The sequence below is a fragment of the Moschus berezovskii genome, chromosome 21 (assembly GCF_049115385.1).
Source record: "Moschus berezovskii isolate FMDL1 chromosome 21, NW_MosBer_1.0, whole genome shotgun sequence".
NCBI classification, from domain to species: Eukaryota; Metazoa; Chordata; class Mammalia; order Artiodactyla; family Moschidae; genus Moschus; species Moschus berezovskii.
In genome coordinates, this window is record NC_142480.1 from 231,455 (window position 1) to 300,614 (window position 69,160).

General features: G+C 55.5%; 1 protein-coding gene, 2 long non-coding RNA genes and 2 gene segments (V, D, J or C); 4 read left to right on the forward strand and 1 right to left on the reverse strand.

Annotated features, from left to right (window-relative positions):
• The first annotated feature begins 4,208 nt into the window (after positions 1-4,208).
• On the forward strand, positions 4,209-7,931 carry LOC129550731 (disintegrin and metalloproteinase domain-containing protein 20-like). 3 transcript variants are annotated; one of them, XM_088829803.1, is made up of 2 exons: positions 4,209-6,115; positions 6,570-6,707. In XM_088829803.1, the coding sequence occupies exons 1-2, from the start codon at positions 5,533-5,535 to the stop codon at positions 6,608-6,610; spliced, it is 624 nt and encodes a 207-aa protein (XP_088685929.1). In that variant the 5' UTR covers positions 4,209-5,532; the 3' UTR covers positions 6,611-6,707. The 3 variants fall into 3 exon arrangements, with proteins under 3 accessions (XP_088685929.1, XP_088685928.1, XP_055274667.2); XM_088829802.1 differs by having other exon boundaries at positions 4,211-6,115; positions 6,546-6,664; XM_055418692.2 differs by lacking the exon at positions 6,570-6,707 and adding an exon at positions 6,855-7,931 and having other exon boundaries at positions 5,518-6,115.
• Positions 7,184-18,675, reverse strand: LOC148774457 (uncharacterized). The gene is made up of 3 exons (XR_016035713.1): positions 18,555-18,675; positions 8,725-9,156; positions 7,184-7,308 (listed from the first exon to the last, which is right to left on the reverse strand). It is a non-coding gene; the product is annotated as an uncharacterized LOC148774457 (long non-coding RNA).
• LOC148774458 (uncharacterized) lies at positions 11,243-21,211 on the forward strand. The gene is made up of 3 exons (XR_016035712.1): positions 11,243-11,584; positions 12,630-12,699; positions 15,963-21,211. It is a non-coding gene; the product is annotated as an uncharacterized LOC148774458 (long non-coding RNA).
• Positions 21,212-33,804: 12,593 nt separating this feature from the next.
• On the forward strand, positions 33,805-45,765 carry LOC129550729 (Ig mu chain C region membrane-bound form-like). The segment is given in 8 exon segments: positions 33,805-33,948; positions 34,418-34,469; positions 41,516-41,839; positions 41,917-42,249; positions 42,504-42,818; positions 42,932-43,264; positions 45,293-45,408; positions 45,494-45,765. Coding segments are annotated over 8 exon segments (1,626 nt in total).
• A 4,838-nt stretch (positions 45,766-50,603) lies between these two features.
• On the forward strand, positions 50,604-58,447 carry LOC129550114 (immunoglobulin heavy constant delta-like; the record flags this gene model as incomplete). The annotated part of the segment is given in 7 exon segments: positions 50,604-51,069; positions 51,229-51,318; positions 52,754-52,819; positions 53,067-53,390; positions 53,511-53,831; positions 57,820-57,962; positions 58,199-58,447. Coding segments are annotated over 7 exon segments (1,419 nt in total), but the record flags the coding sequence as incomplete, so codon positions are not given.
• Between the last annotated feature and the right edge of the window lie 10,713 nt (positions 58,448-69,160).

Genomic DNA, 69,160 nt, shown 5'->3' on the forward strand with positions numbered 1-69,160 from the left:
GGCTGCTTGGCTAGCAGAGCAAGGAAACGTGCGGCAGTGCCCTGCACCGGCTGCACTCTGCTGTCCAGCAGGATTTCTGAATCTAGTCTTCCCTGCCGGTTTTAGACTGAACCTTCAAACACAGTGGTGCATCCACCCCTACCCCAGAGCTTCACAGGCCTCTCTAGCCTTCCTCCCTGGCATCTGGAACTGCCCACCCAACAGCGAGAAGCCTGGTTCCCATCAAGTGCCATCTGGTACCTAGTGCTCGGGCCCCAGTACACACATGCAGTGTTCTGAGTGGACACACGTGGTCACTGTTGAGGCTCAGCCCCGGTGAGCACTCCTCCACCCTCACCCTGACAGACCCCACATGTTGGGAAAGTTCCCACAGACCCCACCACCTTCGGCATGCTGTTGTAAGCTGTGTAATGTCAGTTGACATTGTTTACTGTCTATACTTCATCCTGAGAATCAGGACCTCCTAAATGATGCTTTACATGTGCGCACTAAGGGTCATCCTTTATGCCATCAAGCTCCACGATTTTTGACAAGGACATAATATCGTGGGTCCACCATCCAGGTCATACAGGACAGCTTCACCACCCCTAAAAATCACCTAGGCTTCATCTGTTCAATGCCCTCCCTTGAATTCCTGGATCCGCTGACAGGTTTGTCCTGTCTGTGTGTGTGTATGGGTGCTCAGTTGGGTCTGACTCATTCAGACCCCATGGACTGTAGCCCAACAGGCTTCTCTGTCCGTGGGATTTTCCAGGCAAGAACAGTGGAGTGGGTTGCCATTTCCTCGGGCAGGGCATCTTCCCACCCGGAGATCTTATTTCCCCCAACAATCTTGATTCCAGCCTCTGCCTCATGGAGCCCTCCCCTCCTGCGTCTCCTGCACTGACAGGCGGGCTCTCTGCCGTGCGCGCCGCCCTAGTGCACAGACATCCGAGTTCACAGACGGAACAGCCTTCTCGTGTTGTAGGACAGCAAGGCTCCTCCGAGTCATTAGCGTGATCAGTGAGGAGCAGGAAGCCCCTGAGTCGGGGGGCAGGGTTTCCCTTAGGGCTGGTGGGAGCCTTCAGGGCCCAGAGAGAGGAGGTGGCTGCCCCACTGCTCGGTGCCATACGGTCAGCTTCACGACGCGTGAAGTTTCCATCCGCTAAAAAGAAAAGATTCCTCGATGGCCCTTCAGGGTTCGATAGCTCATTCTTCTGGCCTTCCCATGCACGTGGGGCCCACAGCGGCCCCTCTTTCTCTGCGAAAGGACAGCACGCTTGCCTCCAGTTCCAGCTGTCATGGATGAAGCTGCTCCAGCCGTTCGTGTGCCGTACTGTGTGGACGTGTTTCGGTTCACTCAGGAAGACACCTAGAAGCATGCTTGCCGATCTCAGGATAAAACTGCTGATATTGCTCAGTCGCTAAGTCAGCTCCGTGAACTGCAGCACGCTGGGCTGCTTGTCCTCCACTACCTCCTGGAGTTTGCTCAAACCCATGTCCATTGAGTTGGTGATGCTATCTAACCACCCCATTCTCTGCCGTCCCCTTCTCCTTCTGGCCTCAGTCTTTCTCAGGATCCGAGTCTTTTCCAATGAGTCAGCTCTTCACATCAGGGGGCTAAAGTTCAGAGCTTCAGCATCATTCCTTCCAATGACTATCCAGGGTTGATTTCCTTTAGGGTTGACTCGTTTGATCTCTCTGCTGTCCAAGGGACTCTCAAGAGTCTTCTCCAGCAGCACAGTTCGAAAGCATCAGTGCTTTGGTGCTCAGCCTTCGTTATGGGAAATGGCAACCCACTCCAGGGTTCTTGCCACGGGAACCTCACAAATAGTATGAAAAGGGTAAAGCTATGTTACCTTTCTTTGAAACTGCCACACTGCCTGCTGAGGTGACTGGATCAACCTTCTTTCCACCAACAATGATGAGCTTTTCCATTGTCCTCCTCACTGGTCAACAGTGGGCATCGCAAGACTGGTGGGTTTCGCCATTCTAACGGTATGGCTAACCAGTGGCCCTGCAGGTGAGGAGAGCTCTCAGGGAGGGTCGGGATTCTCTCTGGTCCTGATGCTCTCAGACATGTCCCCTCCATACCTGTGGGGACGGACCCTCACTCTCCTGAAAGTCCACTGCACTGTGACCTTCACAGAAGGGGAGCGGCCCCACAGAGAGCACAGGTCTTGTCACAAGCACGGGGTCCCAGACCCCCGCCCCAAAACAGAAGCTCTGTCTCACACACACCAGAGTGGGCCAAAGGCCCTCCCCGCCCCGAGGGCCCCTCCACGATGCTCGCAGATCATTCTGTCACCTCAGTAGCAGCCTGGGTGGTGAGACGATGGAGGGGTGGTGAAGCCCACTCGCCTTTGGAGAGGCGGTCTGGCGCAACATGCAAGCGTCTCTGTCCGAGGTGTGCTGTCCTGTGGAAGCGGGAGGGGCCGGCTCGGGGTGGAGGCGTGAGACGCGCCCCGATCGAAACTCCTCCTCCTCCGCTCGGCTCTGGCCATGTCCAGAGAAACGGCTGGAGGTCAGTGGGTGGCGGAACCGCATGGCCAACCCCGGCTGGTGAAGGCGGTGGCCGCGGGAGTCCTGGCACAACGTCCACCTCTTGGAAGTGTCCCATTACACACTCCCCTTGTCCATCAGGCAGCGGGCAGGAAGCTTTGCGGGCGCCCCCACAGCTCTGCCTCGATGAGCCAGGCCAGGATCCCCACGGGGCCACCCCAAAACATGTGCACTCCCCACACTGCACCAGCTCCCTGACGACGCCCCACACACAGCGTCTCTGTTCAGGGGGCAGGTGACCGCGGGCAAGCCCTCTGGGCCAGCACTTCAGTCCTTGAAGCTCAGGAGCACCCTCTCGATCACCACTTCTGGGGAGGTGGGCCAGCTCCCTTGTACAGGATTCCCTCCAGCCAAAGAAAGGGTCTACAGGACTATCCCCCCAAACCGACCTCACCCCAGCAGCCCTTACTTCTGCACAATGACAGCTTCTGTAAACCACGTGTGCAGGGAATGTAGGAGCTGGTTATGCCCCAGTGGCCACATGTGCATGCTCCACGTGCTCTCCACACCAAGCCCTGAGGTCCCCACCCTTACTGCGGGGCCCACGCTGCCAGAGGGAAGGGGACCCTATGTATGGTAACAGCAGGTCTGGCTTAGGGGCTGCCCTGCGGTGGGCCCCTTCAGAAACCCCAGGGGTCCCTGGCCTTTGCTGGCTCTCCTGCCACCTGTGGGCATGTGATGTTTGTCTCCTTCTAAGGTGGTGCCTGTTTCCTCCCCAGCCCACACTCAGGAGGAGACCCATGGAGCCAACTGGGCTGCTGAATGCAGCCAGACTGGATACTGATCCTTGTCACACGCCACTCGAGAGCTGCCTTTACCCCTGGCGGAGAGTGTTGGTCAGCAGGTGTCCTCCCACACTCTGAAGAAGACAGGGTGTCGGCACAGAAGGGTGGAAACAGTGGCTGGGCACCTCCCATCCAAGCCGAGGGAACTTCCTGAGACCCCTGTCTTCTCATGCTGTCTCCGGGGCTGATCCTCAGCACGGAGGGCCCTCCAGATGGGGGAGATGGAGAAACCACAGGACAGTAGGCTCTGGGCCTTATCCTGAACATGAGGGGCCGTCCGGATTTGGGAAGATGGAGAAACCGTGGACAGTAGGAGCCAGGCTCCATGGCATCGGCAGCCTCTTTCCCGTTGCCAACTCGTCTCCAATTGCACGTCTCAGGGACTCGGAATACCGCAGGGCTGCCAAAGCACCGTTGCCCCAGTTATCATTACAGAACTTCCCAGGAGCACACAGGCTGCCAGAGCTCGCACAATCCTCATCCTGTGTCCCTGCAACCAAGAACACCAGGCCCAGAAATCAGAGACGGACCTTCCTGTGAGCAGGTGACAGATGACGTCGTCCCTGGCATGCGCCTCCCCCACAACAGCCGCTGCTGCACAGGCCTGAAGGCAGATGCAGTGCTCCGCCCTCTACAGTATCCAGCAGGTAAAAGCAAACACCTTTCCCGCCTGCAGGAAGTCCTCCCTCTGACCTCAGGCAAAGGGGACCTGAAGGAGTCTGTAACTCCCCCAGGAGCCAAGAGGAAAGGGGCAGGGCTGCGGAGCATCCCAGCGCCCATGCTACTTCCGCTAGGCTCACCTCACGGCAGGCCGATCCGCCGAGGGCCGGGAGTCGGGGCCGCGCGTCGCGGCCTCACAGGCAGAGCCAGCGGACAGAGCAGAGGACCGAGAGTCCTCCCGAACCACCTGACCTGGGGTCTGACTCAGCTCCTCTGATGGTGCAGAGTCCGGGAGGCGAGGCGGTCGAGTGATCCAGCACTAAAGGCCACAGGCTGCTGCAGACACTTCCTGCTTCCAGCCAGATTTGCACGGAGGGCTCAGGTTCTCATCCCCTGCAGCCACGCCCAGCGGGGCTTGGTCAAGTTTTCCTATGAGCTGACACTTGGGCAAGGGGGCAGGGTTCAGGAAACAGCCACTCCATACACCGTGGGCCACCTCCCCGTAGCGAGCAGCTTGCAGTCAAGGCCACAGAACGCAGACGTGAAAGGGAAGGAACCAGAACCGACCTGAGTTAGACATGTTCTCTGCCAAGACAAGAAGGCAAAAAGCGGAACAACCCAACGAGCAAAATGCAGCAGAGGGCACCCTCTGTGGATACAGAGTTCTCATATTACAGACGCGAAAGCAAAATCTTGCTTTTATTCTGCCTGTGAGTGAGTTTCTGTCCTCTGTGGATGGCTAGAAAGTTGTATAAAAATGCCCAAACTACTTCCTTGTTCCCCTTGGGTACCAGCAGGCCCCCTGGGTCCACAGAGCCACAGGTGAAAACCATCCCCTGCCGGGAAAGAGCCGCACAGAAGGACAAGAAGGGAAGCCGGGGGCTCGCAGTCAGGCCTGGTTTCTGGTCTCACCAGCCGGGGTCAGCAAGAATCACAGAGAGTGTCCCAGAGGAGAGTGGGGAGCCTGCTCCTCAGGGGACCTAAACGAAGCTTCCAAGCGGAAACCAAGAGGAACACACGGTTTGCAAGTGACCCACCTGCTAACCAGGGTGAGACACATGCAATTATGAACTTCTGAAACATTTTCAGCACCTGTGAATGTTAAGCGACGTGAGCAGTGTCTGGCTCCGATCGCCAAAGCAGAAGGAAGTGATGCTCACAGGGAGGAAAAGAGGACTGTGCAGGAGGGGGCCTGGCAGCCCCAGCGGGCAGAGCGGGGGCCGTGAGCCGCACTGCGGGTGCACACTGGGCGTGCAGACCGCTGGAAGAAGGGCTGGACGTGTGGAGTGGAGACAGGCCTCTGCTCCCCTCCCCCTGCCCCGGTCAGCCCCCGCTGGACTGATGACCAGGCTCACCCAGGGCCCCGCCCTGTGGCTGTGACTCAGCCCCTGCAGATGACCCGCGCAGGGCTGGGCACTGGCACCCTTTGCGCTCTGTCAGTGTCTCCTCAGACGGCAGTGGCCTCGGCCCGCGGCTCAGACCTGGCTTCTCTGCAGGTCCTCCGCTCCTCTGTCCTCACTGGCGGACATCCCTGAGCAACGTCCCCATGCTGGCGGAGGGCTGGGTCACCCTGAGGGCAGCCCTCTGGCTGCTCGGGCTCTGGGCAGTGCTGGGCCCTGTCCAGTGCTCTCCGGACCGTCCCTCGTGGCGCTACGTCTCCATGGAGGTGGTGATCCCCAGGAAGGAGCTGCAGCAAGGCAAGGGCGCCCAGACGCTGGGCTGGCTCTCCTACAGCCTGCGCTTTGGGGGACAGAGGCACGTTATCCACATGCGGCGCAAGAGGCTCTTTTGGCCTGGATACCTGATGATGACTCAGGATGACCAAGGAGTCCTGCAGACGGGCCATCCCTTCATCCCTGAAGACTGTTACTACTTTGGCTACCTGGAGGAGATCCCTTTCTCCATGGTCTCCATAAGCACGTGCTATGGGGGTCTCCAGGGTTACATGAAGCTGGATGACCTTACCTACGAAATCAGCCCCCTCAAGCATTCTCGAAAGTTTGAGCACACTGTTTCTCAGATGGTGGCAGATGCCCACGCAATCGGACCGATGCACAGACCGGTGTATGAGGAGGAAAGGGACCCTCTGCTGTCTCCAGCAAACATCACCACAGCCCCCAGGATGTCTAGTAAGTTGTATATGTTCCATCAAGCCTTTATAAAAGGCTTATGTCAGTCTATGAACGCATTTTACAATGTGTTTATGAATGTGTCAAAAACTGTTCAATACATGGTGGATGTGGGCAATATCATTGATGGAGTTTATCGTGGCCTTGACACTAGGTTTTATATTATCGCCCTACATGTTTATGATGTTAGGGACCCAGTCAACATTGACACTCTCAGATCAGGTAGTCCATATTATCGGTTCTATTCAAGAAGCATATTTCCTGTTTTTTCACCACATACATGCGTAATCTTTAATACATTTGAACCACCTGATGGTGCATTTGTTCCATATCTATATACTTTCTGCAGCTCAGATAGTTTGGAGCCAATTGCTACTTCGGGGAAAAATACCCTAACGGTGGCTCTCTATGTGTGCTTTCTAATTGGCAGAAGTATTGGTCTTTATTACGACAGGGGAACATGTGTTTGCCAGAGAAGGACCACCTGCATTATGAATGGCTACCAGTCACTGACAGATGCTTGGAGTAACTGCTCCTATATGCACCTAGAACATGTAGTTATAGCTGATCGCAGCTCTTGTATGTTTCACCCCACGCTGGAGTTTTACAACAGATCGTTGATATATGAATATTGTGGAAACAGAGAAGTAGAAAATAGGGAGCAATGCGACTGCGGCACCTTCAAGGAGTGCTATAACAACCAGTGCTGTACCAACCTCTGTTCTTTGACTGCTTCCAGCATCTGTGACGCAGAAACATGCTGCACGAACTGCACATTCTCCAAGCCCGGGACGCTCTGCAGGCCCATCCGGGGTGTGTGTGACCTTCCTGAGTACTGCCGTGGGGTAAACAAGGCCTGCCCTAAGGACGTCTTCATGCAAGATGGAACCCCATGTGGTGAAGAGGGGTACTGCTTTAATGGAACTTGCACTGACCGCAGTGTGCATTGCAAAGAGATCTTTGGTAGAGGGGCTTTGAATGCTCCAGATGAATGCTATGATATAAACAGAGAAGCCAACCGATTTGGATTCTGTAGAAAAAGGCTTTGGTCTTTCCGCTTTTCACCTTGTTCGCTGACGGATAAGTTTTGTGGAAGGCTGCAGTGCACCAATGTCACTTTTCTCCCTCCACTGCAGGAACACGTTGGATTTCATCAAAGTCATAAGTCAGAGGCCTTGTGTTTTGGGCTGGACCTACACCGTGGGCAAGGAACAGTTGATTATGGCCAAGTGAAAAATGGTGCCCTCTGTGCTCCCGGAATCTACTGTTTGAACACCTACTGTAACATTTCTGTGAGTGCAATAAATTATACGTGTTTACCTCATAAATGCAGCTTCAGAGGAGTCTGCAACAGTAAAAGCCACTGCCATTGCCACGTGGGCTGGGCACCTCCACTTTGCAAAAACAGGGGTGATGGAGGGAGTGAAGACAGCGGACCCCCTCCAAGACGATTTCGATCGGTAGAGCCTGACAAAACAGTTCTCGTCTACATGAGACTGGTGTTCGCTCGCCTGTACGCCCTGATAGCTGCAGTCCTCTTTGGCGTGGCCACAAATGTAAAAACTGTCCATATCAGCAAAATTAAGGAAGAGACAGAGCATCCTGTGTAAACCAGCCTCCGGACCCCTGCACAGCTGCAGGGGAGGTAGGAGGAACTTCTGAGAAGGAATCGGTGATAAGACAGCAAAGCTGAAGTCTGCAGCAGACAGGGGTGGGGGCAGGTATCAGGAGGGTCAGCATTCTCACACCAGGTCCCTCGATAGGCCGCTGACCAGCACTCTGAAATAAATCTTGAAAACCATCCATAGGTGTCTTCTAATATTTTGTCTTCCTAAGAGCCCAAACTGAGCCTGAGACTGGTCAGGAGAGACCTGAGTCAGCAACTGGGTCTTGACCCAAAGTTGCTGGTCCTGGTGTTAACAACCCCTTTAGGGACAACTTTATTTGGGTTTTCTCCAACACTCAGGTTTTCCTCATCTCCCAGGTACCTTCTCTTTTGCCAAACCCAAACTGGGCTCAGGGTAGTCGAGGACTACTCACGCAGGGTGGGGGGCTCATGGGGTGGTCTGCCACGTGTGGTAACCCCACTGTCCTCTGGCAGCTGGACAGGGTGGGTGCCTTCCACGTCCAGCCTCGGGACAGAGCAGAGACCCAGACAGCCATTTCTCACCCTTGGGTGACCTCTGGCTTTTTCTGAGGTGAACGTCATGCGCGTGTGTGCAAGAGTGAGTGTGCCCAAGTGCTGGGTGTGACTGGACCCGTAAGGACAACCCCTGGGAGGCCAGCCTGGTGCCCATGGCCTCTGGGCTCTGCAGACTCAGGGCTAGAATCTAGGTGGGCTCTCCTCATTTTCCACAGTTCTTGGGTACAGGCTTTAAACCCCTCAAACTCAAACTGGGTTCTAAAACTCAGAGATGGAAGGTTCTGGAAACACTCTCTGGGCCCCACAATGGCTCCAGGAAGAGGGAGCCCAGGGACCACTGGGTCTACTTGGGAGACGCACTGCCAGCACTCATGTATAAAGATCCTCCCAACCGCCCCAGGGTCCTCCCACCTCCCACCGACCCCTGCCTGCAGAGCCCAGTGCATGCAGAAGAGGTGCCCCCTACCCTGTCCAGGGGCAGGGCTGCTCCCCCTTCTCCTGATCAGGGCTGGCAGAGAGCCTGTGTTTCGGTGCGTCCAGCTCCAGGGCACCTGCTCAGAACCTTGACAAAGCCTCTTTGCCACCTGCTCCCTCCTGCACCGGAGGAAGCAAGTAGACCAGAGACAGCACCCCGTGGCGAGAGGTCGCTCCTCCACCCGAGCCCTGAGACCAGGCTCTTCTCCTTCCAGCCGGTTCTTCCCCCATGTGGGAGGAGAAGCTGGAGAAAGCGGGCTGCTGTGGATCAGCCCTTGCAAAGTCCCACTGAGCAAAGTCAGAGGCTTCAGGTTCATCCAGGGCTTTGGGAGGAGGGAGAGGACGCAGAGGCAGTCTTGTCGTGTTTCTTGACCTGAAGCAGCCCAGTGGAAAAGCACTCATTTGGTATTAGTCGAATCTGAAACTGAAAGCAGAAATAGAGTCTACTAGAAGATACCTCGGAGAAGGCAGTGGCAAGCCACTCCAGTACTCTTGCCTAGAAAATCCCATGGATGGAGGAGCCTGGTGGGCTGCAGTCCGTGGGGTCGCTAAGTGTCCGACACGACTTAGCGACTTCACTTTCACTTTTCACTTTCACACATTGGAGAAGGAAATGGCAACCCACTCCAGTGTTCTTGCCTGGAGAATCCCAGGGATGGGGAAGCCTGGTGGGCTTCCATCTATGGGGTCACACAGAGTCGGACACGACTGAAGTGACTTAGCAGCAGCAGAAGATACTTCCCCCTGTCTCTGGGGAAGAACCAAAGAAGCCTGGACCCAGCGGCAAGTATCAAAGAGCGGGACTGATGACAGTGACCGACGAGTGAGCCCGGAAGCCCTGGACTGGCTCGGAGGGGCTCTTTGGCGGAAGGTTGGGCCCACCCGGAGGAGGTGCTCCCTGGGCTTCCCACCACCCCCCAGAGCCACGCCTTCCTGCCTCAGCACTGCCTCCTGCTCTCAACTGCCCTTGCTCATAGACGCCAGCTGGCCCTCCTACAGAGGACAGCACTGCAGTCCCTGTGGGCCGAGGGCTGCTAGCAGCCTCAGAAGGAGAATCCACCTGCACTGAGCTCCCAGGACAGGGCGGAAACCCAGCCCAAGCTAAGCGGGTAGGCACGGACACTGGTAAGGGACTCAGCAAGCGGTCACAGCTGCCCAGCACGGCTGCAGCCCCATGACGGTACATGCCGGGGGCGCTTGGCTCCAGGGGCCCTGCTGGCCACCTGGGGCTCCAGAGGTGACCTGGAGGGGACGAGCGGAGACGTGCCCTCTGCCTGGAGCCCCATGCTGGTGCCTGCAGGGAGCCTGCGGCAGTGGCCAGGCGCTCCTCTTGTCCTCAAAGGCACACTATCAGCCTCAGAACACAGGGCCTGGCGAGTCCTCCGTCCAGACCTGGCAGAGTGCGTGCCGTCCGCTTAACCTGAGCTCACTGTGGACCTGCCCTGGACTCTGTGCCTCTGCACCATCCTCCCCAGAAGCCAGAGCCCTTCCCCACCCCAGAACCAGCCATGCCCACCCACCCCCAGAGCTGTCTTCTCATCACAGCCTCCGTTCTTGCACGGAGATGTGGCACCAGCAGCAGCTGGCCCGCAACGGTGTGCTGGGTCCTTTGCTGCCAGTGCCCAGCCTGTGGAGTAATTACTCATCACAGTCGTCACGGGTCCCCTGGGGATGCATGGTGAGGACCCCGCGAAGTGACACGTGGGCGCTGGGTGTACTGCCCAGGCCACACCAAGCACTCAGCGCGCAGGGCTCTTCATCGGCTACTGCCACTCTGTTCCTGCAGCCTGAGCCCCTCCCTCCAGGTGACACACCTGCCCCACCCACAGCTCCGGAAAGTGTGCGCCCACACCAAAGTGGCCGTGGCTGTGGAGCCAAAGCCTAGCCATGGGATTCACTCCAGCGGCCCTGCCCCTTGGGCAGGGCACAATACACCCTCAAGCTGGAGGCCACCACCCCAGCGGGCAGTGCTCGCGGGCAGCCCGGCCGTCCAGCTGTGTCTGCAGCAGTGTTCCCTGTCTCTGCTCCCCTTCCAGGGGCTCTCCCTGCCCCGCACCACCCACTCCCCCACAGGCTCTGCTCCTCTGCCCTGGACACAGTGCAGGCTGGGAAGACGGAGCAGGTCCAGAGCACAGGGCTAGCAGAGCCTGCCAACAGAGTCAGTGCCGCCACCCAGGACGTTCCTTTTCCAGCAACAAAACCGACTGAGGAAGAAGTAGGGATCGAATTAGAAGGCTCCGTCCGCTCCGTTCCATTCCGCCCCGCCCCGCCCCGTCCGTTCCGCCCCGCCCCGTTCCGTCCGTTCCGCCCCGCCCCGTCCGTTCCGCCCCGCTCCGTCCGTTCCGTTCCGCCCCGCCCCGTCCGTTCCGCCCCGCCCCGTTCCGTCCGTTCCGCCCCGCCCCGCCCCGTCCGTTCCGCCCCGCCCCGTTCCGTCCGTTCCGCCCCGCTCCGTCCGTTCCGTTCCGCCCCGCCCCGCCCCGCTCCGTCAGTTCCGTTCCGCCCCGCCCCGCCCCGTTCCGTCCGTTCCGCTCCGTCCGTTCCGCCCCGTTCCGTCCGTTCCGCTCCGTCCGCTCCGCCCCGCTCTGTTCCTCCCCGCTCCGTCAGCTCAGTCCGCTCCGTCCGCTCCGTCCGTTCCGCTCCGTCCGCTCCGCTCCATCTGCTCCGTTCCGCTCCGTCGCTCAGTCATGTCCGACTCTCTGCAACCCCGTGGACTGTAGCCTACCAGGCTTCTCAGTCCATGGGATTCTCCAGGCAAGAATACTGGAGTGGGTTACCGTTTCCTTCTCCAGGGAGTTAGAATGCTAATCCCCAAGAAAGCGCTGAGGTTACCGAGTCTGTAATCGTCTGCACAGGTGAGTCCAGGCCCTGGTGGATTTGGGGCAAGCTCTTGGACATCTGCAAAACTGGTCATGTCCGCGTGTAGGAATCCTGCCCCCATGCCCCATGGCCGTGTGTGGGGATCCTGCCCTGATGCCCCCAAAAGGAGAAGCTCGGGCTGGATGGCGTGTCAGCAAACAGCCAGAAGTCATCAGTGAGACCCTTATCCTTGTTTGTAGCGGTTTAGAAACTAAGTTGTTTCCAACTCTTCACAACCCCATGGACTGTATAGCCCACCAGGTTCCTCTGGCCATTTGATTTCCCAGGCAAAAATAATGGAGTCTGTTGCCATTGCCTGCTCCAGAGGAGCTTCCTGACCCAGGATCGAACCAGCATCTCCTGCATTGGCAGGAGACTTCTTTACCAGTGAGCCACCAGGGAAGTCCAGATGAAATTCTAGGAAGCCAAATTCTGTCCAGTTCACTGCACAGACTCAAACCAGACACTCAGAACTCTGTACAGCTCACCCAGTGATCCCCGCTAAGGGAAGCAAAGACTCACTCTATTAAGCCCCTGCAAGCCCATGTGGACACCAAGGGGGCACTCCTCTCCTCTCCACACCTGAAGTGACCCTGAAAATTGATGAGACGGCTTCTATATTTAAGGCAGGACAACACTCAGTGCAGTGTGCTCCCTCCCCATGCTGGGCCTTCCTGGCACCTGTGGTTCTGTGGCACAGCTCAGACAGCACTCCTCAAACGTCGGAGGGCCTACCCCAAGGGAAAGGGCAAGTTTTCCTCTCTTCCAACACCAGCCGTGTAACTTCCTAAAGATCAGCCCTCTTTCCCAGCTCTGGAGGGGTCTCGGCAAACCTTTGCCCACTTTGTATGACTTACCTGGCTGGGCACCCCTGGTGACCTTTCTGTAAAATACCCCCACAATCCTTTGTCTCAAAAATGTGCATGACTGTGCCTTCAACTCTTGGTAGGCAGAGTGACTTCTGAGAATCCACTTCCCTTCTGGGGCCAGAATCCTCAGTTTGGCTTAAATAAAATCTCCCTTTTTCTTCTTACCTTTGAGAAATGAAGTACTTCCTGCCATATCAGTAAACAAGGATGCCACAGTCATCTGAAATGCCAGCTCTCCAAAGGTGAGTTTCTGAGCCCTGAAGGCGCCCAGAGAGGTGAACAATACCTGCCGACCAGCAGCCCTGAGGCTGCAGCCACTCCCCACAGTGAGCCCTGAGGAAACTCAGGATGTGAAAACGCAGGACACTGGCCCAGACAGCTGAGGTGCTTATGAAATGAATGCTTTGAAGGAGCCCAGACTCTTGCATCTTCCCACACACAGATAAGCACTAAATTCCTAAACATGGGTTATCTGGCTTTCTTTAATTAACAATATCCTATTGACGTTCAAACTACCTTCCCTTTGTTGCAAAACTTCTATATCACCTGGCTCCCCCACCACCCTCTGTCCCAGACATGAGGCCCCGGCTCCCTGGCAGTCTCACAGCACACCTAACGCATCCCCAGCAACCTCCTCCCAGGCCGGCCGTCTGCTCCTCTCCCCAGGACCTTACTGTGTTGGACTGTGTCTCGTCCTCTGACACCCTAGCTCACCGTGGCCCTGCCCACGGATGCCCAGCTGCTTTACAGCGTGGAGCTCCCAGGCTGCCCTGCAGGAGGGCAGAGGCCCCGCTCCTCCCCATCCTGGTGGCCGCTCCATAAGCACAGGTGCTAGGAGGGCCTGGCTCCTAACAGGGCATCCCCACCCCCCGAGGATGTAGGTAGGCGTGGCCCCCGCAACAGTGCCAGAGACCCTGGTGTCAGATGTCTCCACCAAGCTTCCGCTGCTCTGCACACCCAGAGGAGCTGTTGGCCGTCCTGGTGAAGAGGAAAATTTAAAATTTTACATCACCTCCTGCTCCTTCTGCCTCTGTAACTCAGCTTGCTCCTTGCAAAGTCTGGATTACATAGGTCACGTAGTCTCAGAAAGTGGGGACTTGCAATACTAGGAACTGGAGCTTATCTCACTCAGCCTTGTCCTACTCTTTGCAACTGCCCAGTCCCTGCAAACCGGCTTAATCATGTCTGTCCAGGTCAGGCATCCCCCTCCCCATCTGACTGCTGTTCCCACACATGGAAAATAACTTAGTTTAAACCAGTGTATTAGCAGCTAGATTGCCCACAATAGCTTGTCTATAAAAACCCTGTCACCCCTTTGTTCAGGGCTCAGAGCTTGGAGTGTTAACTCCTCTGGGCTCGCGGCATAACAAACCTGAGTTCTCCAGCCCTCCAAGTGTGGTGCTTGGCTTCTAGAGTACTGGTTTCTGCAACACTGGTGACAGTTTTGGCTGGAAGTGCTAGAGGGTCAGCCTCACCAGCGCTCAGCCCCCCAAGCCCCTCAGCTGCTGGACTCCAGAGACCCGGAGCCCTCAGTGAGGACAGAGTCCTGACACAGTCCCTGCTCCCTTGTGGCCAGTGGACACAGCCGCCTCGTCATACACACGTGGCCACATTTCCTGGTCCCTCTTAAACCAGAGTCCGGGCACCCTGCTCCAGCTTCTCCTGTGACACAGCTGTCACCTCTGTGCAGGGGTGCACTCAGCCCTCCCCTGCTGTTACAGTGACTGAGTAAAGCTGTTTCCACCACTCCCATGGGAAAGGCCCCTGGAAGGTAACTGTGTGAACAGCTAACCTGGACAGTGAATGCGGAGCCCAGTGCCATCAAGCCCCTCGCAGCCTGGCCCTCAGGTCAAGCCCAGCTGGGGCGGGAAGGCGGCAGGCCAGGCCCTGACTCACCTGGACGTCCAGCCTCCTTGGCCAGCAGGTGCCCCCGGCAGGCTCCGTGAGGGTCCTTAGAAGGATGTGCACTGGAGCCAGGGAACAGGCTAGGGAAGGTTGATCAGAGACTTCCCAACCAACCACGGAAACACCCGCATCGTACCTGGGGCAGGCCATCCGCACCCGATGCTGGAGGGGCACCCCCCACAGACACAGACGGGAGCCAGTCTTGCACCCAAGCAGCCGTCTCCAGACACCAGGTGGCTGACACACATGCCAGGTGTGAGCCCAGCCACCACCAGCAACTTCCAGCAGATGTGAGCTGGGGGCCGGGGGTGCTAGCCCTCACTGGTCAGGCCCGGGACAGGGAAACTCAGAGGGTCCAGAGGGCAGCAAGGACACAACCAGAACCCCCGAGTCAGGCAGACTGCCCGTGGGACCCATGGGCAGATCTCAGCGGGCCCCAGGCCCAGAGAGGGCTGCCTCGTCTCCCATGGGCAGATCTCAGTGGGCCCCAGGCCCAGAGCGGGCTGCCTCTTCTCCCATGGAGGTCTGAGTTAGACTCACCCTGCACCCTGCTTACCCCAGGGTTCAAAGCAAAAACCCACTGGAAACACAGCATCCCCACCTCAGAGACAGCTGGAGCCCATGAGGGCGGCCCGCACACACAGCCAGGTAGGGAGGATTTTGAGGGTGTGCGTATCGCCGTGAGAATACTGTGGTGATAGCTACTGCTACACCCACAGTGACTCAGGCCCTGACATAAAGTCCAACCCGCATGCAGGTGTGGAGCCGGGTAGTGCGTCTCCAGGGGCACTGGGCTCCCAACCAGGTTGCCTCCCCTACTAACTGAGGACAGTGACCCAGAAGGGATGCTTGGGCATGGGCCCTGGGCTCGGCCAACAGCCAGGGGACAGAGAAGGGCCTGGGGCTCCGGGCCACCTACCGAGAGCATTGAGCAACAGTGGCCGAGGTCCCGATGAGGCAGCCATCCCAGGGAGTCCCTGACCCCTCCCCAGGACCAAGACTTGCCAGCAGGGCAGGGGTCCCGGCAAAGGGCCAGCCCTCCAGCCCCTGCAGGCGGCGGGGCCCATCTTGATGCCCCAGGGTGCTAGGGGGAGACCAGATCCAGAGGACTGTCCACATTCCAGTAGGAACTCTGCTGGACAAGCTAGAGCTTCCAGGCCTGATCGCAACCCACCACCCAAAACCAGCATGGAGTGGGTGCCCGGGGGCCGCTGAGGGCCTCAAGAGGGCGGGTCTTAACTGTGCTCCAAGGCCTGGAGGGTGCAGAGGGCATGAACCGCCCGGGGAGGAGGGCCCTGCCCTGTCCTGGGCCTCTGGACTCCCGGGGTCAGGGAGGGGGTGGGTGCAGGGTTGGGGGACGCAGCTCCCTGCACCTGCTCCCAGTCCCTCTGGAGCCACGAGGATGGAGCAGCTCAGCTCTGCCCTCAGGGCTGGGCCAGCACAACTGGGCCCGGACTCCCAGGACAGGCAGCAGCAGGAGTGACCCTGCTCTGCTCCTGGGTTTCCTGGCGGGAGATGCCTGCTGGCCCCAGAGCACAACCAGCCTCAAGGTGACCAATACACAGTTTGTGGGCAATTTGGGTACCATCTGTCAACCCAGGAGGCTGTCACTTGGCTGAGTCCAGCTCAGAGCCTCAAGACAGAGCCGGCGTGGTCATCGTACACCTGGCAGGAGACACCTCCCACGTGCTCCAGCAGGGCGCCTGTGGTGCCACGCCTCTCCGCGAGCCCTGAGCCCAGCACCGCTCCACCCACAGCCAGCCCAGGCTGCCCAGCTCCCCCGACTGTTCAGCCCTCTGAACGCCCTACATCCAGGATCCCCTTGCGGACGGCCTACAGTGTAAACAGGGCTTTTTGCCAAGGGTTCTACTGCAGTGCTACTATAGTGACTACCACAGTGAGACATGGGGCAGCAAAAACCTGCCAAGCATATGGCCACCCAGCCCCACACGGCCAGGCCTCACGGCCTGAGCTTCAGAGACGAGACCTTCGGCCTCCTGGGCCGCTCTGGGTGGACGCAGCGTGCGGGCCCGTGTCCAGACTCTGAGAAGACTGCACTGACCCTGCAGCCACACGTCCAGAGCCCGGCAAGCAGGCCCTGACCACCAGATGCTCAGCGTGCCACCAAATGGGGCCAACAAAGACAGAGCCCACACTGGGCAAACCATCAGGTCAAGTTTCCCAGGGGCAAGGCCCTAGACAACTCCAACCCTGCTGGGAGCTCAGGGAAGCTGACAACAGTGGATGCTGGAGACGGGCCTGTACTCAACTGCATAGGAGCTCGCCAGGGAGCAGGCTGGGAGGGGTTCATGCAGAGGGAGCAGCTCCCAGCATGCTGCCAGACCCGAGGTACAGGAGTCCGGATCCAGGCCTGGCCTGAGGGGGCTTGACGGGCCTCTCACATGTAGCAGGGGTATGCAGGTTCCTTGTGCAGTGTCCAGAGATCATGGCCGGGGCGGGCACTGCACCAGAAGCCAAGCCAGTAACCAGCCTTTGTGGGAAGTGCCAGTGGGAGCTGTTACATCTAAGTCTCCCTCAAGCCCTGCGGCATGGCCACCTGCCACCCCACAGGTCAGCTTGGGGAGCTCAAGATGGACTGGCATCCCTTCCTGCCAGGTTCCTGTGCAGGACACTGTCCATGGCCACCCTGTTCTGGCCTCTGCTCAGCTTCTGAGTTTCCCCAGCCTGCCACCACCAGCTTGAAGGAGCTTGGAGTGCAGCCCCAGCAGGACATCAGACCTGGGCTCAGAGAGCCACTCAGTCCAGGGTGCATACAGCCTTGCACATGGAGGAGGGTCCTCCATGGCTGCAGAGTGGGCTGGGCAAGGAGGCATCACAGGCCACCCTGCCGTTGGGCCCGTCCAGACCTGGACCAGCTGACAGCTCCCGAGGGCTCCATGCCCAGCAGAAAAGACCAAGGGGGCGCTGAAGGCCAGCAGCTGGGGTTTCTGAAGCCGGCTGTGCCACAGTGTATTATGGTTATTACGGTACCACAGTGACACTCTCAGTGTCAGAAACCCCCCCTGCCCAGGTCCCACGAGCAGGGAGCCTGTCCCCCAGGTCTGGGTGCTGCTCTGCCCTCCTGACCATCAGACTGCACCCTGCACGCCCCCTCCCTGCTGTCTCAGGGCAGCAACAGCCCGAGGAAGGGTCCTGGGCCAGGCGCTGGGCTGCGGAGACCCAGACAGGGGACCCCAGCAGCTTGCCGCCTCTGACCCCGGAGGAGCTTGTGCGGGCCGGAGGCAGGCTGGGCCTCTGCTGGGAGGCCCATGGTCTCAGCCACTCATGGTCTCGGCCCGGTGGGCCACAGGTGGGTAACGGGCCAGGCTCAGACTCAAAGGCCCACACTCCCGGGTCCTGTCCCACCCGGCAGCCCAACCTCATCACAGAGGCCCCGGGCCGGGGGGTCAACGGGGATTCCAGGCAGCCCTGGGTCACCGTGGAGCTGAGCGAGTGAAACCACGACAGGAGGTGTAGCCAAACCAGCCCTCTAGTTACCCGACCCCAGGCCAGAGGTCAGAGAGCAGAGTGCAGCCTGGCCCGCACCGCCCTCAGACCTGGGGTGAGCCAGCAGCGCCCAGAGGTGCCTCCTCTCCAGGTCCTGGAGCTGGGCGAGTCACGGGTACCGACTGTGTCCCCACCCTCCTCCGTGTCTCTGGAGTCACCAGCCAGAGCTGCCACCAGTGTCCCAAGCTGCCCAGGGTCGTGTCCCGCCCCTGCGGACCCCGCATAGACACCCAGGAGGCTCAGAGCCGCACTGTCCGCACGCGTCCACCAGGACCGCAGCCCCCTGTGCTCTGCCTGCTGCCCAGGGCTGGCCACAGTGCTGGCTCACAGGGACCTGAGCTGGAGGACCCCTTGGGGGGGTTGAGGCAGCACTCAGGCCCCTTTTCAGGAGAGGGTCCTGGGAAGACCGTCTCCTCCTGGGGGACAGTCATTCACGCAGGTCCTCCTCAGGAACCCCACAGCACGGCCCCTCCAGGTACTCGCATCTCTGCCCCGTCTCTGGAGTCTCAGCTACCCCAGGCAGCCGTGGTGCCCTGGCCCACAGCAGGACCCCCAGAAGCCCAAGGCCCCCGTGGGCTCTACGTTCAAGTGTGTCCACAGCCTACACCTGCCTGCCCGTCACCCCAAGCCTGTCTGCAAGAGGGTCTGGACCCTGCTCAGGGCAAAGGTTCAGGGCGGCACTCACCGAGCTCCTTTCCTGGGTGCAGGCCAGGCACCAGACCTCAGGGCCAGCGCTGGTCTCTGTAGGGTGGTGGCTTGACACAGCCAGGCGCCCTGGCAGCCTCTTCTCTGTGTGGCAACACCCCCCCCCCCCGCCCCCACCGCCCTCAGACAGGAAAGCCCTTAAGTCCCAGGCCAGCTCTGGTGACAGCTGCTCACTGAATCTGACTGCAAAGCCTCTTCCTGCCTGGCTTCCTGCCCTGCCCCACCCCCCCCACAGGCCTGGAGGTCTGCAGAGAGTTCTAGCAGAAAGCTGGACTGCCCTCCCCAGGGGCAGGGTGCCCTCCACTCCTTCCCTCGCTCACCATCCCAGGTCCCTGCACAGGGCCCGGGCGGGGGCCTCAGTCAGGCGCATGGCTCACTGCAGTCCGTGAGCAAAGACGCAGAGCGTGACAGGGAAGCCAGGTCTCCCTGCTCAGGCTGGTCTGGAGTGACTTCCTGGAGGAGACAAGGAGCATCTAGGACTCGGTGACAGGACACAGAGGTGCACGAGGATACCGCAGGGCTCCGCCTGCACCAGCCTGGGGAGGACGGGGAGACAGCTCAAGGGCTGGAGGCTCGGGGCTCTGAGACCCTGCGCTCAGCCAGGAAGGGCCCCAGCAGGCAGGGGCTCCTTGGCCCCAAAGCTGCCAGCGCTCCTGAGCCTGCAGTGTGGAGAGCCTGAGGGTCGCGCAAAGGCCCCCCACACCTGCTCCAGGTCCCTAAGATCCGTGCGCAGAGTTCTAATCCCCAGGGTCACCCAGAGTCTCACTGAAAAGCAGAAAGCAGTGCAGCAGTCGGGGCAGGGGGCACCCAGGAGACCCGGGCTGCTGGTCCACAATGCCAGGGGCCCGAGACAGCCCTGACAGCCCCCTCCCTGGTCACACCGCCATCCGCCTGGAGCCCGACATGGACCACCGGGAATGCCCTCCCTGGACCCTGAGAGCCGCTGTTCTTGCTATCAGTCGCATGCACATTCTCAGGCCCTGGCCAGTCATAGGCCCCGGCCTCCTCTCCTTCCAGCCTGGCCCAGGCCAAGCGCAGGACACCGCCACACCCACGGACCCGCCTCCGGGACTGCACTCTGCCCACACACTCCCCTCTCCAGTTCCATCCCTACAGTCCCCCTGACCCCCAACCCTGTACCTTTACCCTCCCCACCCACCCCCTCACTTTTCCCTCCCCAAACTGCCTGCACTGCTGCTCCCCTCTCTGCCCTGGTCCTGGGGTCTCCTCACCCAACTAGGTCAGCCCGCCCCTCTACACCCAAGCCCCGAGCCCCCTTCTGCCCAGCACGGCCCACGCGGGACCCCTCCACCCACAGCTCCTGTCCTTCGTCTCTGGGTCCTACCATCCTCACACCCACCCAACACCCCTCCTACCCTTGTCCTTCCCAGTGCAGCCCGGCCCCCTCTGCCCCCAGGGGCATCTACGTGACCCTGGTCTTCACCGTGAGATGCACTGGGGTCCAAGGGCAGGGCTTCCAGAGTGCGGCTCCCTCTTTGCCCATCCTGGGATGCAGATGCAGTGTCTGGGATGAGCAGCCCCTTTGCCCACCAACTAAGGACAGCAGAGCAGAATTCAGACACATCCTTGGTCCCAGTGGCGAAGAACTGATGCTTTTGAACTGTGGTGTTGGAGAAGACTCTTGCGAATCCCTCAGACTGCAAGGAGATCCAACCAGCCCATCCTAAAGGAGATCATTCCTGAGTGTTCATTGGAAGGATTGATGCTGAAGCTGAAGTTCCAATACTTTGGTCTCTTGATGCGAAGAGCTGACTCATTGGAAAAGACCCTGATGCTGGGAAAGATTGAAGGCGGGAGAAGGGGACGACAGAGGATGAGATGGCTGGATGACATCACTGACTCTATGGACATGAACTTGAGCAAGCTCCAGGAGATGCTGATGGACAGGAAAGTCTGGCATGCTACAGTCCATGGGGTCACAAAGAGTCGGACACGATGGAGTGACTGAAGGAACTGAACATGACTTCAAAATAAGCAAAGCAGCACCTACACATGATCAGACCAGACATCAAAGGAGAGGAATCTGGCCCTATTTCTTTATAAAAAAAATTTGTCAGTGCCCATAAAACTGTGTTGAAGAGAAAATGTGATCCAAGAATTTTATGCCCTCCAAAAAAGCAACTAGTATTGAAATATATTTTCCACAGGCATCAGCTTGAGAGAGTGTCTCCTTGAGGTCCTTCACAGTTGAATGAATTATATGTTTATGTGTATATATAGAGAGAGACAGTTATAAGAAAATATAATATTATCTTCAATAGTCTATATTGCTCCTATTGAATATATACGCATATGTGCATATATACACATATAATTCATATTCAATATGTATAATATTGTTCAGTTGCTAAGTTGTGTCCGATTCTTTGTGTCCCCGTGGACTGTAGCCCCCCGAGCTCCCCTGTCCTTCACTATCTCCCAGACCTAACTCAGACTCACGTCCATCTAGTCAGTGATACTCGCCAACCATCTCATCCTCTTACGCCCCTATTTCTGTTTGCCTTCTATCTTTCCCAGCACCTGAGTCTTTTCGTATATGCTAACTCCTGGCGTCAGGGTTACAAACTAGAGGAGCTTCAGCACCAGTCCTTCCAATGAATAATCTGGTTTGACTGGTTTGATCTCCTTGCAATCCAAGGGACTTTCAAGAGTCTTCTCCAACACCACAGTTCAAAAGCATCAGTTCTTCAAAACTCAGCCTTTTTTTTTGTGGTCCAACTAGCACTTCTGTACATGACTACTGGAAAAGTCATGGCTTTGACTACATGGAGCTTTTGGCAAAGTGGCGTCTGTTTTTTTAATATGCTAAGTTCATCATCGCTTTCCTTCCAAGGAGCAAGTGTCTTTCAATTTCATGGCTGCAGTCACTGTCTGCAGTGATTTTGGAGCCCAGGAACATAAGATCTGTCACAGTTTCCACCTTTCCCCTTCTATTTGCCATGAACTGATCCTGCCAAATGCCAAACGCTATGATCTTAGTTTTTTGAACGTTGAGTTTCAAGCAGCTTTCTCATTCTCCTCTTTCACCATCATGAAGAGACTAGTTCCACCAAGTTGTATCACCTGCATATCTGAGGTTGATATTTCCCCAGAAATCTTGATTCCAGCTTGTGATTCATCCAGTTCAGCATTTCACACGATGTACTCTGCACAGAATTTAAATAAGCAGGGTGACGATGTCCAACCCTGGTGTACTGCTTTCCCAATTTGGAATCAGTCTGTTTTTCCATGTCATGTTCTAGTTGTGGCTTCTTGACACACATACACATTTCTCAGGAGACAGGTAAGGTGATCTGGTTCTCCTATCTCTTTAAGAATTTTCCATGTTTGTTGTGATTCACACACTCAAAAGTTTTAGCATCATCAATAAAACAGAAGTAGATGTTTTTCTGGAATTCTCTTGCTTCCTCCATAACTGATCAAATGTTGGCGATTTAATCTGTGGTTACTCTGCCTTTTCTACACCTGGAAGTTCTCAGTTCACATTCTGTTGAAGTCTAGCTTGAAGGATTTTGAGCATTACCTTGCTAGCATGTGAAATGAGTGCACTTGTACAGTAACTGGAACATTCTTGGCATTGCCCTCCTTAGGGATCGGAATGGAAACACCATTTCCAGTCCTGTGATCACCGCTGAGTTTCCAAATTGGCTGACGTATTGAACGCAGTACCTCAACAGCATCATTTCTTAAGATCTTAAATAGCTGGGCTGGAATTCTGTCACCTCTACTAGATTTGTTCCTCATAATTCTTCCTAAAGCCCATTTGACTTCGCATTCCAGGATATCTGGCTCTATGTGAGTGGCCACACTATCTTGGTTATCCAGGTCACTAAGGAATTTGTATATGGTTCTGTGTATTCTTACCACTTCTTCTTAATGTGTTCTGCTGCTGTTAGGTCTTATCTGAGATTTCTCTTATTTTTCTGTGAAGGCCTATGTAGCTACGAACTCCCCTGTAAAAGCTGCTTTTGCTGTATCCCATAGACGCTGTATGTGTCTTCACTGTCTTTTGTCTCAGGCATTTCAGTCTCCTCTCTGGTCTCATTGACCCGTTGATTTCAGGGCAGCTGCTGCTCAGCCTCCTTGAGGTTGTTTGCTCTCATTTCCTCTTCTGTTGTTCATTACTAGTTTCATGCTGTGTGGTCAGAAAGGACACTCGAGATAATTTCCACACTCTTAAATGTGCTGAGGCTTGTGTTGTGCCCTAGCTTGTGTACTTGAAAAGAATGCCATTCTGGTTTTGTGGGTGCAACGTCATGAACGTATCAGTCGAGTCTTACTGTTCTATCTCTGTTGCCTTATTGATTCTCTGGAAGATCTGTCCACTGGTGTCAGTGGACTGTTAACGTCCCCTATTACTGTGTTCCCGTCAGTTTCTCCTTTATGTCTGTTAGTATTTGTCTTATGTATTTGGGTACTCCTGTATTAGGTGCATATACGTGGGTGAGTGTAAAATCCCCTTGTGTTGATGCTTTTATCAGTATATAGTGTCCTTCTTTATCTTTCTTTATGGTCTAAGTTTTAAAGTCTATTTTGTCTGATACGAGTATTGTAATTTCTGCTTTCTGGTCATTTACATTTGAGTGGAATATCTTTTCCATTCCCTCAGTTTGAATCTATGTATGCCCTTTGTCCTAATGTCAGTCTCTTACAGGAAGCACATTGCCAGCTCTTCTTTTTTTATCTAGTATGCATTCTAAATGGCAACCCACTCCAGTGTTCTTGCCTGGAGAATCCCAGGGACAGGGAAGCCTGGTGGGCTTTCGTCTGTGGGGTTGCACAAAGTCGGACACGACTGAAGTGACTTAGCATGCATTCTAATACATCTGGTTGGAGCATTTAAACCATTGATATTTAAGATAATTATGAAAGATATGTATTTATTGCCATTTTAAACCTCATTTTCTAATTGATTTTATGTATTTGGTCTTTTTTTTTTCTTTTCCTCTTGTGATTTGAAAATTTCCTTTTATTTCATGCTATCGTTGTATTATCTTTTGGGGTTTTGTTAATCTATTGTGTTTTTTTTGACTTGTGGTTGCCCCATTTTTAAGTATTAGTGAGTGAGTGAAGTGAAGTCGCTCAGTCACACCCAGCTCTTTGTGACCCCATGGACTGTAGCCTTCCAGGCTACTCTGACCATGGAATTTTCCAGGCAAGAGTACTGGAGTGGGTTGCCATTTCCTTCTCCAGGGGGTCTTCCTGACCCAGGGATCAAACCCAGGTCTCCCGCTGTGTAGGCAGATGCTTTACTTTCTGAGCCACCAAGAAAGCCCTTCCTATATCAAGTATGTTAACCCTTCCTATATCTACTAGATTTAGACGGATAGTTATTTAAGCTCAGTCACATCCTAAACAGTATTTATATTTTCTTACCTACTTTTCCATAGTTGATGACTTTCATGTCCTTTTTTACATCTTCATTTTTATCCTTTTTCTGATCATTGTGGTTATTATTACTTTTCACAATCTTTTTTTTTATTTTTTAAATATGTATACTGGTTTATTTAAGTGATTTACTTTCCAGTTGTGATTTTCTCATTCTTATAGCTTCTTTCTTATTTTCTATTTAGAGAAGCCCTTTAATATTTCTTTAAGGATAGGTTTCATATTGCTCTGTTCTTTAAGTGTTTGCTTGTATGAGAGATTCTTTATCTCTCCTTTCTGAATGATAGTCTTGCTGGGTAAAGTATCCTAGGCTCTAGGTTTTTTCCTTTCAGGACTTTGAATATATCTTGCCTTCTGGCCTGCAGAGTTTCTGTGGAGCAATGTGCTGATGGCATTACAGGGGCCCTTTGTTTTCCTCTCGCTGCCTGAGAACCCTCCCTGAATCTTTAAATGTTGCCCCTTTTATATGCCTTGGTGTGGGTCTGCTCAAGTTCATTTTGTTTGGAACCCTCTGTGCTCCTGTATCTGGATAGCTGTTTCCTTCTTTAGGTTTGAGACATTTTCAGCCATGCTTTCTTCAAATACTTTTCAATCCCTTTTTCTCTTTCTTCTCCTTGTGGATTCCCTATTATGTACAGATTTGCACACTTTATATTATTCCATGGGTCCCTTACTGTCTTCTTTTTAGTTTATTTTGATTGGAGGCTAATTGCTTTACAGTATTGTGGTGTCTTTTGCCATACTTTCACGTGAATCAGCTAAGGGTGTACATGTGTTCTCCATCTTGACCCTCCCCATCCCATCTCTCGGGTCATCCCCGTGCGCCAGCCCTGAGCACCCTGTCTCATGCATTGTACCTGGACTGGCGATCTGTTTCACGTATAATAACATACATGTTTCAATGCTGTTCTCTCAAACCATGCCACCCTCGCCCTCTCCCACAGAGTCCAAAAGACTGTTCTATGCATCTGTGTCTCTTGCTGTCTCTCACACAGGGTCGTCGTTGCCATCTTTCTAAATTCCATATACATGCGTTAGTATACTGTACTGGTGCTTTTCTTTCTGGCTTACTTCACTCTGTATAACAGGCTCCAGTTTCATCCACCTCATTAGAACTGATTCAAATGCATTCATTTTAATGGCTAAATAATACTCCATTGTGTAAATGTACCACAGCTTTCTTATCCATTCATCTGCCGATGGGCATCTAGTTTGCTTCCATGTCCTGGCTATTGTAAACAGTGCTGCGGTGAACATCGGGGTACACGTGTCTCTTTCAATTCTGGCTTCCTTGGTGTGCATGGCCAGCAGTGGGATTGCTGGATCATATGGCAGTTCTATTTCCAGTTTTTTAAGGACTCTCCACACAGTTCTCCATAGTGGCTGTACTAGCTTTCATTCCCACCAACAGTATAAGAGGGTTCCCTTTTCTCCACACCCTCTCCATTCTTTGTAGACTTTTGGATCGCAGCCATTCTGACCGGCGTGAGATGGTACCTCATTGTGGTTTTGATTTGCATTTCTCTGATGTTGAGCATCTTTTTATGTGTTTGTTAGCCATCTGTATGTCTTCTTTAGAGAAATGTCTGTTTAGTTCTTTGGCCCATTTTTTGATTGGGTCACTTATTTTTCTGGAATTGAGCTGCAGGAGTTGCTTGTATATTTTTGAGATTAATTCTTTGTCAGTTGCTTCATTTGCTACTATTTTCTCCCATTCTGAAGGCTGTCTTTTTACCCTGTTTATAGTTTCCTTCATTGTGCAAAAGCTTTTAAGTTTAATCAGGCCCCATTTGTTTATTCTTGCTTTTATTTCCATTACTCTGGGAGGTGGGTCATAGAGGATTCTGCTATGATTTACATCAGAGAGTGTTTTGCCTATGTTTTCCTCTAGGAGTTTTATAGTTTCTGGTCTTGCATTTAGATCTTTAATCCATTTTGAGTCTATTTTTGTGTATGGTGTTAGAACGTGTTCTAGTTTCATTATTTTACAAGTGGTTGACCAGTTTTCCCAGCACCACTTGTTAAAGAGATTGTCTTTTCTCCACTGTATATTCTTGCCTCCTTTGTCAAAGATAAGGTGTCCATAGGTGTGTGGATTTATCTCAGGGCTTTCTATTTTGTTCCATTGATCTGTATTTCTATCTTTGTGCCAGTACCATACTGTCTTGATGACTGTGGCTTTGTAGTAGAGCCTGAAGTCCGGCAGGTTGATTCCTCCAGTTCCATTCTTTCTCAAGATTGCTTGGCTATTCGAGATTTTTTGTATTTCCATACAAATTGTGAAATTATTTGTTCTAGTTCTTTGAAAAATACCATTGGTAGCTTGATAGGGATTGCATTGAATCTATAGATTACTTTAAGTAACATACTCATTTTCACTATATTGATTCTTCCAATCCATGAACATGGCATATTTCTCCATCTATTTGTGTCATCTTTGATTTCTTTCATCAGAGTTTTATAGTTTTCTGTATATAGGTCTTTTGCTTCTTTAGGTAGATATATACTCAAATTTGGAAAACTCAGCAGTGGCCACAGGACTGGAAAAGGTCAGTCTTCATTCCAATCCCAAAGAAAGGCAATGCCAAAGAATGCTCAAACCACCGCACATTGCACTCATCTCACACGCTAGCAAAGTGATGCCCAAAATTCTCCAAGCCAGACTTCAGCAATATGTGAACTGTGAACTTCCAGATGGTCAAGCAGGTTTTAGAAAATGCAGAGGAACCAGAGATCAAATTGCCAACATCTGCTAGATCATCGAGAAAGCAAGAGAGTTCCAGGAAAACATCTATTTCTGCTTTGTTCTCTATGTTAAAGCCTTTGACTGTGTGGATCACAATAAACTGTGGAACATTCTGAAAGAGATGGGAATACCAGACCACCTGACCTGCCTCTTGAGAAACCTGTATGAAGGTCAGGAAGCAACAGTTAGAACTGGACATGGAGCAACAGACTGGTTCCAAATAGGAAAAGGAACCAGTCACCCCTGTATATTGTCACCCTGCTTATTTAACTTAGATGCAGAGTACATCATGAGAAACGCTGGGCTGGAAGAAGCACAAGCTGGAATCAAGATTGCTGGGAGAAATATCAATAACCTCAGATATGCAGATGGCACCACCCTTATGGCAGAAAGTGAAGAAGAACTAAATTGCCTCTTGATGAAAGTGAAAGAGGAGAGTGAAAAGGTTGGCTTAAAGCTCAACATTCAGAAAACTAAGATCATGGCATCTGGTCCCATCACTTCATGGGAAATAGATGGGGAAGCAGTGGCTGATTTTATTTTGGGGGGGGTCTCCAAAATCACTGCAGATGGTCATTGCAGCCATGAAATTAAAAGACGCTTACTCCTTGGAAGGAAAGTTATGACCAACCTGGATTGCATATTAAAAAGCAAAGACATTACTTTGCCAACAAAGGTCCATCTAGTCAGGGCTATGGTTTTTCCGGTAGTCATGTATGGATGTGAGAGTTGGACTATAAAGAAAGCTAAGCACACCGAACAACTGATGCTTTTGAACTGTGGTGTTGGAGAAGCTTCTTGAGAGTCCCTTGGACTGCAAGGAGATCCAACCAGTCCGTCCTCAAGGAGATCAGTTCTGGGTGTTTATTGGAAAGACTCATGTTGAAACTGAAACACCAATAGTTTGGCCTCCTGATGCAAAGAGCTGACTCATTGAAAAGACCCTGATGCTGGAAAAGATTGAGGGAGGGAGGAGAAGGGGACGACAGGATGAGATGGTTGGATTGCATCCCCGACTCAATAGACATGGGTTTGGGTAGACTCCAGCAGTTGGTGATGGACAGGGAGGCCTGGCGTGCTGTGGTTCATGGAGTTGCAAAGAGTCGGACACGACTGAGCGACTGAACTGAACTGAACTGATTCCTAAGTATTTTATTATTTTCGTTGCAATGGTGAATGGAATTGTTTCCTTAATTTCTCTTTCTATTTTCTCATTGTTAGTGTATAAGAATGTAAGGGATTTCTGTGTGTTAATTTTATATCCTTCAACTTTACTACATTCATTGATTAGCTCTAGTAATTTTCTGGTGGAATCTTTAGGGTTTTCTACGTAGAGGATCATGTCATCTGCAAACAGTGAGCGTTTTACTTCTTCTTGTCCAATCTGGATTCCTTTAACTTCGTTTTCTTCTCTGATTGCTGTGGCTAAAATTTCCAAAACAATGTTGAATAGTAGTGGGGAGAGTGGGCATCCTTGTCTTGTTCCTGACTTTAGAGGAAATGCTTTCAAATTTCACAATTGAAGATAATGATTGCTGTGAGTTTATCATATATGGCTTTTTTTATGTTGAGGTATGTTCCTACTATGCCTGCTTTCTGGAGGGTTTTTATCATAAATAGATGTTTAATTTTGTCAAGGGCTTTCTCTCCATCTATTGAGATAATCATATGGTTTTAATCCTTGAATTTGTTAATGTGGTGTATCACATTGATGGAATTGAGAATATTGAGGAATCCTTGTATCCCTGGGATAAAGCCCACTTGGTCGTGGTGTATGAACTTTTTAATATGTTGTTGGATTCTGTTTGCTAGAATTTGTTAAGGATTTTTGCATCTATGTTCATCAGTGACATTGGCCTTAGTTTTCTTTTTTTGTGGCATCAGTGTCTGGTTTTTGTATTAGGGTGATGGTAGCCTCATAGATGGAGAAGGCGATGGCACCCCACTCCAGTGCTCTTGCCTGGAAAATCCCACGGGCGGAGGAGCCTGGTAAGCTACAGTCCATGGGGTCGCGAAGAGTCGGACACAACTGAGCGACTTCACTTTCAATTTTCACTTTCATGCATTAGAGAAGGAAATGGCAACACACTTCAGTGCTCTTGCCTGGAGAATCCCAGGGACAGGGGAGCCTGGTGGGCTGCCATCTATGGGGTCACACAGAGTCGGACATGACTGAAGTGACTTAGCAGCAGCAGCAGCAGCCTCATAGAATGAGTTTGGAAGTTTCCCTTCCTCTGCAACCTTCTGGAAGAGTTTGAATAGGATGGGTATTAGCTCTTCTCTAAATTTTTGGTAGAACTCAGCTGTGAAGCCGTCTGGTCCTGGGCTTTTCTTTGCTGGAAGATTTCTGATTACAGTTTCGATTTCTGTGTTTGTGATGGGTCTTTTAAGATTTTCTATTTCTTCCTGGTTCAGTTTTGGAAGGTTATACTTTTCTAAGAATTTGTCTATTTCTTCCATGTTGTCCATTTTATTGACATATAGTTGCTTACAGTCATCTCTTATGATCCTTTGTATTTCTGTGTTTTTGTTGTCATTTTTCCATTTTCATTTCTCATTTTGTTGGTTTGATTCCTCTCCCTTTTTTTCTTGATGAGTCTGGCTAATGGTTTGTCTATTTTGTTTATCTTCTCAAAGAACTAGCTTTTAGCTTTGTTGATTTTGGCTATGGTCTCCTTTGTTTCTTTTGCATTTATTTCTGCCCTAATTTTTATTTAGGAACTAACCTTAGGATGCTTCATTTCTTCTTTTTCTAGTTTCTTCAGCTGTAGAGTTAGAGTATTTATTTGATTTCTCTCCTGTTTCTTGAGGTAGGCTTGTATTGCTATGAACCTTCCCTTTAGCACTGCTTTTACTGAATCCCATAGATTTGGGGTTGTTGTGTTTTCATTTTCATTCTTTTCTATGCATATTTTTATTTCTTTTTTTATTTCTTCTGTGATTCGTTGATTATTCAGAACTGTGTTGTTTAGCCTCCATATATTTGTATTTTTAATAATGTTTTCCTGTAGTTGACTTCTAATCTTACTGCATTGTGATCAGAAAAGATGCTTGAGATTATTTCAATTTTTTTTAATCTACCAAGGCTAGATTTATGGCCCAGGATGTGATCTATCCTGGAGAAGGTTCCATGTGCACTTGAGAAGAAGGTGAAATTCATTGTTTGGGGTGAAATGTCCTACAGATATCAATTAGGTCTAACTGGTCCATTGTATCATTTAAAGTTTGTGTTTCCTTGCTAAGTTTCTGTTTGGTTGATCTATCCATAGGTGTGAGTGGGGTATTAAAGCCTCCCACTATTATTGTGTTACTGCTAATTTCCCCTTTTATACTTGCTAGCATTTGCCTTACATATTGCGGTGTGCCAATGTTGGGTGCATACATATTTATAATTACAATGTCTTCTTCTTGGATTGATCCTTTGATCATTATGTAGTGTCCTTCTTTATCTCTTTTCACGGCCTTTATTTCAAAGTCTATTTTATCTGATATGAGTATTGCTACTCCTGCTTTCTTTTGGCCTCCATTTGCATGGAATATCTTTTTCCAGCCCTTCACTTTCAGTCTGTATGTGTCCCTAGGTTCGAGGTGGGTCTCTTGTAGACAGCATATATAGGGGTCTTGTTTTTGTATTCGTCTTTTGGTTGGGGAATTCAACCCATTTACATTTAAAGTAATTATTGATAAGTATGATCCCATTGCCATTTACTTTGTTGTTTTGGGTTTGAGTTTATAAACCTTTTCTGTGTTTCCTGTCTAGAGAAGATCCTTTAGCATTTGTTGAAGAGCTGGTTTGGTGGTGCTGAATTCTCTCAGCTTTTGCTTGTCTGTAAAGCTTTTGATTTCTCCATATTTGAATGAGATCCTTGCTGGGTACAGTAATATGGGTTGCAGGTTTTTCTCTTTCATCACTTTAAGTATATCCTGCCATTCCCTTCTGGCCTGAAGAGTTTCTGTTGAAAGATCAGCTGTTATCCTTATGGGAATCCCCTTGTGTGTTATTTGCTGCTTTTCCCTTGCTGCTTTTAATATTTGCTCTTTGTGTTTGACCTTCGTTAATTTGATTGATATGTGTCTTGGGGTGTTTCACCTTGGGCTTATCCTTTTTGGGGCTCTCTGGGTTTCTTGGACTTGAGTGGCTATTTCCTTCCCCATTTTAGGGAAGCTTTCATCTATTATCTCCTCAAGTATTTTCTCATGACCTTTCTTTTTGTCTTCTTCTTCTGGGACTCCTATGATTGGAATGTTGGGGTATTTGACACTGCCCCAGAGGTCTCTGAGGCTGTCCTCATTTCTTTTAATTATTTTTTCCTCTCTGCTTCATTTATTTCCACCATTCTATCTTCCACCTCACTTATCCTGTCTTCCGCCTCAGTTATTCTACTGTTGGTTCCCTCCAGAGTGCTTTTGGTCTCAGTTGTTGCATTATTCATTATTGATTGACTCTTTTTTATTTCTTCCAGGTCCTTGTTAAGCTTTTCTTGCATCTTCTCAATCCTTGTCTCCAGAATATTTATCTGTAACTCCATTTTGTTTTCAAGATTTTGGATCATTTTTACTATCATTACTCTGAATTCTTTTTCAGGTAGACTCCCTATCTCCTCCTCTTTTGTTTGGTTTGGTGGGCTTTTATCATGTTCCTTTGTCTGTTTAATATTTCTCTGCCTTTTCATCTTGTTTAGGTTGCTGTGTTTGAGGTGGCCTTTCCTCTTACTGCTTTTATAGGTGTTTTTCCTTTGTTTGTTTTTTTGGGGGAGGGGGTTGGCTTTCTGTGTGCTCTTTATATTGGATACCTTTCACTAGTCTATATTCCAGGTCACTTATTCTTTCTTCTACAAGATTTATCGTGCTATTCATTGCCTTGAGCTCAGCATTCTTCTCAGCAAAGGAATTTTCTAATTTTTCTTGCTCCTCCTCGAGTTTTTAATTCCTTTTAACAGTAATCTGTCTTTCTGTTGATAGCCTTTCATAATTCCTTCATTATTTTCATTACTTCCTTTTTGAACTTGGTTTCCTTAGGCTCAAGAGGTCTGTCTCATTGTTTATTCCTTCTGGGGAATTCCCTTGGTCTTTTAGGTGGGAGTGGTTTCTCTGATTCTTCATTTTACTCATATTTCTCCCAGTTTGTGAGTTTAGGAGAAACAGTTGTCTACTGTGGTCTTTGAGGGCTATTTTATAAGGGAGTAGCCTACATAGGTTTAATACACTTTGGTGCAAAGGCTGTTTTTAGTGTGAATGCCTGCCGTCGGTCATCCCCTTGACAGGAAGTGTGCACTGGGCATTGAGCAAGGTTTCCACTTTGCTCTGTGGGTGTCACAGCCCTGTTGGGGAAGAGTCTGTGCCCTTGCTGTTGGAGTAGAGGCCCTCAGATCTGTTTCTGAGCTGCATTTATGATCTGAGGTGGGAGGCAGGTGTGACTGGAGCACCCTCACTGGAGAGAAGCCACAGTATTCCTCCTCTGGAGCTGTTCATCCGGGAGTGCGCTGTGATGTGCCACCTGTCACCCGACGTGACAGCTCACAAAGTACACTGCTGCTGGCACCCCTGGCCCCAACTCATTAGTGGGAATGCTGGCAACCTGCCCTGATGTCCCTCAGTCATTGTTTTCGCAAGGCCACCAGCTCAGATCCGCTGAAGGCAGGCTCCAGGAGCACAGGGTTGTGGGCCTGGACCTGCTGTGGAGGCAGTTCAGAGCCAGACCCAGCCCAGTACTGGCACGCACGCACCTACACAACCCACAGCTGCCAAGAACAGACCCTTCCAGCTGCTGGAGAACCTGCTGTCCATCTGGATAACCTACAGCTGCTGAGTTCACAAAGATGGCCATGGTGATAAATTCACAGCTCACACAGCTGCAGGAAGAGATCTCAGCCCTGCTTCCTAAGTCAAACAGACCCTGGGACTCAGCTATGGTTTCAGTCCCACCTCCATGAGTGGGAACCCACTGTGTCTGCTCCTGGAGCCTGCCGAGACAGCAGCAGCTGAGACGTACACTCCTTAACCTGCCACTGTGGTCCTGTTGAGCACACCCCAGAAACTGCCAAGGTGTTATCCTATTGATCACGTCCCAGAGCCTACCAAGGCCCGCCCCCTGCCCACTGCCCCCACGGGCCTTTCTCCAGCCGAGAACACAGCTCCAGCATGGGTGGACACAAGACAGCTCAAATCTGCCCTCATTTCCAGAAGAGAAGGGACCCAGTGCAGGCCGCCTTCGGCACTGTGAGGATCAATAACAGTGATAGACTCCATGTGTCCAGCCCAGGAGTGACCATGGGGATCGGTGGGCAGGGCTCTCCAAGGGGTTCCGTGGCTGTCCCCCGTGGCCAGCCCTCAGGGTTTTGGCCAAGCCAGGAACCACAGTGAAACTGGGTGGGGCCACAAAGATTGACAACTTTACAAAAAACCCTGAGCAGAGCGGCCCCAGGGAAGCTGGGGGGTCTCACACCGAGGGTTCCATGTCAGGGCACACAGGATCAGGTCAGCTAGGAGCCTGAAGGCGCTGGAGAAGAGCCACCTGGGCTGAAGGTAGAGGAGCCTCCCAGGCGGGCATGGAACAGGGCCCGGACCAGGCGAGGGGCCGGATCCCCAAGGCCTGGGTTGCAGGGAGCCCAGGGAATCAGGGGTTGGGGCATTGAACCTCGGGAGGGGCAGGGAACATGTGACTTCACGGGAACAAACCAGGTCAGGGGTCAGCAGACACTCAAATCCCAAACCAGAGGCCTGAGGCAGGCAGGTGATTGTTGGGTGGGGGGCAAGGGTCTTTAGGAAGACAGATTTGCAGCTCCTTGGGGCTCCCTGGGGACCCTGGGTGGGTTTCCATGCCCCCCCAGCACAGGGCCAGCCCACTGACCCTGACTTCCATCTCTGGGGCCAGTGTACCCTGGCCACCGTCTCCTCAGGTGAATCTGGTGTCCAGTGTCCAAGTCAGGGGACAGCGGGACTTGGATGGACTTGGACTTGGACTTGGGAGTCAGGGCCAGCAAGAGGTAGGGTAGGTTTTTGTAGAAAAGAAGCAGCAGAGTAGAAGCTATGCTGCTGGGACTTGGATCTCTGGGGCCAGCGCACCCCGGTCACCATGTCCTTGGGGGAGTGTCTCCCTTGCAGCGCTGCCTGGGCCTCAGGCAGTTCCCTGGGGTCCGAGCAGCCCCACCGTGCCCTGAGCAAGGCAGGGTCCCAGTCCAATGGGGTCCTGTCCTTGGATCTGCCAGAGTCCCTGGAGGTGAGCCAGCTGAGGCCCGAGGGGAGGACAGGAGCTGGCTGGGCGGGAGAAAACATGGGCAGAGCCCCGTGGGGTCAGGGTCTGTGCAGTGATGGCAGGGGAGTCCCTGGGCCTGGCCTCCTGAGGGTTCAGGTCGGGGGCATCCGGGACTGCGTCCCTCAGCAATGCTTTTGACTCCTGGGGCCAGCGTGCCCCGGTCACCATCTCCTCAGGTGAGACGGCTCTCTGTCCGCTCCGTCCTGGGCTGGGGAAGAAGTTTCCAGAGGCCCCTTGATCTGTGGCAGACCCTCCACAGTCCCTGGGGGGGCTGCGTCTGAGGCCATTTGCCTCTCTGCCCTGTTGAGGGGGGCCTCTGCCTGTGGAACACGGCCGGGCAGAGTGGGCTCTGTGGACCTAGGGACCTGGCTTTGCCTGGGGGCAGAGGCCGCCAGGGCTTGGGTTTTTGCACAGCCCCTAGTGGGGCCCACAGCACTGTGACTATGGCTACTGGGGCCCAGGGATCCTGGTCACCGTCTCCTCAGGTGAGTCCTCGCCAGCCCTCTCTCCTCACTGTCTCTCAGAGCTTTGGTGCACTTTGGGGGAAATCTAGGGTGTCGGGTCTAGAGGGCCTGGGGCAGCCAGGGGTCTGAGACGGGGAGGGCCCAGGGGCCCAGGCTTACAGCAGCAAGGAGCAGAGGCTCCAGGCACCCTCTCCTCCTGGACTCTGTAGCCTGGGCTTCCTCTGGGGACCTCAGCCACTCTTAGGCTCTGGACTCCCAAGGTCCCAACTGTGCTGGCCTCATTAGGCTATATATGAGGTGGTCCGGAGGCCTCAGCCGGCCAAGAGCTCTTGCCTGGGGTCCCAGCATCATTGTCACCATGTAACAACTGGCTCGAGCACTGGGGTCGGGGACCCTGGGCACCATCTTCTCAGCTGAGCCCTCACCACCCCACTTCACTTCACCTGGGGGGACCTGGGGTGTCAGAGATCCAGGGGCACGCTGGAGGTCAAGAAAGGGAGCTGGGGAGAGGGTTCTGGTAAACATGCAGAGCCAGACCTCCCCGTCCCAAGGACACCGTGATGTGGGTATGAGGCGGCTCCGTTGGCGGGTCTGGCTGTCTGACTTGAGCAGGACCAGGGGCTTCCGTCGCTTTCTGGAGAGGCAGGCGGCTGCTTGAGGCTAGACTTAGGAGTCTGTGGTTCACAGTCAGCCAGCCCAGGCAGGCAATGGTCTGGCCTCTGGGGGCCAGAATGGGACATAGTGTCTCCGGCACAGTCAAGTGGGAGCAGGGCCAGCAGAGCGTCACAGACAAGCGACTTTGACCAATGGCTTCCCTGTGGCTCCTGGAGATGGGGTGGGGGCCAGAGTGCCTCGAGCCTTGCCAGGCTCCTGAGGTTTTTGCTGGGCGAGGCTGGAGATATCACCACTGTGATTACTACGGTATAGACGTCTGGGGCCAAGGGATCCTGGTCACCGTCTCCTCAGGTAAGAGCAGCCCATTCAGGGCCTTTGCTTTCTCTCCTATTTGTGGGATTTTTCTGAGAATCACTGTCTGGTCCTCCAATGTGCCCTTGTCCCCCACCCGCCCAGGGGGACTGGGCAGACTGGCCAGGAGGGGACCAGCTGCCTGATGCATTTCAGAGTCTCTATTTTCTGATACCTTTAAAAAATCAGAATCTCGCTGGCATTCAGAGGGGGCCTGGGCGGGAAGGGCCACCAGTGGGGGAGTCCCAGGACCCCCTTGGCAGCAGGGCAGCTTGGGATACGGTGGAAGGTAACTTGCTACAGTCCTAGCATCTACAGAGGAGTGTGTCTGGATAACTTAGAGCCTCAGGAATGCCACCCGCGGAGGGTACAGAGAATGCCCTCCTCGGATGAGGTGTGTTCTGCACTAGACTGTGTTTAAAATTCTTTATTGGGTAGGAAGAGAATTGTCTAGGTGAGGACGGACACGCAGTGTCCCGATCGTGGTGAGAGAGGGGTGCCCCAGCCACCCGAAAGGGAGAACCTGGGGAGGTGACAGGCGCTGGGCTTTGTGAGGCCACCCTAAGAGAAAGAAAAGCCGTTCGCCAGAGGAGGTGTGCTTGAGAATAAAAAGACAGGGCATCTTCGAAGCAGCTCCTGACGGTCTGGAAAATTGCGAGTTTAATAAGAGAGATGTTTAAAGTATTTTAAATTTTTATCGTTTAATTAATAACCTCGAATCGTGGCTTTGGAGAGTTGAGACAGGTGCAAGTTTGGCTGAAAACTAGTAACTAGGTTCCACTGGCCCTCAACCCCAATTCAGGGCTGAGTTTTGAGAATAACAAATTCAGCTTATTTTTTAATGTAATTGGTGGTGCCGAGTTAGTCAAGATGGCCACGGGCAGGACTGACCACCTGCACCAGGTGGCAGGAAGCTGAGAGTCTATTTCTGGAAACAAGAAAACACAGTTGGTAAATTTATAGCTTCTGGTTCCCAAGAGATGGCTTGCGGCTGTTTTTGCCCACAGAACTGAAAGTGTTCCACTGAGCACAACAACAGCTGGATAATTTGCATTTCTAAAGTAAGGCGCAGATGATGAGCGAAACTGGAAGGTTCCTCTTTTGACTCTTTGGATTTGCTTTAGCTTGTCAACTGCTCACTCATATTCATTTTCAAAGTAGACGTTTAAGAAATTAATTTGTCGTAGGTGCGTTTTATCAATGCACTCGTACACTCTGATGAGCTATTCCTTCACGGCAGTTAAGCTAGGCCGTGCGCACGTGTGCGCTGTGAGTGTGCTCACGATCGTAGCTGGCCGGCTCCCTCCTGGCCATGAAGCAGCTTTCTCAGTGCAGGTCCTTCACTGCAGAATGTTCAGGGCCACCTTTCGGGTACCCATCTCAGGACAGACTTGGGGTGAAACGCGGGCATTCGTCGTGCGTTACTCTGGCTACACTACTAGCTGGGGGACTGGGAGGATGCCCAGTGGGGTGGGAGTCAGCAGGACCCGGGACCATCTGGAGGGACAGTCTCTGCTCTGAGTCCCCAGGCCCGCAGAGGCTGGGTGTCTCCTGGGACTGTCCACAGCTTGGGACGTGCAGGCCTAGCTTCTGCTGCCAGGCCAGTGGGCAGGTCACGAGTTAGTGCAGTGAAGAGATTTGGAGGAATCTGCCCATGTCAGAGAGCCCACGGGACATGCCAGGGACCAGGCGCCAAGTCGTGAGAGGCAGGAGCCGGTGCAGCCAGAATGTCTCAGATGTCTGAATGAGATGTTTTTGTTTCTATTTGAAAGGGAATCTGTCTTTACCTACTGCCTGCGAGGCTGGGGCGCTTCATAGCCACAGGGACCACTTCCCGCGTCCACACTTAGGTGTTCAATGTGGCTTTGGGTTCAGATGGTCGCTGTGTGCTAAGTATCCTCTTTCTCGGCAGAACTTTGTGATAAAGACAGAATTGGGAGCAGGTTCGGATAAGATGCATTTCCCGTGGTTTTTAATGAGGACATTCGCCAGAGAGCAGTTAATCCCCAGGACTCTTTTATACTCGGGGCAGGAACTCAGGCCCACGGCATGTGCCCAGGCGGCCAGGCCCCAGGGACATGTGCCCAGGCTCTCCTCTCCCAGAGAAGCAGTGCTGCCCGCTCAGCAGAGACAGGCCTCTGTCTGAGGGTGGCAAGCGTGCCTCGGCCTGTGAGATGCACTAGGGAAGCTAAAGTCACCAGCAAGCTTTTCACCCAGAGAGGAGTGTGGGATGACTGACGGCTGGGAGAAGTGCCGGCTGGGCCTGGTGCAGGGACGGAGGCATTGGGCACCCAGCGGAAGGGGCAAGTGGGCTCCCAGGAGGAGAAGCGAGAAGAGGGTGGGGTGAGTCCAGCTGGGCAGCGTCCGCAGACCAGAGGCTTTAGCTGAGGCCATGATCTGGGATCCAGCCGTTTCTCGTCAGAACCACTGGCTTTCAGGTCTGTGAAGGCAGCCCTGGGCCACCGACAGCAGGTGAGCTGGGCTGAGCTGAGCTCAGCTGAACTGAGCTGGGCTGGGCCAACTGGGTAAGCTGGGCTGAACTGTGCTGAGCTGAGCAGGTGAGCTGGGATGAACTGTGCTGAGCTGAGCTGGGCTGAGCTGAGCTGAGCTGGTCGGAGTGTGTGAGCTTGGCTGAGCTGGGTTAGGCTGAGTTGAGCTGGGCTGAGCTGGGCTGAGCTGGGTTGAGCTGGGCTGAGCTCGGCGGAGTGGGTGAGCTGGGCTGAGCTCGGCGGAGTGGGTGAGCTGGGCTGAGCTGAGCTAAGCTGAACTGGGCTGGGTTGAGCTGGGTGGAGTGGGTGAACTGGGTTGAGCTGGGCTGAGCTGGGCTGGGCTGGACTGGGCAGAGTGGGTGAGCTGAGCTGAGCTGGGCTGAGCTGAGCTGCACTGAGCTGGGCTGAGCTGGACTGGACTGAGCTGGGCTGGGCTGAGCTGGACTGAGCTGGGCTGGGCTGAGCTGAGCTGGTCGGAGTGTGTGAGCTGGGCCGAGCTGGGTTAGGCTGAGTTGAGCTGGGCTGAGCTGGGCTGAGCTGGGTTGAGCTGGGCTGAGCTCGGCGGAGTGGGTGAGCTGGGCTGAGCTCGGCGGAGTGGGTGAGCTGGGCTGAGCTGAGCTAAGCTGAACTGGGCTGGGTTGAGCTGGGTGGAGTGGGTGAACTGGGTTGAGCTGGGCTGGGCTGGACTGGGCAGAGTGGGTGAGCTGAGCTGAGCTGGGCTGAGCTGAGCTGCACTGAGCTGGGCTGAGCTGGACTGGACTGAGCTGGGCTGGGCTGAGCTGGACTGAGCTGGGCTGGGCTGAGCTGAGCTGGTCGGAGTGTGTGAGCTGGGCCGAGCTGGGTTAGGCTGAGTTGAGCTGGGCTGAGCTGGGCTGAGCTGGGTTGAGCTGGGCTGAGCTCGGCGGAGTGGGTGAGCTGGGCTGAGCTCGGCGGAGTGGGTGAGCTGGGCTGAGCTGAGCTAAGCTGAACTGGGCTGGGTTGAGCTGGGTGGAGTGGGTGAACTGGGTTGAGCTGGGCTGAGCTGGGCTGGGCTGGACTGGGCAGAGTGGGTGAGCTGAGCTGAGCTGGGCTGAGCTGAGCTGCACTGAGCTGGGCTGAGCTGGACTGGACTGAGCTGGGCTGGGCTGAGCTGGACTGAGCTGGGCTGGGCTGAGCTGAGCTGGTTGGAGTGTGTGAGCTGGGCCGAGCTGGGTTAGGCTGAGTTGAGCTGGGCTGAGCTGGGCTGGACTGAGCTGGGCTGGGCTGAGCTGGGCTGAGCTGGGCTGGGCTGAGCTGGGCTGGGCTGAGCTGGGCTGAGCTGAGCTGAGCTGGGCTGAGCTGGGTTGAGCTGGACTGAGCTGGACTGAGCTGGGCAGAGTGGGTGAGCTGGGCTGAGCTGGGTGGAGTGGGTGAGCTGAGCTGAGCTGGGCTGAGCTGAACTAAGCTGAACTGGGCTGGGTTGAGCTGGACGGAGTGGGTGAACTGGGCTGAGCTGGGCTGAGCTGGGTGGAGTGGGTGAGCTGAGCTGAGCTGGGTGGAGTGGGTGAGTTGGGCTGAGCTGGACTGGGTTGAGCTGGGCTGAGCTGAGGTAAGCTGGGCTGAGCTGGGTTGAGCTGGACTGAGCTGGGCAGAGTGGGTGAGCTGGGCTGAGCTGGGTGGAGTGGGTGAGCTGAGCTGAGCTGGGCTGAGCTTAACTAAGCTGAACTGGGCTGAGCTGGGCTGAGCTGGATGGAATGGGTGAGCTGGGCTGAGTTGGGTAGAGTGGGTGAGTTGGGCTGAGCTGGACTGGGTTGAGCTGGGCTGAGCTGAGGTGAGCTGGGCTGAGCTGGGTTGAGCTGGACTGAGCTGGGCAGAGTGGGTGAGCTGGGCTGAGCTGGGTGGAGTGGGTGAGCTGAGCTGAGCTGGGCTGAGCTTAACTAAGCTGAACTGGGCTGAGCTGGGCTGAGCTGGATGGAATGGGTGAGCTGGGCTGAGTTGGGTAGAGTGGGTGAGTTGGGCTGAGCTGGACTGGGTTGAGCTGGGCTGAGCTGAGGTGAGCTGGGCTGAGCTGGGTTGAGCTGGACTGAGCTGGGCAGAGTGGGTGAGCTGGGCTGAGCTGGGTGGAGTGGGTGAGCTGAGCTGAGCTGGGCTGAGCTGGACTGAGCTGGGCAGAGTAAGTGAGCTGGACTGGGCTGGGTTGAGCCGGGCTGAGCTGGGTTGAGCTGCACTGAGCTGGGCAGAGTGGGTGAGCTGGACTGAGCCGGGTTGAGCCCGGTTGAGCTGGGCTGAGCTTTGCTGGGCTGAGCTGGGCTGAGCTGGGCAGAGTCAGTGAGTTGGACTGAGCCGGGTTGAGCTGGGCTGAGCTTTTCTGGGCTGAGCTGGGCAGACGGGTGAGCTGGGCTGAGCCAGGTTGAGCTGGGCTAAGCTTTGCTGGGCTGAGCTGGGCTGATCTGGGCAGAGTGGGTGAGCTGGGCTGGGCTGGGTTGATCTGGGCTGAGCTGGGCAGAGTGGGTGAGCTGGGCTGAACTGAGCTGAGCTGAGCTGGGCTGAGCTGGGCAGAGTGGGTGAGCTGGGCTGAGCCGGGTTGAGCTGGACTGAGCTTTGCTGGGCTGAGCCGGGCTGATCTGGGCAGAGTGGGTGAGCTGGGCTGGGCTGGGTTGAGCTTGGATGAGCTGGGTTAAGCTGAGCTGAGCTGAGCTGGGCTGAGCTGGGTTGAGCTGGGTGGAGTGGGGAGCTGGACTGAGCTGAGCTGAGCTGGGTTGAGCTGGACTGAGCTGGGCTGGGCTGGGCTGGGCTGAACTGAGCTGAGTTGGGCTGAGCTGGGCTGGGATGGGTGGAGTGGTGAGCTGGGCTGAGCTGGGCTGTGCTGGGCTGAGTTGAGCTGGGCTGGGCTGGGCTGAGCTGGGTGGAGTGGGTGAGCTGGGCTGAGCTGAGCTGAGCTGGGCTGAACTGGGCTTGGCTGAGCTGGGTTGAGCTGGGTGGAGCTGGGTGGAGTGGGGAGCTGGGCTGAGCTGGACTGAGCTGAGCTGGGTTCAGCTAGACTGAGCTTGGCTGGGTGGGATGGGCTGAACTGAGCTGGGCTGAGTTGGGCTGAAGTGGGCTGAGAGGGTTGAGCTGAGCTGACCTGAGCTGAACTGAGCAGGGTTGAGGTGGCCTGGATTGGGCTAATCTGTATTGAACTGGGCTGAACTGAGCTGAGCTGGGCTGAGCTGGTCTGAGCTAGCCTGGGCTTAACTGGCGTATGCTGGGTTAACCATGGTGGGCTGAGACAGGGCCAGCAGAAGTGGACCCACTGGACTGGCCTGACTTGAGCAAATTGTTGAGATGCTTTGGGTCCATTTAACCTCCACTGAGGCTGGTGGGTCTAGCTGGACTGAGCTGACCCCACTGGACTGTCCTGGTCAACAGTGGGCTGACCTCAGTGATCTGGTTGTGCTGAGTTTCTGGGGGCTTGAATGTGTATCAGTCTTATTGATGACCCCAGACCCCCGGGCCAGGCCCCAAGTGGCTGAGCCACGGGCAGTGTGAGTGGGCTAGCAGGGCTGAGTGTGCCCTCCGCTCCACTGTCCCAGAGAGAAGGTGGAGCTGCCCACACCCCCGGCCAGCAGGACGCCTCTCACCCCCTTTATTTTGTGTCCTCTCTCGGGTCCCCAGAAAGTGAATCTCACCCGAAAGTCTTCCCCCTGGTGTCCTGTGTGAGCTCCCCGTCTGATGAGAACGCGGTGGCCCTGGGCTGCCTGGCCCGGGACTTCGTGCCCAATTCCGTCAGCTTCTCCTGGAAGCTCAACAACAGCACAGTCAGCAGCGAGAACATCCGGACCTTCCCCCAAGTCCTGAGGGACGGCTTGTGGTCGGCCTCCTCCCAGCTGGTCCTGCCCTCCTCGAACGTCCCCCAGGGGCCGGACGACTCCCTGGTGTGCGAAGTCCAGCACCCCAAGGGAGGAAAGACCGTCGGGACCGTGCGGGTGACCGCTTCAAGTGAGTCGGGCTCGTCCTGTGGCTGGGTGTGGGGGGGCAGGGCCCAGGCCCCGCTGACCCCTTGCCCTTCTCTGCAGAGACGGACGTGTCGCCCCCTATCGTGAGCGTCTTTGTCCCGCCCCGCAGCAGCCTCTCTGGCAACGGCAATAGCAAGTCCAGCCTCATCTGCCAGGCCTCTGACTTCAGTCCCAAACAGATCTCCTTATCCTGGCTTCGTGATGGAAAGCGGATGGTGTCTGGCATTTCTGAAGGCCAGGTGGAGACTGTACAGTCCTCACCAGTAACATTCAGGGCCTACAGCGTGCTGACCATCACGGAGAGCGACTGGCTCAGCCAGAGTGTGTACACGTGCCAGGTGGAACACAACAAGGAGACCTTCCAGAAGAACGCGTCCTCTGCATGTGATGCTGGTGAGTGCAGCCCTGGTGGGGGGGGACACTCACCCTCAGGTCTGCAGACACCGCCCCAGATGTGCCAGCTGCTCCCTGAGCCTTGGCTTCCCAGAGCGGCCAAGGGCAGGAGGGGCTGTGCAGGGCAACTGGAGGCTGGCGCCCCTCCAGCAGGGCCCCAGGCTCACAGGGGATTCAGCCAAGTGGCCCCTGCTCTTTGGGCAGACCTCTCCCTTCACCTGATTTCACTCCAACCAACTCTCTCCCGCCTCCAGTACCACCATCTACCACCGGGGTCTTCACCATCCCCCCATCCTTCGCTGACATCTTCCTCACAAAGTCAGCCAAGCTTTCCTGCCTGGTCACAAACCTGGCCTCCTATGACGGCCTGAACATCAGCTGGTCCCGCCAGAACGGCAAGGCCCTGGAGACCCACACTTATTTTAAGAGACACCTCAACGACACCTTCAGCGCCACGGGTGAGGCCTCCGTCTGCTCGGAGGACTGGGAGTCCGGAGAGGAGTTCACGTGCACAGTGACCCACTTGGACCTGCCCTTCCCAGAAAAGCACACCATCTCCAAGCCCAAAGGTAGGCCCCTAACCTGCCCCTGCCCTCCACCCCGGGCTCCCGCCGGCTCCCAGGGTCTGAGGAGAGCAGGCGGGGCAGGAGACCTCACCGCTGTGGCCCCTCCCCCGCCGCAGAGGCCGCCGCGAAGCCGCCATCCGTGTATGTGCTGCCGCCAGCGCGGGAGCAGCTGAGCCTGCGGGAGTCGGCCTCCGTCACCTGCCTGGTGAAGGGCTTTGCGCCCGCGGATGTGTTCGTGCAGTGGCTGCAGAAGGGGGAGCCCGTGACCAAGAGCAAGTACGTGACCAGCAGCCCGGCGCCCGAGCCCCAGGACCCCAGCGTGTACTTCGTGCACAGCATCCTGACAGTGGCCGAGGAGGACTGGAGCCGAGGGGAGACCTACACCTGCGTCGTGGGCCACGAGGCCCTGCCCCACATGGTCACCGAGCGGACCGTGGACAAGTCCACCGGTAAACCCACCTTGTACAACGTGTCCCTGGTCATGTCTGACACGGCCAGCACCTGCTACTGAGGCCTGGTCAGAGCCCCGGGCGACGTCGCTGTGTGTGTGCATGAGTGCAAACTAACCATGTCGATGCGTGAGATGTTGCATTTTATAAAAATTAGAAATAAAAAGATCCGTTCAAAAGATGCTGGTTGTGAGTGAGCAAAGCTCTCCCTGCTAGGTCCATGGCTGTCTGCCCTCACCTTGCAGACCACCCTCCACCATCCGCACCCCCCGCCTCCCCACTCGCTTCTGACCCACGCCTGGGAGCTCACAGCAGGCCGAGCCCGTGCTCGCTGCGCCTCTAGTCGCTTCCATGGCCACGCTGGGGGCACATGGGTGTGCAGCACACACATGCACACAGTCACGTACATCCGTGCAGAGAGACGCATGTGCACACATGCAGGCACGGACACGCAGACATGCACGCACGTGGGCAGAGCCGTGGGCGCACGTGACACAGACGTGTATGCGATGGACCCGGGTGAGCGGGCACACACGCAGGCACGCATGCACACACGCACGCACACAGGTGCACAGTCACAGGCGCTCACAGGCACGTGGGCGCTCACACACAGACACGCATGCACACACGCACGCACACGCAGGTGCACAGTCACAGTCACACACAGACACACAGGCATGTGTGAGGACAAGCCAGACGACGCACATGCTCGTGCACACATGCGGATACACTGCACACACCCAGGCTCACACACTCGGATCCCAGCCCTTGCACACCTGTGGTCACTCAGTGCCCTGTCTGGCGGGATCCCTCTGCACCATGCCCATGCTCTGCTTGTCCCTCTGTCTCAGCTTGGGGGTGCATCTGGGGGCCGGCCCAGCCTGGACTCCTCCACAGCCCCCAGCCCCAGCCCCACAGCAGGCTGCACAGAGGGACACTCCAGGCCTGGCCAGAGGCAACTCCTCAGGTAACTCACGGCCCATGTCCAGGAGGGGTGCTTCTCCCAGTCCAGGCCCTTGTGAAGGCAGCAGGGCCGCAACTCTCCCCTTTCCTGTGAAGAGACAGAGTCGGGCACATACTGAATGAGCCAACCGTGCCTGGGAGGCCCCCCTTGGAGAAGGTGGCTGCAGGGCCATACGTGAACCTGGAGGCCCCCCTTGGAGAAGGTAGCTGCAGGGCCACACGTGAACCTGGAGTGGTGGGCCCTGAGCCGATGGGCGCGCGGATATCCTCTGCTGACCACACCAGTGCCCTTTCAGGCTGACTCCCAACTCCCCCTACACTCCTGGCTCTTTGGGGACCAAGGGCCCGTCAATGGAGCGGCTGCAGACCTAGGTGACTGTCCTCAGCCTTCGTCCCAGCGTCGCCCTCCCTGGGCCTCCGATGTCTGTCTGACCTCCTGGTCCCACAGCTGTGAGTCCTGCAGTCCAGGCCCCAGCCAGGGCCCCACACGGCCTCTCTCGTACGTGCCATGGCTCCAAGGCAGAGACGGGGCTAGAGGGATGGGCCCCTTGGCACAGGCAGCCATCTGCCCCCAGGGCTTGTCCACTGGCAGGAGAGCCCACCCCAAACCACCAGAGACAGGACGCCCCACCACCACTGTCAGCCCCAGGTGGCCCTGCATCCTCCAGAGGAGTCGAGGACCCTAGGGCCACTCCCCCACCTCCAGCTCAGCGAGACCCCGCCCTTGTGTGAACGTGTGTGCTCTGTCTTGCTCTCTGCCACCCCAGCAGTACTAGGGCCAGGTGCTCGGGGTCACTGCTTGACTCAGCCTCAGCCAAGCCCTGACCCTGCTGGCTGCGGAATCGGGCAGCCAGGGGCCTGCTGCGCCTGGCCGAGACGCTGTCTGACAAGACCCGGAGCTCCCAGCCGCCCCAGGGTTGCCGGGGAGGCAGGCACACGCCTGCTCACCTGCCCATCGCTTCTGCTGTCCCCCAGCCCTTCTGGCGGGTCAGTGCGGCCGAGGGGCCCAGGGCAGGCTCTGTGGGCAGCTTGGCCGTGCTGACGCCCGTGCCCTGTCTCCTGCAGAGGGGGAGGTGAGCGCCGAGGAGGAAGGCTTCGAGAACCTCAACACCATGGCCTCCACCTTCATCGTCCTCTTCCTCCTGAGTCTCTTCTACAGCACCACGGTCACCCTGTTCAAGGTAGGCCCCCTGGTCCCGGGGGTGGGGCGAGGCCACGGGCCCCCGGCGCCCCCGTACCCACTCACACTGTGTCTGTTGCCTGCAGGTGAAGTGACAGCCAGCCAAGAGCATGGGGCAGCAGAGATGGAACAAGAGGGGCTGCCTTGGGGCCGGGTCCCTGGGCTGTGTGGCTTGTCCGCTTGTATTGAAATCTTCCCGCGTCCTCTCCAGCTTCAAGCTGTAAGAAACTGGCTTTTCTTGGAGCGGCTGAGTGCCATGGCCAAGCATGGAGCCTGCAGTTATAGGCTCCACCTGGCCCTGCTTTGCAATGTCACATTTGTGGCCTTGAAATAAACAAGTATACTTTATCTCGTGAAACTGCTTCCTCGTGAAGGTTTTTTTTCCCCCAAGCCACACTCCTGTGTGCTGCATATCCTGAGCACTGAACCCATTACTGACGGGAAAGGGACGTGTGTCTCCTCCCAGGCCAGTGGCACTGCACCGGGGCGGTGTCTGGGGGCTGGTCCAGACGGAGGAAGATGGACGAGTTGCAGAGGATCCCAGGACTGGTCTCCCAAGGTGGCCTGAGCCGGGGCCGCTGTGTGCATCCGTGAGGGCCCTGCCACAAGCCCCGTAGACACCCTGTCCCTCTCTACCACTGGTCCTGGAACCCCGACCACGGGAGGCTTGTCCAAGCTCGGGTGTGCATGGTGCGTGCAGGAAGGACTCAGGAGAAGGGCCGGTGTGTGTGCAGCCACACTGTGCCCTGCAGGAGCACGAGACCTCACCTGCCAGCCAGAAAATGGTGACTGGAGGGTGAAAGGAAGTCTCAGGTGAGGCTGCAGGGAGGGTGCAGCACTGGAGAGGCACGGAGGAAAGGCCTGGAAAGAGAGGGCAGCTGGCAGCGGGGCAGGGGAGCGGGGAGTTAACCCTCGGAGATAAGCTGCGGGGGTCCAGGTGGGGGCCAACAGGGGCAGGGGCACGCTCAGGCCCAGGGAGGTCTGGGATAGCTGTGGCAGCAACAGCCAGGGTAGGGGGGGTGGTGGGACAGGAGCGGAGACCCCGGGGGCCAGAGGAAGGAGCCAGGTGAGGGTGACCTGGCTCTCCAGGGAGGCGATTTCAGGGGCTGGAGGGGGGCCGGGGCTTCCCAGGATGCGTCTTTTGGGGCTGCCAGGGCCTGACAGTGACTGTTCAAGGGAGTGGGAGTGGACCTGGTCCCCAGAGAAGGCCTCCTCCCGGAAGCAGGCTCCTGGAAGGCATTTCTGGTTAAACGGTGTCCTTTGCGGCCCAACCCATCAGGCGGGGAAGCATTCGGTGAGGGGCTCCACAGCACCGGCACGCAGGGAGCCTCCAGCGGCGCGGAGGGGGCAGCTCTCACGCAGGCCAAGGGGCTCAGGTCAGGACCTATGGGATTGTTTGAGGGCCGTGAAAACAAAGAACCACTGGCCAGGCGTGAACAACAGGAGCTGGCTCTCTCCCAGCATGGTGGAGGGACCCAAGGTCGAGGTGTCAGCAGGTCTGGCTCCTTCTGGGGCTCCGCGGGGAGTCCGCTCCCTGCTCCTGGCGGTTTTTAGCACCTGTTTGAATGTATTTCACTCAGAGCCTGTCAACTGCTCACTCATATTCATTTTCAAAGTAGACGTTTAAGAAATGAATTTGTCGTAGGTGCGTTTTATCAATGCACTCGTACACTCTGATGAGCTATTCCTTCACAGCAGTTAAGCTAGGCCGTGCGCACGTGTGCGCTCTGAGTGCTCACGATCGTAGCTGGCCGGCTCCCTCCTGGCCATGAAGCAGCTTTCTCAGTGCAGGTCCTTCACTGCAGAATGTTCAGGGCCACCTTTCGGGTACCCATCTCAGGACAGACTTGGGGTGAAACCCGGGCATTCGTCGTGCATTACTCTGGCTACACTACTAGCTGGGGGACTGGGAGGATGCCCAGTGGGGTGGGAGTCAGCAGGACCCGGGACCATCTGGAGGGACAGTCTCTGCTCTGAGTCCCCAGGCCCGCAGAGGCTGGGGGTCTCCTGGGACTGTCCACAGCTTGGGACGTGCGGGGCTAGCTTCTGCTGCCAGGCCAGTGGGCAGGTCACGAGTTAGTGCAGCGAAGGGATGTGGAGGAATCCGCCCATGTCAGAGAGCCCACGGGACGTGCCAGGGACCAGGGCTGTGAGAGGCAGGAGCCGGTGCAGCCAGACTCACTCCCCCGGGACGTCTGCACAACCCCCTTCAACTTAACATCTGGTTACGTCTTGATAAGCCCAACATAAGTTGAAAATAGTTTGAAATTCCATTTAACGTCCTTCGCAGGCCAAATACCAGGGCTTATCCTCAGCTACCTTAAAAGGCTCAGAACACTTAACTGACACTTGGGTAAAATCATCTAACTCAAGCCTTGTGTTGCGACCCCATGGACTATAACACACCAGGCCTCCCTGTCCTTCACCATCTCCCACAGCATGCTCAGACTCATGTCCATTGAGCTGGTGATACCATCCAACCATCTCATCCACTGTCGTCCCCTTCGCCTCCTGACCTCAATCTTTCTCAGCATCAGGTTATTTTCAAATGAGTCAGCTCTTCACATCAGGTGGCCAAAATATTGGAGCTTCAGCATCAGTCCTTCTAATGAATATTCGGGACTGATTTCCTTTAGGGATTGACTGGATAGATCTCCTTGCTGTCCAAGGGACTCTCAAGAGTCTTCTCCAGCACCACTGTTCAAAAGCATTGATTCCTCAGCACTCAGCCTTGTTTATGGTCCAACTGTCACAACTATACATGGCTACTGGAAAAACCATAGCTGTGACGAGACAGAATTCGTCAGCAAAGTGACGTTTCTGCTTTTTAATATGCTGTCTAGGTTGGTCATAGCTTTTCTTCCATGGAGCAAGTGTCTTTTAATTTCATGGCTGCAGTCACGGTCCTCAGTGATTTGGGAGAACACGAAAATAAAGTCTGACACTGTTTCCATTTTTTCCCCATCAATTTACCCCATGCCGTGGTCTTAGGTTTTTGACTGGTGAGTTTTAAGCCAGCTTCTTCACTCTCCTCTTTCACCTTCATCAAGAGGCTCTTTAGTTCCTCTTTGCCTTCTGCCATTAGGGTTGTATCATCTGCATATCTGAGGTGTCAGTATTTCTCCTGGCAATCTAGATTACAGTTTGTGATTCATCCAGCTAGGAATTTCATATGATGTACTCTGCATATAAGTTAAATAAGCAAGGTGACAATGTATAGCCTTGACATACTCCTTTCCTGGTTTTGAACCAGTTCATTGTTCCATGGCCAGTTCTAACAGTTGCTTTTTGACCCACATACAGGTTTCTCAGGAGGCAGTAAGGTGGTCTGTCATTCCCATCTCTTTAAGACTATCCCACAGGTCATTGTGATCCACACAGTCAGTGGTTTTTACGTAGTCAGTGAAGCAGAAGTCGATGTTTTACTGGAATTCTTTTGCTTTTTTTTCTATGATCCAGTGGATGTTGGCAGTTTGATCTCTTGTTCCTCTGCCTTTTCTAAATCCAGCTTGTACTGGATTTCAAGTTCTCAAGCCTATTTTATTAATGAAAAGTGCAGATCGTCTGTTGTAATTTACTGAATACTGAACGCAAAAAAAAAAAAAACAGATTGGTTGTCAGAGTCCAAGGTGGCTGTGAGTGTGAGTTGCTCACCCTCCTAAGCACTGGAGGTCTCGGCTGCAGCCACTGCACTGCCCAGCTTCCACAGCAGAGGACAGACTGCATATCACCAGGTGGGAAAGATCAAAATTCAAAATACGAAGCGCGGTTTCTCCTGAATGAGTTTTGCTCTCACAGCATCATAAAGTCAAAGAGGAGAACATTGAGTCATGAATCAGGGACCTTCTGTATGAGATGTGTTTGTTTTTACATCAAGGGGAATCAGTCTTCAACCCCTACTATGTGAGACATGAGGTCTATTTGTCTGAATTCCTCAAGTGACCACTGCCCAGCCCGCTCAGCTTGACTTTCCCTAAAGACTGTTTCTGGGAGAAAACGGCCAGGGCTGCGCCCTTTCCCTACTGTCTGGATGGCTCAGGTGCTTCACACCCACAGGACCACTTCCCGCGTCCACACTTAGGTGTTCAATGTGGCTTTGGGTTCAGATGGTCGCTGTGTGCTAAGTATCCTCTTTCTCGGCAGAACTTTGTGATAAAGACAGAATTGGGAGCAGGTTCGGATAAGATGCATTTCCCGTGGTTTTTAATGAGGACATTCGCCAGAGAGCAGTTAATCCACAGGACTCTTTTATACTCGGGGCAGGAACTCAGGCCCACGGCATGTGCCCAGGCGGCCAGGCCCCAGGGACATGTGCCCAGGCTCTCCTCTCCCAGAGAAGCAGCGCTGCCCGCTCAGCAGAGACAGGCCTCTGTCTGAGGGTGGCAAGCGTGCCTCGGCCTGTGAGATGCACTAGGGAAGTTAAAGTCACCAGCAAGCTTTTCACCCAGAGAGGAGTGTGGGATGACTGACGGCTGGGAGAAGTGCCGGCTGGGCCTGGTGCAGGGACGGAGGCATTGGGCACCCAGCGGAAGGGGCAAGTGGGCTCCCAGGAGGAGAAGCGAGAAGAGGGTGGGGTGAGTCCAGCTGGGCAGCGTCCGCAGACCAGGGGCTTTAGCCGAGGCAATGGTCCGGGATCCGACCCTTTTGCATCAGAACCACTGAGCTTTCAGGTCTGTGAGGGCAGCCCTGGGCTGCCCACAGCAGGCTTGAGCTGGGCTGAGCTATGCTGAGCTGTGCTGAGCTGGACTGAGCTGGGCTGGGCCAACCGGGTGAGCTGGGCTGAGCTGGGTTGAACTTGGCTGAGCCGGGTTGAACTTGGCTGAGCCGGGCTGGGCTGAGCTGGACTGAGCTGGGTTAAGCTGAGTTGAGTTGGGTTGATCGGGGCTGAGCTGAACTGGGCTGAGGTGGTTTGAGCTGGGCTGTGCTTGGCTGAATTGGTTTATCCATGGTGGGCTGAGACAGGTCTGGCAGAAATGCACTGCCTGGGCTTGACTTGGGCAAGCTGCTGAGATGCTTTGGGTTTGCTTAACCTCTGCTGAGCATGGTAGGTCTAGCTGGACTGAGCTGGCCATGCTGGACTGTCCTGGCAAACACTGGGCTGACCTCAGTGACCTAGTTGTGCTGAGGACTGACAGGGCTGAGTGTGCGCTGGTCTCACCAATGGCCACAGACCCCAGTGGGCCCCCAGGTGGCTGAGCCACGGGCGGTGTGGGTGGGCCGGCAGGGCTGAGTGTGCCCTCCGCTCCACTGTCCCAGAGAGAAGGTGGAACTGCCCACACCCCCAGCCAGCAGGACACCTCTCATCCCCTTTCTTTTGTGTCCTCTCTCGGGTCCCCAGAAAGTGAATCTCACCCGAAAGTCTTCCCCCTGGTGTCCTGTGTGAGCTCCCCGTCTGATGAGAACGCGGTGGCCCTGGGCTGCCTGGCCCGGGACTTCGTGCCCAATTCCGTCAGCTTCTCCTGGAAGCTCAACAACAGCACAGTCAGCAGCGAGAACATCTGGACCTTCCCCCAAGTCCTGAGGGACGGCTTGTGGTCGGCCTCCTCCCAGCTGGTCCTGCCCTCCTCGAATGTCCCCCAGGGGCTGGACGACTCCCTGGTGTGCGAAGTCCAGCACCCCAAGGGAGGAAAGACCGTCAGGGCCGCGAGGGTGATCCCCAGAGGTAAGCCAGGCTCCACCCATCCCCAGGGTGGAGGCAGCATCAGGGGAGCCCACCCTATGTCCTCCTGTGGCCCCCCGCCCTTCCAGTCCACCTTGCAGCCCCTCCCCCAGGGCACAGCGCATTCTGACCCTCACCTACTCCCTGATCCTCTGGTTTCAGCATTGCCTCCAACCCCGACCACGTTAGCGCCTTCTCTGAAATCCAGTTCAGAGGGCTCCAACAAAGCCGTCATCACTCAGAGCAGCCCAGGTGAGCAGCCTATCCATGCACAGCCCACACACATCCATGCACACCTGTCTGCCCATCCCTCCGCTGCCACCTTTGGGCAGCCCTCCACGACGTCTCTGTTGAGTCCTTAAGTCACACCTTGAGCCAGGAAAATGGGGCACTGTACTCAGGGGCACCGACTGTGGGCCAGGCCTGAGCTGGGCACTGGCAGATGCCACCTCAGGCCCCTGTGTGGCCCTCAGCCCCTCGTGAATGGGTGAGGTGCCCAGATCACACTGGGAGGCACGCAGTGAGAGGGCTGCCCTGGTCCAGCCCACGCCTGGAACTGAGACCCTCACAGGAACAGCGCTGCCTGTCGGGCCGCCATCCCCCTCACCTGCACCTGGCTCTGGCTGCTCTGAGTGCCGGCTGCCCAGCTGGGCCCAGAGTCGCCCCTCACTCTGGACTCACTCCTGACCCAGAGCAGGAGCCACTGGAGGGAGCTGGGCTGTTCCCTCCCTGGCCCCCAGGGCACTGACAACCCTCCAAGAGGGGACTATGGCTGTGATGTCTCCCTGGACAGCCCCCCGCCCAGCCTGTGGGCCATGATGCCCACAGTCCAGGGCAGAATCTGCCACTGATGTGCACGACCTTTGGGTGTGGGGTGACCTGGTCAGGCACACAGGGTGGGGGCGAGTCAGGAGAGAGGTGAGCCCTGCAGATTAGAGGGTCACCTCAGGGTAGGGGAGCACTATGCACAGCCCAGCCCTCCCTGAGTGTCGGCGGTCAACCCTGACCAGACTGCTGCGGCCACGGCGCCCATCCAGCAGCCTTGGGGTCAGGGGTCAAGCTCCTCAAGCACAGGCTGCGCCCTCCTCTTCCGGGGTTGGACTGCCCTCCCATGGGGAGTGACCCTCCTGGGGCCCAGGGCTGGCTGACCGCACAAGCCCAGCCCTCCACTCGGGGCCTGGCCCCTGACCCAGACACAGAGCAACACTAGCACAGCCTGAAGGCCAGACGCAGCGCGAAGCTGGATCCCTGTGGCCAGGACCCAGCTCTGCGGCCGGGGCTGGCCTGCCCAGCTTAGAGGGATGGACCGGGAGGAGGGACAGACAGAAGCCCTGTGTGGTGGCAGTACAGCTTAAAATATCTGCCCTCTGGGCCTTTATAGAAAAAGTTGGCTCACCCCTGGCTGTCAGAAATCCACAGCCAGTCGCTCATGAGTCCTTCTCACCGTAAGCTGTCCTGGCGACGGTGATAAGGCCGGTCCCCGGGCACTTAGCATAGATGCTCACAACCAGCAAACAGACAGCCAGGGTCCCACCAGGACCGGAGCAGAACCGCGGACACTGGAGGAGGCGACCCCCAGATGACGGGAGGCCGAGAAGCAACCCCTGGGGCTAAGGCTGTGGGGAGGCCGCAGCCCCAGCCACCTGTGGCACCCAGAGGAGGCCCTGACTCCCCCCATTCTCCACAGTGCCATCCACCAGCCTCAGCCAGCCAGAAGCCCAGACACTGGCGTGTCCGAAGGAACCCTGCAGAGGTCAGTCCCTGAGGACAGAGGGGGAGAAGGGCGGAATGCTTTCGGGAGCACTGGAAACAGCCTGCTTGCAAGCAAGACCCCAGCCCAGCGGTGGGTGGAACCCTGCCCACTGCGCTTCTGGAAGCAACAGCGGCCAGGGGTCCCTGAGGAGTGGGCGGGCCTAGGGCTTGGCAGGTGCCTCTGGCCAGCCCTCAACCCCACCACCCCCCAACCAAGACCCCCACACCTTTCCTCCCCCTCCCCACAGAGTGTCAGAACCACACCCAGACCCCCAGCGTCCGCCTGCTGCCCCCACCCCCGCGGGGCCTCTGGCTCCTGGACAAGGCCGAGTTCACCTGCCTGGCCTCGGGGAAGGCCCCGCCTGATGCCCGCTTCTCCTGGGAGGTGAACGGGCAGCCCCACGGCGGGGCCATGGAGGAGGGGCCCACCTGGCACATGAACGGCTCCTGGAGCCAGAGCAGCCGCCTGGCCCTGCCCAGGTCCCTGTGGGCCTCGGGCTCCAATGTCACCTGCACACTGAGTGGCCCCAGCCTGTGGTCGCCAGTGACCCTGACAGCACAGAAAGAACACGGTGAGGGCAGCCGTGGGCCCCACGGCACCCCGGCCACTTCTTTCCCCCGGGGTCTCCCGGGCTGGGGCGCCCAACCCCTGGAGCCCCAGCTCGCTAGCATAACACGGCTTCTCCCCGCAGCCGCCTCAGTGCCCAGCAATCTGACCCTCCGCACTTTGACCACACCTGGCCCCTTCTCCCCTGCCTGGCTCCTGTGCGAGGTGTCCGGCTTCTCACCCATGGACATCCTCCTCACATGGCTGGAGGGCCAGCAAGAAATGGAGCCTTCCCAGTTTGCCACGGCGCACCCCACGGCCCAGGCTGGGCATGCCTCGTTCCACACCTGGAGTGTCCTGCATGTCTCAAGCCCCCTGGATCACACAGGGGCCACCTACACCTGTGTGGTCAGCCACGAGGCCTCCCGGACGCTCCTGAATGGCAGCTGCAGCCTGGACACTGGTGGTGAGTCACACGGGCCTGGGGCTCTGTCTGAGCAGCCGGGACACGGGGCGGGGTGCAGAGGGGCAGCCCCGGAGGTGCTGGGCAGTAGGGATGCAGCCGCTCCGTATCAGGGGCCCTGGGACTCTGGAAGCCCGACAGCTGCCCCACTGGTCCCAGACACACGTCCACAGGCCACATGCCAGTCCAGAGAGGGCGGGAGGTGTTGCCCGCCCCCCACGACCCAAGCAGCCATTTCCCACCAAGATATGCCTGCCACGGGGCACAAAGTAGGGGCCTCCGGTGGGCTGGGAGTGAGGACGGCCACCCTCAACAGCTGCCCTCTGGGGACGTCCGAGACTCCCCAACTCCCAAGCCCTCCACCCTTCCGGGAGTCCAGTCAGCACCTGGGCGGCCACACATGCCCAGGACGGGGGACAGGACTTGGGCTCCCATAGGGGTCTGATCCACACACACCCACAGTGGCCCCTGACCGCAGGCCTCCTGGAAGAATACAGGGGCAGGTGCCACAGAGGAGCGGGTCTGGGGGCCCAGGGCTCGCCCTCCCCGCTGAGGTGTCCTCCCCCAAGACCGCAGCATGCAGCCTGGCCCCGCGAGACCGTGGTGGACACGCTGGTCAGGGAGGCGGCAGGACACACGGGTCGGTAGGCATCCAGGCCACCCAGTGGGAGGGCCAGCAGGGAAGGTGTCCGACGGTGGCCCAAGGCAGTGGGCGCTGGGAGAGGAAGGCTAGGCTTGCCCAGGGTCCAGGACCTAGCCTGCAGGCCTGAGCTGCTGTGGGCCCCATGCCGAGCAGGGAAGATGTGCAGACCACAGCCCAGGCCCCAACACCTCGAGAGAGACGGGCCTGGCAGGCAGCTCCCTGAAGGCCACGCAGGGTGCCCGGGGGGCCGCCTCAGCATGCCCGCCCCCACCCCCACCACGTGCACCTGGTGGGCCTCGTCCTGTAGACCCAGCCCACCCCCGCCCCAGACCAGCTGCCTGACACAGCCCAGGCACTGCGCGGCCTCAAGTCACAGGACACTCTGGACCAGCCTCCCCCAGAGGCTTGACCCAAACCTCCCACTTTCCTGTGGGGGCCAAAGCTATGTCCAGCAGCCAGGGCCACGCTCTGTACAGGGCGAGTGGCAGGCTGCAGGAGGCCTGGTCAGACCCCAGGGCCCCCAGGAAGGGGCAGGGGGAAAGCCCCACTCCAGGGGGCCACAGCCAGCACCAGTCCCGGCCCCAGGGCTGACCAGCCGCTGGGCCTTCCCTGGTGGGCCCTCCCCCAGACCAGAGGAGGACAGCCAGAGCTGCTCCCTGTAAGGCAGCCTGGTCTCCGCAGCCAGGACGGCAGCTCCTCCTGCTGGGCCGGCTGCCCCCAGTTCCAGCACTGCTGCCTGAGGGGTCTGCTGCTTTCCTTGAAGGACCCCCACGCCCCACCCCACCCCACCCCGTCCACCTGCATCTGAAGACCACCCCTCCCTCTCGGTTCCAGGCCCAGCCCACCCCCACTGCCCTCTTCTCAAAGGAGGCTACTCGCAGCTCGGCCCAGACCTGCAGCTGTGGTCATCATTCTCACAAAGTAGCAGCCGGGAGCCCCTGGTCTCTGCTTCCTGGTCCTGCTCTGGGCCCCCAGGCTCCTCAACCATGGGTCCCGTCTCCCGAGAGCCTGCGTCAGCCTGGCCCCCCAGACTGCAGCCAGGGCCCTCTGCCCTCCGTCATCACAGGAGCCAAGCCACCTGACCAAGTCCTGCAGTCCTCGAATCGGCCCCTTCTGTCCACGACCCCAGCCTGTCCTCCTGTCCCTGCCGGTCTCATGGCCCAGGGCTGTCCCCTTCAGCCCAACCCTCCTCTCAGCTGCCAAAGTGACCTTCAAAGTCCTGTCAAAGTTCTGCTCCCACTTAGGATGTAGAAGCTAGTAGGTCAGCCACTCACGTGGTAACAAAGAGTCAGCACCAAATAAACCATAAAAATCATATTTATTTGAAGTCTCAGACCAGCCGAGGACTCAGTGTCCAACTGGCCCAAATTCCTAGGTCAGAAGAGGATGCTGGCAGTTATCCTCATCCTCAACACAGGGGGACAGAGGCCTGGGCATCTTTGAGATGAGAGGGACGTGAGAGAACCAGCCAAGGCTTCGTTCCCACACGGGCTGGCCCAGGGTGTGGGTATAGATGAGCCCCCAAAACATCCCCTGGGCCCACTGACCCTCCACCCAGGGATTCTGCTGCGAGCAGCCCCTGACTGCAGGCGGGGCCGCAGCAGGAGAGGCCCAGGCTCAGAGCCCTTCCTGCCAGGAGGAGGGGCCTCACCACACTCCCACGCTGGGAGCCAGTAGCCAAGGAACCCGCCACCCAGCCCAGCTCAGCTCCTGGTGAAAACACAGCTCCTCACCCTCCCCGCACAACAGAGGAGAGGTGTGCTCGCTCCGCAGAAAGCACACACACGCCATCGCTTTCAGGCTCACTTTCTGTCTGTGCACCGTGTCTGGCGTGCAATCCAAACTCCTTCAGCGTGCAGAGAAGCAGAAAACCCTCACCCGTGGTCAGAATGAAAACAGTAGATAAAGCTAGACCGCGGGTGACCCAGATCTTGGAGCTGAAAACAATTGCGATCGTGCTCTCGGCTTCAGCTCTGTGGGTGGCTTCTGTTGCCTTGAGAAAGACATCCTGCCCCAAGGTTTCAGGGGCTCTTCCCAAAGGGCTGCCCTGGTGCGTCCTGCTCCAGCAGAGATAGGAGAAGGGGCGTGAACTTTGTCTCCTGCAGTTCTTCTCAACGCAGTTTCTCCAACCCGAACTCTTTCCCACCTTCTCATCCCGGCAGCTCCTGCCTGTCAGCCACACAAACTCTCCTGTGTGTCTGAGACGACCTCCCTGACCTCCATGGCTGGGCCACAGGGCAGCCGGGACCCCTGGCCTTTACCCGAACGGAGAGCATCCAGGGGGTCCTGTCATCTCATTTAGCCACCTCACCGACCCCCAGACCACTCACCCCTGCATTCCATGTGTCTAGAACAGGTTCCTTCAGGTTCTCCATGGCAAAGGGCTGCTGCCTTTGAAAATTTTTCCAATGAATCATGGACCCATACCATTGTAGAATACAATATGAACTCATTAGTGGAAAACTGAGACAAACGGAAACCAAGATGCACGGTGTTTTATCATTAGATCCCACAGAGAGCGAGCAGTTTCCATGCTTACTTCCTGTACCATGACCAGTGGTTCCTGGATGGCAGCCCTACAGACCCCACCTCCTGTAGCCCTGGTCAGGCTCAAGGCGGACCCCCAGGGAATGAATGCTCAAGGAAAGAGGGACTAGGAAGTCTGGGCCGGGTGATGGGTCCCGGGACTCAGCACTTCCTCCCTGCCCTGGGCCCTCCCACTGGACTGGAGCACGGCGCCACACAAGGGTGCTGAGCTGGCCGGCCCATCCTGCCCCAGCCCCCACACCATGTCCAGCAGGACTGACTTCTGATGCACAGACTCGGCCCTGGCTTAAAGCCTCTAGTTCCCAGCTGGACTCCTGTGCAGCCCCTCGGCCAGCTCCCCGCTGCAGCATGCGAGGCTCCCGTCCACTCTCCCGACTCAGGGCCCTCGTGACGCCATTCCTCCCACTGGGACACCGGCCGAGTCTCACCTCTCACCCTCACACTGCAGCCGCTTTTGTGAGCAGCTGTCGCTGCAGCCTGCGGGGGGCCCTGAGGATCCACATCGGCATCGGGGCCGCCCACTCGCCGCCTGGACTCACGCTGGTGTGGAGGCTGGCTTCAGGCCATCCGCCCCACCTTGCTGTGTGCCCCATCCAGCTCCGTACCCTGTCGGGCCCTGTGAGCCCTCTGTGCCCCGTCCATGCCCAGCAGGGAGAAGGTTGTTCACACAGGGCCCCAATGCCAGTGGTGCCATGTGGGGGGCTGTGGCCGTGCCCCTCGGGCAGACCCCTTGTGGTCAGCGGCCTGCCGCGTGTGGGGGTGGGTGTGGGCCACCCCTCAGCAGCGCTCGCTCCCCTGCAGGTCTGGCCACCTGGCCGCCCTGGAGCCAGGACGAGAGCAGTGACGCCGGCGTGGATGTGGAGGACGCCAGCCCGCTCTGGCTCACCTTCCTGGCCCTCTTCCTCATCACTGTGGTCTACGGTGGCTTTGTCACCTTCATCAAGGCAGGTGGCCTGGGCAGGTGGGGCCCTACGTCCAGGGCCAGGGCCCCTGGGGTCAGCCAGGGTTTCTGAGGGAGCCGCCCCCACCCCCTCAGCCCTGGAGTAGGACATGCGCTAGGACCCACTCCCCAGGGCCAAGGGGAGGTGGGGTCCCCAGCTCAGCTGGCCAGGGGTCCTGGACCTGGGGGTCCTGGGCCTGGGGTCCTGGCCCCTTCCTGACCCCGGGGCTCTTGCTGCAGGTGAAGTAGCCCCGGAGAGCAAACGCTGGCTCTGCACAGACAGAACCTGGCCTCCACGCCGCCCGCTGTTCCTGGAGGGCAGAGGAGCCCGCGGAGCCCCGCCCTGCACACAGAGGCCTTGCGGCCCCACACTCTGTCCACAGAGCCCAGCCTCCAGCCCGAGAGGGTGCAGACGGGGGTCCCCGACTGGGCCTGCAGCCTCCCCGCCTCCCCACCTGCCGTCTGCCGCATAAAGAGCTTTGGTGCTTCCTTCTGCCTCCTGTTTCTGTGCCCCAGCCCTCGGATCTCCCAGGTGAGAGCACCCAGGAGACCAAAGGCACACACCCAGGCAGGTCCACGCACAAAGGAGAGGCGGGCAGGGTCGGGCACGCAGGAGGGGGCTGACTTGGGAGGAAGATGCCAAGCCTGCTGCGCTGAAGGGACTGGGCACACCAGATGCATGTGTCCACCCTGCACGCACATGCAGCCCTCACACACAAGCATGTGTGCGCCGACAGGTGGGGCCACGCCCTGCACACACACGCGCGTTCAGACACACAGATGCGGGGCATATGCCCATGGGCACACATGCGGAGGCCTGCATGCACACACACACACACACACAGGAGACAGCCCTAAGTGGGAGAGGCTGGGCACACGGAGCCCCCGTCAGAAAGGGAGGAGGCGCCCCTCACGGAGGACAGGGTGTGGAGGAAAGTGCTGCCTGAAGGGGCTTGGAGAAGGCACCGACGCTGGTCAGTTCCTGGTCACTCCTCGCCCTCCTGGCCCTGTCCAGAATCCCTGCGGCAGGTGGGTATGGCCCTGGGCCCAGGCAGCCCCCAGGCAGGGAGGCCAGTGTGGCAGACACCCTTCCTCTGTGCTGGCCTCAGGCGGGTCCTGCCTGGCCTCCCCTCTCAGACCAGGAGGCGGGCATCCCATCTCTGGCCAGTCCCAGTTTCGGGCATGGTGCCTCACTCCTCTTGTCGGCTCCAGACTCTACACCATTGGTTCCCTGCTCACTGGTTGGTTCCCCTGCTCACTGGTTGGTTCTCCCTGCTCACTGGTTGGTTCCCTGCTCACTGATTGGTTCTCCCTGCTCACTATTTGTTCCCCTGCTCACTGGTTGGTTCCCTGCTCACTGGTTGGTTCCCTGCTCACTGATTTGTTCTCTCTGTTCACTGTTTGTTCCCCTGTTCACTGGTTGGTTCCCTGCTCACTGGTTGGTTCCCTGCTCACTGGTTGGTTCCACTGCTCACTGGCTGGTTCCCTGCTCACTGGTTGGTTCCCTGCTCACTGGTTGGTTCCACTGCTTACTGGTTGGTTCTCCCTGCTCACTGGTTGGTTCCCCTGCTCACTGATTGGTTCCCCCTGCTCACTGGTTGGTTCCCCTGCTCACTGATTGGTTCTCCCTGCTCACTGGTTGGTTACCCTGTCACTGATTGGTTCTCCCTGCTCACTGGTTGGTTCCCCTGTCACTGATTGGTTCTCTCTGCTCACTGGTTGGTTCCCCTGCTCACTGATTGGTTCTCCCTGCTCACTGGTTGGTTCCCCTGCTCACTGATTGGTTCTCTCTGTTCACTGTTTGTTTCCCTGCTCACTGGTTGGTTCTCCCTGCTCACTGGTTGGTTCCCCTGCTCACTGCTTGGTTCCCTGCTCACTGGTTGGTTCTCCCTGGTACTGGTCTTACCCCTTGGCCCCCATCCAGTCCCCCGACCTGGCATGTGGCCAGCAGTGCCTGTCCATAGCTCCTGCTCATCTCTCATCCCAGACTTGGACCTTACTCCATGTGTCAGGCCTGGAGGTCAGCAATGCATCTCACTCCCAACACACCCAGCACTACACTTCTGGAGAGCAGGCCGACCCACCCTAAGGACACCGGTCTTGATCCCACAGCCTCCGAGTGGGGGCTGAGCTTGGTTCCTGAGACAGGAGAGGGGCCTGACACCTTGGCCTGGAGCCATCACCAGGCCCTCACAGGAGGAGGCGGGGGGCTGACAGAGCAGAAGGCCTGAGAGGTGGGTGCAGGACACAACACTGCCGGCTCTGAGGATGCAGGAGGGGCCATGAGCCGGGTTGCTGCTCTGGCAGGTGGAAGGACCTCTGGAAGGTGGAGGCAGAACCTCCCCGGGATCTCCAGAGGGCAGGCATCCCTTACCATGCTTGCCAAGGCCCAGCAAGACTGTTTCAGACTTGTGGCCTCCACACTATGTAGGGAGCAAATGTTTGCAGTAATTTGCTGCAGCCACAAAAATGAAGACACCAGCTGTCTCTCCAGACCAGCCCTTCCCATCCGAGGCCACTATTCCTCCAGGCGAGGCTGCATGTCCTCCCAGCTGAGGTCCCCCATCTTCCCAGGGCTCAGGTGCAAACCCTGGGAACTGATTCCCTTCTTCGTGGCAGCCCATCCCAGGGGAGCCACAGACCTTGCTCTCTGCCTGTAACCTCCACCAGAAAGCTGCACTTGCTGCCATGGCAGACCCGCTGCCTTGACAGAGCCAGTTGCCATGCCTGTGGGTCCTCAGGGGTTTCCTCTGGTCGACCACCCACCCACTGCCCCATGCTCTCTGCAGCCCTCTTTCCGGCAGTAAGCAGCCCTGTCTCAAGATCTCAGATGAGGCCTCAGCTGGTCCACAGCCAGAAAGGGCCTCACGTTTTATCAGAAATTCGTCTGCAGGTCCTGGGGTTCCTTGTGGTACCCCCTCCCTGCCCCGGCCTTCTGTCCCGCCACCCCTGCCTGCTCTCTTCTCTGGCTGGGGTCTCCCCTGTGGCTGTCCCCGTGAAAAGACCCCTTCCCAGGCTCCAGAGGCTCCCTCCCTCACCCCACTATGTCCTTCCAAATTAGAACAGTGACATGCCCTCGCCTTTCCCCTTCCCTGCTGAGCTCTCTGCTCCCGCCCTTCCTGCATATTCTATGGTTCACACACTCCTTACACCAGCAGGTTATCTCTTTATCCCAGAAAGCTAACCCCAAGCGCACAGGGTCTCCTGATGCTCCATGTGAGCAGAGACAACGTGCAGCAGATGCCACAAGCACGCACGGAGACGGAGGCCAAGGGCGCCTGACACAGAACAAGCCACAAGACCCCTGGCTGACCGGACAGAGTGTCCCCACAGTGACGGCCCTCCTCAGACCGCCCCCTCGCCCACTCTTCCCATCTCAGTGAGTGACCACCTGCCACGTGGGCCCCAAAGGACACCTTGAAGTTGTCTCCAGAGCTGGGGTGAGGCTGCTCCCCAGCCCACAGCCAGCAGGGTCTTTCCAACCCTACATTCATCTGGCAACCCCTGCTCAAACCCCACCATGGGTTCCTGTTACATCAAAAATGGAATCAGGGCTTCCCTGGTGGCCCCGCAGTTAAGAATCAGCTTTGCTTCAAAGGGGACATGGGCACAACCCCTGGTTGGGGAACTAATATGTCATGCAGCAACTGAGCCCACAGCACAAACAGAAAGTCTGTGGGCTGCAGCGAAGACCCAAGGCAGCAAAATAAAAAAAAAACTAAAACAAGAGAATAAAATCTAAATTTTCATGTCTGGAGCCCCACACTGGCCACGCCACCTTGTTCACAGATGTCCATGCCTGTTGCCCACTTTCCATGTGTTTCTCCACCTCTGGGGGCCCTGGGGGCTGCCTGCCCCAGCCTGGACAACGGGACTGGCGGTTCCAGTGCCTGCAGCTGCTGAGGCCTGTGTAAAGGGAGGAAGCAACGTCTGGCCAGAGGGCTGAAGGCCTCAGAGCCTCCAAGGAAGACTTGCTCGTGGGCCCTGAGTGGCCACTCCCCAGGAGCCCTTGTGTGGCCTCACACCGCCCCCCACGGTCCCCAAGCCCACGCTCCCGGCCCCACCTCCCAGGGGCTTAAGCCCTGGAACCCCGCCTGCAGGCCCTGGGAGGCCGGGAGGGCTATGGGGCCCCAAGGCCCACAGATGTGACCCCTGAGCCTGCAGGTGCCAGTCTGGGCCAAGGGGTCTGCACTTGAGCTCCTTTATGTCCAAGAAACACTGTCACAAAACGCCTCAAAGCACAACATGGAGTGGGCTGTCACCCACAAGCCCCCGCACCCCTCCCAGCACCAAGCTCCCCCGACCACAGCGGGCCACGCGTTCACCCCGTTCTTCAACAGGAAAGCTCATGAGCCTCCTGCCAGCAGACTTCCCCTTTCATCTGCCCGGAGGCCTATCTGCAGGAGGCAGGTGCCCCGGGGCCTCCGCTCAGCCGCCGTTTCCCTTCCCGGCACCATCACAGCCCCAGGCTCTGCTCGGCCGCGAGTGGTGGGGCCGCTACCCCCTCACTCTGCAGCCCGTCTGCCTGCACACCCTCCTTTGGGGCCACAAACATCTGTTTCCAGCCGAGGCAGCAAACAGCACCCATCGGCCCTCCCTCACCTAAATCAAGGCCTGACAGCCTGGTCCCAGGGTGTGAGAATCACTTCCCAGCCACCTGCACGGGGTTCAACTGCCCGCCCATCCCTTGGTGTTTGGCGGGGGCGGGGGTACAGTTTCAGCCAGTTCTGCTCCCCAAGGCTTGTGGACCGAGGCCTCTTCAGACCTGGGTGTGAGCATGCCTGCACACTCCAGCCAGGGCCCGTGTCCGTTCCTGGCCCACAACCAGGCCCAACGTTGCTGAATTTATTCTGGATGACTTGTGGTGGGACAAGACCTCAAAAGAGAGCCAGGAGATGGAAGAGCAAAGAGTCAGGACCCCTGCTCTCACCGGCAGGACCAAAGCAGGGTCAGGACCAGCAGCACTGATGCAAATCAAAACTCAGACCAAAGGAAATGATGGGAGACTATTTATGTTCTACTGGGGCAAGCAGACGTTTTCTCAGAATGACACCATGGCCAGGAGCTTTAAAAATAACATTGATAGATCTGCCTACAGAAAGAAAAAAGTTTAATCTATAAAGATGAACTCACAGTAAGCAAAGTTAAATGCTGTGAGAGACAGAGTGGTTGAAGTGTGTAAACTGGAAAAGTCTGTATCAGCCAGGGTTCTTCAGAGAAAAAATATGTGAGATAAACAGGTGAATGTACCTGCGTCATTGATATAAAGATACAGGGGAGGGAGATTTTAAGCAACTAGCAGCCCAGAGGCCAAGGGAAGATGTGGTGCTACAGTTTGAGTCCAAAGGTATAATTCCCTCTTCCTTGGGGAACCAACTGATTAGATGAGGCCCACCCACGTGGAACAATCTGTTTTATTCAGCATCTGCTGATTTAAATGTTAATCACATTTTTCAAACACCTTCGCCCTTTCCATTAGTGTTTGATCAAATACGTGGGTCCTGTGATCTAGTCAAGTTAATCCTTAAAATCAACAGTCCAACTAAATGAACGTTGAAATAAACAAAACGAATGGGACAAATTTCAAGTAAAAGTTTTCAATGGAAGGTAGAGAGTGGGAGATCATTTCCAGGGGGTTGTAAACAACAAATAGCCAGCAAAACACATGAAATTGTCAAAATTCACAAATAACCAAAGAAAACTGACTTTCAACATGAACCCCCCATGTGAACGGCAGCTATTCATGTAGACCCACTGCACGCCACGCAGGCACTGGGATGAAAACACACGCAGTGTGACCACGTGTGGCACCGCCGTCTGACAGGTTCCAAACGATGCAATTGGAGGTCTGCCAACGCCTACGAAGGGCACGGCAGCCAGGCAGGGATGGGCACCCCAGTGCCTGGCAAGGTCTTAGCAGAGGCAGGTTTTGCGCAGGTCTGAGTGGCACATCCAGGCACAAGGAGCAGAAGGAGTAAAGGTCCGAGGGAGAAACATCTTTGCAAGTACAAGGGCAGTGGGAAGGCCAGCGGGGGGTCACATGAACAGACAGGAGCCTGCGGAGGAGGGGTCAGAGCAGCCTGACCACACAGGGCAACACCAGCACTTTCAAGCTCTAGACTTTGTTCTGGGGTGACGGGAAGCCCCTGGAGGCCTCTGGGGCGCAGGGTTTTCCAACCTTTCACTGGAAAGCAGGCTGTGCAAGAGGGAGGGTGGAAGTTCAGGAGCCCTCAGGATCTGTGCAGAGGTCCTGATGGGAATGTAGGAGGAGGTGGGGGGTGCAGAGGGAAGAGAAGCCCTCAGATCAGGCATGAGCCTAGAGGCTGAGCCAAGGGTCTGCAGAGAGAGGACTGCTCCCACTGGGCCTCCTGCCTCACAGCATGAATGCAGTGCCATTTGCTGAGTGCCAGGGTCAAGAATTCTCCTTTCAGTGACGTGGATGTGAGCTGCCCATCAGAGGTCCAGGAAGGGATGCTGGGCGGGAGGCTGTGGGAGCCAGGACTTTGGGGCTCATGATGAAGTCAGAGGTGGAAGAGTTGGGCTGGGGCCCTTAGTTCACAGTGGAGTCAACACAAAGAGCTGCCTGGAGGTCACGGGGAGCAGGGGCAGGTGTGGAGGGAGCCGGCGGGCTGAGGCAGCAGCCTGAGAGGGCAGGTGATAAGGCAGAGCCCCACCCCACCCCTGCTCCCAGTGGGTCTGGTCAGAAGCTGGGGGGTCCCAGTGGGCTCCCAAGTGCAGTCTCTATAGCAAGGTGGCCAAGACACGGCTGGACTGGGCTCAAGACCTGAGAGCAAGGTCTGCCGGCACAGCCTAGCCGCCCCACTGTCACGAAACACAGAGCTGGCCTGTAAAGTTCAACATCTGCTGGGCACAGGTCAACTGCCAAATACCAAGGCCATGGTGCCAAGTTCTCTGATAGCACTGCAAATGAGGAAGACGTCTCAGACAAGGGGATAAAAAAAAATACCCCTACACGACTCAAGGGTTAAATCAAGAGCAAAATAAATTACTTAGTAAATTGATATTGGGAAAAATTAAGAAGTCTGACCACCCCAAGTTTTAGGATGTAGATCCACAGAATCTTTCAAGCATTGCTTCTGGGAAGTCAAATTGGAAAAGTCAGTTTGGAAGAAAGCTTACCATTGACTTCAAATGTGGCATATTTTGAGTGAACACTTGTTTCACTCCAGGAAAGACACACAATGTACAGTTGGGCCAGACGGGGCTCTTTTAGGGGCCCTGGACCACTGTGAGCAACACGGAGTAGAGGGCGTGAAGAACTGGACTCTGCACAACTGTGGGAGAAGCTAGGAGGTAAAGGACCTGCAGGCTAATTGAGAGTCAGGGAAGTCACCAACCAAAGGCCTGGAGGGCGGCTGGCGACGAGATTGGGGGGGGGCTCTTGCCTCTGAAACAGGCAGAGGGTCTGAAGGTGCCACACTGCATCAAGGCAGGCAGTTGGAGAGGAAATCTGTCTAATGTAACCATTTGGAACTCTGGAGTCTATTGAAGGCTTCAACTTTTAGATGAAGACTTGGTGGTACACTGTGATGAATTTTGGTCAAGTGCAGAAGCTAACCAGTCCCTAGCTGCAGCCACATGGCAGACAGCTGGACATAGGTTCCTGGAAAAGCTTGCATATAACTTAAAGCGGCCAGGAACTGGGCAAAAAGGATGCAGTCTTCCAAATATCAGAGATCTATGCTGCAGTTGCTACTTCCGATCACAGTGTATGTGTGTACTCGGTCCTGTCCAACTCTTTGCAACCCCATGGGCTGTAGCCCATCAGGCATCTCTGTACATGGGATTTCCCAGGCAAGAATACTGGAGTGGGTTGCCATTTCCTCCTCCAGGGGCTCTTCCAACCCAAGGATCAAACCTATGTCTCCTGCACTGCAGGCGGATTCTTTACTGCTGAGCCACTGGAGAAGCATAGCGGTGCTTATAAAGAGGAGGGCGGCCTCTGTTGTTTTACCTTCCCCCACTGTTGTAAGTCCCTCGTCCCTGGCTAATGTGGCTTAAGGGGCTGGCACCCTCTTTTCCCCAATCCTTACCTTTTTCTTCCTGTTTAGTTTTTCAGTTCAGTTCAGTTCAGTCACTCAGTCGTGTCCGACTCTCTGCGACCCCATGAATCACAGCACGCCAGGCCTCCCTGTCCATCACCAACTCTCGGAGTTCACTCAAACTCATGTCCATAGAGTCGGTGATGCCATCCAGCCATCTCATTCTCTGTCGTCCCCTTCTCCTCCCGCCCCCAACCTTTCCCAGCATCAGAGTCTTTTCCAGTGAGTCAATTCATCGCATGAGGTGGCCAAAGTATTGCAGTTTCAGCTTTAGCATCAGTCCCTCCAATGAACACCCAGGATTGATCTCCTCTAGAATGGACTGGTTGGATCTCCTTGCAGTACAAGAGACTCTCAAGAGTCTTCTCCAGTTTAGCTTTTGGGAACCATCAAAGACTAAGACATTCAAAGGCAACAATGTATTTAGGGAAAATTAGAAAATGGGCATGCATGTCCAGGGATGGCACAGGCTCAGAAAACACCTGAGAAGATGGCACTTTGCACCTCAGAATAGTCATTGGCACAGAGGCAGCCTACAATAATGAAAAAGAAAAAAACCCAAAACAATAAACCAAAACACTAACAAAAAGATTTCAGACCCTGGAGTGGTAATGAAGGGATCTGATTTCCAGAGTCACCACATTATTATTTTCAATTGTCAACCTTTCAACCAAAAAATTACAAGGCATACCAATAAACAGGAAAGTATGGCCAACTCAAAGGAAAAAGATTAATCAACAGAAAATGTTTCTGAAAAAGATTTGATGGCAAATCTATTAGATAAAGTCTTCAAAATGGCCATCTTAAAGATGCTCAAAGAATGAATACATGGAGAAAGTTGAGAAAATGATGTCTAAACAAAATGAAAATGTCAATAAGGAGCTAGAAAAACTAAAACGAAACCAAAAAGAAACTCTGAAGAAGAAATGTGGAGGACAACTGAAATGAAAGATTCAAGACAGATTTGAGCAGTGATTCTTTGAGAAAAAAGAATTGTTGAGCTAGATGATAGGACAATGGAGTTACCAGTTTCTGTATGAGGAGCAGAAAGAACAAGATGGAATAAAAGCAAACAGAGCCTAAGAGGCCTGCAGGAGACGCTGAGCGGACCAACGCACACCACGGTAGTCCCAGAAGGGGGCGGAGAGAGTGTTTGAGCAGAAAGACTGGACACCTCTGAGGCCTGAGGGAGGACGTGAGTGTGAACACCCAGACAGCTCAATAGGCTCCAAGTCAAATGACCTCAGAGACTCACACCAAGACACATTATAATCAAATTTCGAAAACCAAAGGTAAACAGAGAACCAGACAGAAGTAACTTATCACATATGAGGGCTTCTCATAAGGTTGTAAACATATTTCTCATCAAAAACATTGGAGGCCAGAAGGCAATCAGCCAATATATGCAAAGTGCTCAAAGAAAAAGCCAGGCAACCAAGAATTCTGTATCTAGCAAAACTGTCCTTCAATAGTGAGTAAGAAGTTAAGACATTCTCTGATAAAAACTGAGTGAGCTGATGACCATTGGACCTGTCTGCAAAAATGCCCAGGGGAGTCCTGCAGAGTGCAGTGAAAGGACACTGCACAGTAAACCCGAAGGTGTATGAGGAGATGAAGACCCTGCAAGGGGTGAGCACGTGGGCAATTGTGAAACTTTGTGTTTTTAACCAAAGTCTGCAACTCCACATGCGCTCAGTCGTGTCCGACTCTCTGTGACCTCACAGACCGTAGCCCGCCAGGCTCCTCTGCCAAGGGGTTCTCCAAGCAAGAACACGGCAGTGGGTTGCCACTCCCTCTCCAGCAGGTCTTCCTGACCCCAGTCTCCTGCATTGCAGACTGATTCTTTACTGTTTGGGCCACAGGGAAGAATGTAACTCCACATAATGTTTTCTATTTAATACATGATTTAGGACTAGTAAATTTTAATTAGTCTAAAAACTAATATTACTACAACTTTGACTTATAATTCCATATGCTCTTTATCATATAATTTTAAAGAGTAATTGTTCCTAAAATAATACAATACCATATTTCAATTATATCTCAGTAAAGCAGGAAAAAGAGAAACTAATACATTTAAAAGAATTCTTACATTGTGTGTTGAAATATGTAATGTACAAAGACGTATTTTGTGACATCAACAATTGACTGAGGTGAAGCAGAGTTTTGTATTTTATCGAGGTTGTTGTTGTTCATTGCTGTTCAGTCATTCAGTGTATCCAATTCTTTCTGACCCCATGAACTGAAGCACGCCATTCTTCCCTGTCTTGCACTGTCTCCCAAAGATTGCTCAAACTCATGTCCATTGAGTCGCTGTTGCCATGCAACCAGCTCATCCTCTGTCACCCCCTTCTCCCCCTGCCCTCAATCTTTCCCAGCATCAGGGACTTTTCCAATGAGTCAGCTCTTCGCATTAGGTGGCCAAAGTATTGGAGCTTCAACTTCAGCATCAGTCCTTCCAATGAATATTCAGGACTGATTTCCTTTAGGATTGACTGGCTTGATCTCCTTGCTGTCCAAGGGACTATTAAGAGTCTTCTCCAGCACCACTGTTCAAACGCATCAGTTCTTCACTGCTCAGCTTTCTTTGTGGTCTCACATCTGTACCTGAATAGCATGGAGAAACCATAGCTTAGAATATACAGAGCTTGTTGGCAAGGAGATGTCTCTGCATAGGTTGGTCATAGTTTTCCTTCCAAGGTGCAAGCATCTTTTAATTTCATGGCTGCAGTCACCATCTGCAGTGAATCTGGAGCCCAAGAAAATAAAGTCTGCCACTGTTTCTATTTTTTCCCTGTCAGTTTGCCAGCAAGTGATGGGACTGGATACCATGATCTTAGATTTTGGAATGTTGAGTTTGGGGCCACTTTTTTCACTCTCCTCTTTAACTTCATCAAGAAGCTATTTAGTTTCTCCACACTCTCTGCCATTAGGGTGGTGTCATCTGCATATCTGAGGTTATTGATATTTCTCCTGGCAATCTTGATTCCAGCTTGTGCTTCATCTAGTCTGGCATTTTGAGTGATGTACTCTGCATAATAGTTGACTATTCAAGGTGATAATATACAGCTTTGATGTAATCTTATCCCAGTTTGGAACAAGTCTGTTGTTCCATGTCTGATTATAACTGTTGCTTCTT

Coding starts and splice junctions, on each gene's coding strand:
- LOC129550731 (XM_055418692.2), top strand. CDS start 5,533: ATGCTGGCGGAGGGCTGGGTCACCCTGAGGGCAGCCCTCTGGCTGCTC. Junction 6,116..6,854: donor CACAGCCCCCAGGATGTCTA/GTAAGTTGTATA, acceptor GACTGCTTCCAG/CATCTGTGACGCAGAAACAT.